The 72,089-nt window shown below is 35.4% G+C and overlaps 4 long non-coding RNA genes across 7 annotated transcripts in view; 3 read left to right on the top strand and 1 right to left on the bottom strand.

Moving 5' to 3' along the window:
* The first annotated feature begins 17,262 nt into the window (after positions 1 to 17,262).
* On the top strand, positions 17,263 to 66,907 carry LOC128020115 (uncharacterized). 4 transcript variants are annotated; one of them, XR_008185289.1, is made up of 10 exons: positions 17,263 to 17,498; positions 28,473 to 28,650; positions 28,731 to 28,860; positions 30,568 to 30,747; positions 34,434 to 34,555; positions 40,959 to 41,141; positions 56,175 to 56,285; positions 62,079 to 62,206; positions 65,218 to 65,279; positions 66,463 to 66,907. It is a non-coding gene; the product is annotated as an uncharacterized LOC128020115 (long non-coding RNA). The 4 variants fall into 4 exon arrangements; XR_008185288.1 differs by lacking the exon at positions 56,175 to 56,285; XR_008185290.1 differs by lacking the exons at positions 62,079 to 62,206; positions 65,218 to 65,279; positions 66,463 to 66,907 and adding exons at positions 56,818 to 56,924; positions 57,258 to 58,444.
* On the top strand, positions 45,443 to 49,482 carry LOC128020114 (uncharacterized). Its single transcript, XR_008185287.1, has 5 exons — positions 45,443 to 45,620; positions 47,672 to 47,787; positions 47,931 to 48,015; positions 48,521 to 48,648; positions 48,769 to 49,482. It is a non-coding gene; the product is annotated as an uncharacterized LOC128020114 (long non-coding RNA).
* On the bottom strand, positions 50,752 to 54,621 carry LOC128020116 (uncharacterized). The gene is made up of 4 exons (XR_008185292.1): positions 54,355 to 54,621; positions 52,476 to 52,575; positions 52,150 to 52,310; positions 50,752 to 51,762 (listed from the first exon to the last, which is right to left on the bottom strand). It is a non-coding gene; the product is annotated as an uncharacterized LOC128020116 (long non-coding RNA).
* A 4,727-nt stretch (positions 66,908 to 71,634) lies between the features above and the next one.
* Positions 71,635 to 72,089, top strand: part of LOC128020117 (uncharacterized) — a 5,612-nt gene continuing 5,157 nt past the window's right edge. Inside the window, exon 1 of the long non-coding RNA XR_008185293.1 lies at positions 71,635 to 72,089. This exon is cut by the window's right edge and continues 2,852 nt beyond it. This is a non-coding gene — a long non-coding RNA (uncharacterized LOC128020117).

The following is a 72,089-nucleotide window of genomic DNA, read 5'->3' as shown; positions in this document are numbered from 1 at the left end:
TGTGCTAATAATCAAATACTAGTTACTACTTTTTAAATACTATGCAGTGTACAAATTACAGTAAGGTTTTTTTTTTGGGGGGGGGGGTGTCAGTCTTTCTTCATCCCTTGCCACCTTTTGTTCCGTGTGCTGAGTACAGATCACTGCAGTAGTATGTATGAGTGCAGCAGTAGGATGGTGTGAAGGGGGGAACCGAGCTATTAAAAGCTGCAGCTGCTGTATAAATAGCCCAAGTGTATAAATGGTGACTCCGACAGTATTAGATGCTGCAGGCCAGCTCCCTGCAGGAAGCTGTTGATGTGAGCATGCAATCCATCTCAAACCGAGGTGAATGGAGCCTTCTGCATAAATCCAATTTTAATATTTAATAAAAACACTGCAGTATAACTGAATGTTGTTATTCATGCTCTTTATTACCAGGATCGGCTTCCACTTGTATATTAGAAGTCCTGTGGATACGAGTCGTGAATATCCGGTAAAAATTTAGGCTCTGATTTTGCCTGCTCTATGCAGATGGTTTCTGTTCCCTGTAGCTACCAAAGGGGATATAAATAGCAGCAGTTTCTGCCTCATCCCTCAGTGTGTTTCTCCACACACACACACATAATACAAACACACTTTGAGTGTGTCTCGTCTCCTTCATACATATTCTCACCTCTTGCTCATCAGTTTGACTTCTAGCTTAAAATATTCTTTCTTCACTGCGTCTCGCCCTCTCAATCATTTCCCATAGGAATGACAAATCACAATGGAGATTGTTTCTCCTAGGCAGATTTAAGAATAAATGGGGAGAGACAGAGGCCACACAAGGTAATGCAGGTATTTTTTAAATACTTTGTCTTATCCTAAAAATTGACCTTACTAAATAAACACTTGGTCTCTGTGGTGCTATCAATAAATTGCTCTGTTTGTCTGAAAATCCCAAAAAGCCCAACCCCACATCATCATTAGTGAGTGAGGAAAAGGATGGTTTACCCAGCCTATAGCAGTGTTTGGGAGGCCTGTTTTATTTTTACTATAATGTGAAATATAAAGGATTTTTATTGGTGTCTTAAGTGTGTTTCCATGAAACTTGAAGAAACACCCATACAACATTTTCATTGTAAAAAACGATTCTATAAAGTAGAAAAAGTTCTTCAGATTATTAAAATGACCTTCATACTAAGAAACAAATGGTAATTTTAAGAACTTTTAATTGAACGATTCTTTGAAGAGCCAAACTAATTTCCTCTATGGCAGTGAGAACCCTTTATATATTGAAGGAAATATATAAATGCAACACTTATATACAGAAAAGGCCTGTTTACCTCAAATATTGTTCACAAATCTGTCTAAATCGATTTTAAGGAGCACTTCTCATTTGCGGAGATAATCCATCCACCTCACAGGTGTGGCATATCAAGATGTTGATTAGACAGCATGATTATTGCACAGGTGTGCCTTAGGCTGGCCACAGTAATAGGCCACTCTAAAATGTAAAGTTTTATCACACAGCACAATGCCACAGATGTCACAAGTTTTGAGGAAGCGTGCGATTGGCATGCTGACTGCAGGAATGTCCACCAGAGCTGTTGCCCATGAACTGAATGTTAATTTCCCTACCATAAGCCATCTTCAAAGGCATTTCAGAGAATTTGGCAGTACATCAAACCGGCCTCACAACCTAAGACCGTATGTAACCACACCAGCCCACGACCTCCACATCCAGCATTTTCACCTCCAAGATCATCTGAGACCAGCCACCTGCAACAATCAGTTTGCATAACCAAAGAATTTCTGCACAAACTGTCGGAAACCGTCTGAGGGAAGCTCATCTGCATCCTCGACATGACTGCAGTTCGTCATCATAACCAATTTGATTGAGCAAATGCTCACATTCAATGGTGCCTGGCACTTTGGAGTGCTGATGTCAATGTTGTGGATCGAGTGGCCCATGGTGGGGTTATAAGCAGGCGTATGTTATGGACAAGGAACACAGATGCATTTTATTGTACACAGAGATACCGTGATGAGATCCTGAGGCCCATTGTTGTGCCATTCATCCACGATCCATCACCTCATGTCGCAGCATGATAATGCATGGCCCCATGTTGGAAGGATCTGTACACAATTCCTGGAAGCTAAAAACATTCCAGTTTTTGTATGGCCAGCATACTCACCAGACATGTTACCCATTAAGCATGTTTGTGATGCTCTGGATCGGCGTATACGACAGCGTGTTCCAGTTCCTGCCAATATCCAGCAACTTCACACAGCCATTGAAGAGGAGTGGACCAACACTCCACAGGCCACAATCAACAACCTTATAAACTCTATGCGAAAGAGATGTGTTTCACTGCAAGAGGCAAATGGTGGTCACACCAGATAATCACTGGTTTTTGGACACCTCAGTACAGTTTTTTGGGAGCGTCTTGACTCCCATAGATGTGGATGTCGGACATTGACCAGAAAAGCTACTTCAAAGTCTCTTTCAATACAACTCACAGATCTGTTGATCTGTGCACTGGCACTACAGGTTCTGATCGAAATGTGTATAGTCCATCTATAGTCCTTTAATCAGAATTGATGTGCAGTCTATAAACTTATTTTCCTCCATATTCGCGAATGCATAGATACTTGACTTGCATCTTGGCATGAGACACAGTCTACTTCAAATGCTTTCAGTTTGCTGTTTTGCCATTTAGATAAATAATTTCACATATGAAGAGGAGTCCAAATGTCTGAGTTTCTAATGAAGATGTTTCTATTTAGAATTTTGCATCGAATTTAACAAAGTCTTCTATGACAAATTTTGTCAAGTACACATTCAAAGTTTGTCTAACTTATCGTTAACTGACTAGCACGTGATTTAAATTCAGCTCAAATCATATGTTGTATGGGGGCTGTGATTAAAACCTAACACTCACAGAGTGAAAACTTTCTCAGCTGAAATTTGGATCCAACTGTTCTACATTTTGAGATAATTGACAACATTTCACTGTTCATTCCACCCCCTGCTGGGCTTATTATTCTCAGCTTCCAGAATGATTTAGCACAAGCCTGCCTACTTGTTTTGACTTGAACAGGAATAGAAATGCATGTAGGATACTTGTGTGTGCAGCTATCATTCGTTTTCTTTCCTTCTTTTTTTCTTTTTGGATCAAGACAATGACTTGTAAACCACTGTTTCTCTTTTAGTCTTTTTGTTATGTCACATCAGTTCATATTGGGTTATTTCAACTATGTCATAAAAGTATCAAGACAAACAAACTGCAGCATGTGTAAACTGTCTGTTTCTTTAGAAATGATAGTAATACATGTACATTTTCTACAGTTTAGAAGTTAATGTGCTTTAAATTCTTTATGCTTTTGAAACTTATTTTCCATATTGTTGATGGTTTAGGATATTGCATTATATATGGCATGTTTTTACTGCAGTGGCATATTCAAAATAGAATGGAATAGAATAGAAGTTCATTATATGTTTTCCTCATCATTCATGAACAAATAGTACAAATTGCAAAGAAAGTAAAAGATAAAAATAAACTTTAGATAAAGAAAAATGTGGAAAGAATTGATTCGCATTTAACTACAGTATGCATGTTTATTTTGAACCAATTATTTATATACATTTAATATTATCTACAAATATCACTAACACTATTAACACCATTTTTCCTCATATTTTTTTGAGACGTTTATATTAAAACATAAGTTCACCTTCAGGCTATCCAAGATGTTGATGAATGTGTTTCATCATCTTTTGTTGCTCACCAGTGGATCCTCTGCAGTGAATGGGTGCCGTCAGAATGAGAGTTTAAACAGCTGATAAAAACATCACAATAATCCACGACTCCGGTCCATCAGTTAACATCCTGTGAAGTGAAAAGCCTTGTTTGTGTAAGAAACAAACCCATTATTAAGTTGTTTTAAACTTCAAACTGTTGCTTCCAGCTAAAATCCTTTCTCCAGTGAAAAAGTAAGTCTGAATCAAGAGAGAAATTTGCACAGATCCTTTAAATTGCATTTATTGATGGACTGAGTCCTGTGGATAAGGTGATGTTTTTTAATCAATTCTTCCAGCTCTTATTCTGATCTATATCTTGGATGGCCAAATTGTGAAAAATGGGTACATATTCAGCAGTTTTTAATTTTTTGGTAAACTATTGCTTTCTGGAAAGGATTTAGGTGAACCATTCTGAAGTTTTGTGATCGGACAAGGCCGGTGTGCAGCCTAAGCTGTGTAATGAAATCTCCTTCTCACTGTGTCCATAACACCACATTGTTTTGAAATGAATCAGACAGGGTGATTCTGCATGGTACTTAGTATATTATCCAACTGTGCATGCATAGTGCCCCTTCTCTGAAATCTTTTGCATTTAGGGAGAGGAATAAGTCTCTGTACACCACCGTGAAATGGTCTACACTCCATCACTGCCTGCTCATGATTATTTTTCCATTTTAATAGTCTGTTCCAAACTTTACCTTGGAGAGTGTCCCTGCTGTGCTGGCACATTGCCGTTGTCTCTGGAACATTCTCTGGACGGACCATCCTGTCTGCAGGCAGCATTTATGTTTTTGAGCTATTCATCTTCCTAAATTTGACTCTGTCCCATTATTCCCGTTCCAATTCCCCATCCTGAGCAAACAATCACAACATTCAGTCAGGTGCACACTTAACTTGGGAATTCACATTCAATTGCTCACGGGTCATTAACACACACAGGACTTCCTATAAGTTATTAACCAGGATTAGTGTCATTAAGTCATAGTAATGTGGAGGTTTTTCTCTTTTCAAATGCACAGCGAAGATAGATTTGCTGGTTTATTCCTTTGTGAGGACTATCTGTGCTGCTGAGATGGATAGACCATTTGTGTGTGTGTGTGTGTGTGTGTGTGTGTATACACACACACACACACACACACACACACACACACACACTCATATATAAATATCTACATGTATGTGTGTATATTTATACATACACAGTAAACACACACATATATTATGTAAACACCAACTTTTATTTTGGATGTGATTAATCCATTCCTATTCCTTTAATATGCTTCTAAGTGCCTCAAGCAATACTTAGCATCTTTCAAAAGCATCGGGAGTTCCTGTGATTCATTCTTTACGAAGTTAATACAATAAGCACTTTTGATAAACACCTTGTTTCCAGGAAGACTGATACAATCCTGTCTGTTCTTACTCTCAGAAGTTGTGTAAGGCCAGCCAATCAGATTAGAGCTTTCCAGATGTACCAGACAGTCATTGAAGGACTCTATAGGCGGCTCCGCTGTCTAAGGCTGGGAGTAATATGACAGTATCCACGATGACAAACCATATACTGTACACAAATATCACAGCCGACAGACTAAGAAAACAGACAAAGAAAAACCCTGTACAGAAATGACATCCACAAGGACTCATCAGGGCTGAAGCTGCTAAGCTCACCTGGAAAGGGATGCTGCTAAACTAGGTCACATGTAAAAAAGTTTGAAATTATCTTTTTGGCAGAATTTGGGGAGAGAAGAACATACCATTCTCCTTCAGGACCTGGTTAGGTGAGAGATGGTCACACTTGAATTTGAACTGTGACACGTACAGACGGGCTGTGACTGAAAAACAACCCGGGCCTAATAGAAAACCACTTCTGTAATATCCAGTAATTTGATATGTCTGAAATAACCTTTATTGCAATGGCAGCACAATGAAATGTAGATATTTAGAAAGAAAAAATAAAGAAAAAAGTAGGTAACCTGTTCCATTTTTTTCTTTCCCTTGTCTCTTGTTTCATGTACCTTGGGTGCTTGTTACTGGCAAAGAGATAAACTCCTATCAGAGAGTTTTAATTGGATCATTTTAATTACTGAGAGCAGCTTCATGCGATGTGCTGTGTATTTACTGGAACTAAAGTACATCTGTACCTCACAGCAATATATATATATATATATATATATATATATATATATATATATATATATATATATTTTTTTTTTTTTTTTTTTTTTTGCTCTTACAATGTTTAAGAATGTTTTTTTTTTTTTTTTTTTTTTTTACTATTTATTAGATTAGATTAGATTAGATTAGATAAGATAAGATTTTATTATTATTAGCATGGCTTAATTTGTGGAACACAATTCAGAGATTTGGTTTTCCCTATTCCATTTCAAATCTGATGGCACTAGTCCACGTGCTGCGAACTTAAACATTTTCAGTGGTTGCAAAATATCATCCAGGTATTGCCCACAATTTGATGAATACTGCACATCCGTGCTTCACATTTGACATACTTTTTGCAGGGCTCACAAAATCGCTAGCCTGGCGTCCTGGGACTATTGTATTTTACAGTCGAGCTACCAAAATATATCACTGGGTAAATACTATACAGTGTTCCCACAGGCCCTTAAAGTCTTAAATTTTAATTTAATCTTTCCAATAATGCTTGATAAAGTAGTGTTTATGAGCACAGTGCTGCTTTGTTTACAGACGTTACTGGGGAAACTGCTATATTCTGCCAGTCCAAAAGCGCCTCCTGGCAGAGAATGAATTAGCATTTTCAGTCCATCTGCTGATCCTTCAGACCAATGCGAAAATCTTAGTTTTTGAATGACATCCTTTCACTCTCAAGAGGGACTCCAAACTCAGATGATAATGTGAGTTTGTAAAAATGGATTAAAACTCTCAATAGACAGCTTCGGCCCTGATTTTATGCTGGAAAGCAATGCTGAAAAATCTCAGTGCTCTCATTTCCTCTTGATGCACATCTGTCTCTTGCTGTCTTTCTCTCTCTTCTCTCAGGCTTTTTGCAGTCCTGCAGTGATTGCCGTTGCCAGTGGGTGTGTAATCCCTCTTTATACTCCTTTTTTAGTGCACATTTTGATTTATGGAGAGGTCAGCTGTAGTTTAAAGCAGACCCTTTATATTTCCTCTTCCTGTAGTTTAGCCTGGGCCTGCAGTGCTTTGAATAGCATGAGGAGTAGGAGTGCCTGACAAAGCAGAAATTGGCACCGCAGCCAAAGATCTGCATTAAATGGAATGAGTTTCTTTGAGATGGATCCAAGCAGTGTTTATAGTGTTTTTCTTTCATTGAAGTATGTTGCCTTTGGTTCAAATTTCTAGGTGGGAAAAGCTTCCAAACTCAGTTAATGAGGGTGTATTCAGACGTTGATTAAGAAAACCCTTTACAAGCAGAAACAGTCCAAAACAGTTCTTAACATATGTAAGTGGATTTTGTGTGAGAAAAACAACAGGGGATGGACGACTTCACTAGAAAAAGAGTTATGGACTAATTCAGTTGGAATCTGCTTTTTAAAGTTAAAAAGCCCCTTTCACACTGCGATTCCAGAAAACACATGGGTAATGTGTCCCGGCAATTGTTCCCGGGTAGCTAGATTTTGCACTTTCACACTGCCAGTGATTACAGTGAGTAGATTTTCTGCAGATTTTCATTTTGAAGTGAATCATTACTTCAGATTGTTTTATTGTAAGCTGCATATAATACAACTGATTCAGAAGGGGTTTCTGACATCAGCTGAAAAGAAAGTTAATTCAAAGGTGGAGCAAGTAATCCCATTTTGATTCAAGATTACAAAGATTTGTTTATATATATTTTTGGTCACACTTTATTTTAGGGTCCAATTCTCACTATTAACTAACCATTAACTATGACTTTTGCCTCAATTAACCCTTTATTTGCTGTTTATTAATAGTTTATAAGGTAGTTGTTAAGTTTAGGGTATTGGGTAGGATTATGGATGTTATGCATTATATGTACTTTATAAGCACCAATAAACAGCCAATATGTTAATAATAGACATGCTAATAAACAACTAGTTATTAGTGTGAATTGGACCCTATACTAAAGTGTTACCATATTTTTTTATATGGATAAGATTCAATGGTTTATTGTAAACAATAAGACCAGGATCGTGCTTTACGAAACAAAATATGGTCAGTTTTGGTTCTGTCTGAAATATTTGCTGCCTTGCTGACTCAGCAGCACCCTTCCCTCAGGGCCACATGTGGGACCTGCTCCATGTGTGTAATTGCATCTGTTCAAGCACATCAGAATATTGCCAGTAAACAGACTTTTCTTTGTTTGGTGTTTACGATGCCACCGTATCGCTCTGAATAGTAGGATTTGAAATTTGGGCTGCATAACACATCTTAGGACAAAGCTGCCAGTAGTCAGCAGAGCTTTGAATCATGCATGTGTTAGTCGTCTATCCTGCGTTCCATGCATGGACACAGCCCCAGTGCGTCCCTCCCACCTCATTCATGCTGATGTCTTCTGACAGATGACATTTTGCTAGTGAAAGGAAAAGCATGTTTGTCTCATTATGAGTTTAGAAAAAAGCTGTCTAGACAGGGTGAAAATAATTTCAGTCCAATACAGGTCATTTGCCTTCTCAATGCACACAGCTCATCTGATTTAAAAGCTAATGTTTTGTTGGCAATGATTTCATCTGACAAGTGATAGTTTGCATAAGTTGCCTTGGTAGCATGATCAATAAGGACCAACTGCTTTTTCAAATAATTGCATTTTCTTTTTTTCATTATGGCAGAAATACACTGCATGATTTTAGTCTGGAAGTCAGGCATTTGGAATTTGATGTATTTTACAGAAAATCACAATGTATGATGGGTATACACTTCACAGACTGATTCCATTCAGTCTGAGGATATTAAGCATGTTTGATATTTTGAGCTGATTTAGTTACAGGAATGAATGAAAACCTTTGAACTGCTCTGCCTAAAATCGTTGTTTTGGAATTGTTAGATTTTTCAAACATGCTTGTTTTGCTTGTCATGTTCCAGTTGATGTGCTTGCACCCCTAATTGCCTATATTATGGTTAGGAAATATTATACTGTCAGTTAAATTATTGAATTCCTAGGAGACCATTTAAAATGAACATTTAGCTTCTTCATAAGCAGTACTTGAAGCTCAGTGCACATTTGCAATTAAAGTGGACAAACACAATAGAGTTCACTGCCTCCCACTAGGAATATAGTGTTCAGTTAAACATGGCCTTTAAATATTAGTTTGCCTGGTTTATATTGGGTTTGTTTTTGAAGAAATACACTGATTTAAATCCATATTTTTTTATCTATTTAACCACCTCCAAATCTCAGGCCACTTCATATAGTCCTATACATTTCACATTTTACATCTTTTAAAACAAAATGACCTAGGTTTATATTTGAATACTTGAAGACATTTTTATTATTCATTTTAGTCAAATATATTCATATAAAAACACATTTTCACATTTCAAACTGTAAGATAAGATGTTTGACACCTGGGCCAACAGTGTACAAGCTGTCTGAAATCTACCAACCATTATATTTTATTATTTCATTATATTGCTTTACATTTATATGTGTGTAAAAGTAGTAAAAGTATGTAAGAATAATATTCTGCTTATGGGAGTATTATAAGCAATTCAAATTCAATATTTTTCTTTTAGTATAATTATAAGAATGAACCTTTCCTTAACTTTCTCATTATCTTCTTTTGACTCCAGGTTTCTGATTTTATGCTATTCCGGCCTGCTTGTACTTATGACAGACAGTCTGTGACGAGAGGAACATTGACAGGAAAAATGACAAGTGGCTTCAAGCTAGAGGATGCAGGTCTTTAAATAGAGAACTATCATTTTTTTGCAGCGTGCCGTGGGACAGAGCCTCAGTGAGCGGAGGAATCATGATCGAAACAAACATCGGCCCACCTGCGCTCAGGATCGGGTTCTGTGCTCTTCACTGGTGACAGGGAATGATAAAAGCTTCGTCCTGATCCCTATCGCTCCTGATCTCCTCTATAATGGCAGTACAACAGTTTGTTGTCTGTACTGTGGTGGTATAGATAACAAACGGCTGCTGTCTGTTTGTTGGTGGTCTTAGTTCGGTTCTTGACTGGTCCATGGACACATGCTACCCTACACTGCCCTGATAGTGGTAGAAAAACCTACCTGCTTTAAACGACTAATTGAGTTTAGATTTATAAAAACACTGAAGCCTAAAATTGCATGACTAAAATATGGTCCATGGTCAATGAAACAGTTCAATTTGGGCCTGTTCCTCAAAAATCTAAAATTTGTTTCCCAAAAATCTATTGTATGCATGTTCAGAAGAATTGCAATGTAGTGCGTGTGTCTTGGATTAGTGTTATTGTGTTTTACTTTGTCCTTTTAGGAGCTTGGCAACATAAATAACCATCAACCGTTGTTGTGGCAAACAAAAGCTTCCTAAATTCTCCATTCTCCTCTAAGCAAATAATATGGAACAACATAAGGGTGAGTAAAGGGTGGCACAAATTTTATTGACGCTTAAACTATTTCTTTAAAAACTCGATGTATTTGGAGACACATAGTTTGGTGAAAAACGTATTTTTATGTAATCTTTATTAACAAAGAGTCTTGAGAAAATGCATCACTGTTTTCACATATTAAGCAAGACAGCTTATTAACTTTGATAATTATGAAAATATTTATTGAGCATGTTAGAATGATTTCTTAAGGATAATGTGACACTGAAGATTAGAGCCTTCCATGCATCACAGGAATACAATAATTTAAATAGAGAACTGTTTTTTTTTATTAACCTGTAATAATATTTCACACTATTCCTGTTCTTACTGTATTTTTTATTAAATCAATGCAGCCTTGCCCTTGATAAGCATAAGAGACTCCTTTTAAAAACATTAACATTTTATTTATTCCAAGCTTTTGAACAATAGTGTGTATTTAGAACCAGGTCACACGCAGAAGTTCTTTTGTTCAGAATCACAATATTTACACCCCATTATAATGCCTTATTTGCAGACTAGCCGTGATTCCACAGATTGCTTCTAAACTTCTAATCTAAAAGAATTAGATTTTTCCAGCTGAATTGATTTATCCAAAGAAATGTGAATTCCTTAGACACACCAACTTGTGGCTTTGAGCAATTTTGAGGATTTGTTAAGATGCTCCTGGCATACATTGCAACATAAATAAATTATGCAGATGCTGTTATAGGTTTATTATTTTGATGATTATTTATGTTGTATTTTGTCGCTGTTAGTTTGTAGTAGTTTGAGTAGAGCTACTCAATATTGTTTTTCAATGCTGTCTTTTTCAGTTTGATGTGTAAAAATTGTAGATTTTTAGATCTTTAATTTATTGCCTCAAGATCTTTTGCTTTTAAGAAACAATCAACCTAGTGTTACTAAGGACAATTACAGAGTAAGCTGCAAAGATAACTCAAAAATCGCAATGTGTCATGTTGATTATTCCTCAACTGGTATTTTACAATGTGATTAATGTTTTGATGCAGAAGTGAGCTGGAAGTTTTTATGAAACTGCTATAAATCCCATCAAAGGTTATTTACGAAATTAATGAACTTGTGCTCATGAATAGCAGATATTCCCAGAGTTCTCCAATGCTCCTCCGTGACATTTACATGTTTTCTTTGCTGGAGTCCCAACTGGGTGCTGACTTGCACCTGTCTGCAACGGCAGTAGCTTGTCAAGGTCACGGCTGAGCAGAACACAGAGGTCTGACTGATGGCCAAACACTGTCTGTCCCTCCACAGAATGTGCCCGGCATATTCATTATTCAGTAGCTGCAGCCATGCTCCCACAGCTCCACTAGAATGATTACCCTGACTCCTCAACTGGACTATTAATTTGAAAAACCTCCGTGAGGAATTCCTGTTAGCTTCATTGAAATCTGTCGGCACAGCTACTTCCTTGCAATCTCCGCTGTTAAGCGTTAGCCTCTTTCCCTCCAGGGCAGTAAGTGACTCTCTAGACCCGTATTGGATTCTTATTGGTCGACGGAGTATTAACCCAAAATATTTTATTCCCAGTGAATTTAGAGGTGTCATAATCTGCGAGTATGATCATCTCTAAAATACAGTGTGATGAGATCAAATTTCCTTATATTTTCACAGCATGTTGTTTACTTGTTAATAAATCTTTTGCTTTAGCATCAGTTTGGATCATTTAGGGTTGTATTTTGTCTTGTAAACAGTATCTAAAATCCTTTAGGTGCATATATTTCAGTTTATTTGTCACCTAAAAAATAAAAAAATTAACTACATTTCATAACATAGGAGTGCCGCTCAGAAAATATTGGTCTGTCTTGTACCAACAATAAAAACAAAGTGTATTATTTATGAATTACCTAATATAACTATAATAATATAATAAAATGACTTATGGGTGAATCTCATAAAACATGTCAAGAACATATCCAGGTCACATTTCATGCCACACAGGTCACACTTTTTTATTTTAGGATTATCACTTAAATTTTTTTTTAATAAAATTGAAATAATTTTCATAAATAAAATTGAACAATTGAAGTCGCTGTTTAATCAAATATAAACAATATGGTAAATATCATTCTGTATGAATGCTTTTACATAAAAATAATACAATTTATAAAATCAAATGTTTTGTGTATAATGAGTTTTTTTCATCTTTTCATTGTCTCTCTCTTAAAACCATTCACCGCTCTGTTTTTATTCCCTGTGTGTTGTTCAAACAGGCCCACAGAACACGCTATTGATTGAAATGACCTCTGAGCATCATAAGAGCTCATATGCTAATGTTGCTTATCATTTCTGTTAGGACCCTGCAGAGTTACAATTAAGTACACAGTCAATGCTGTTTCCATTACAGGGAACGTTACTGCTCCGCACACTTATATAAATATTATGTAAATCCACACATTGCCATTCAGTTTGTCTCCCTTTCACAAATTTCAGTCTAGGCTTCCATAATTACTGTTTATTTTGGAATGTAAATACAACTGATTTTGAGTTTATTTAACAAAATGACATTATTTTCTGGACAATTTTAAACTCAAAGCTAATGGCATACCCCCTTTTGTCTACAGGTACATTCCTGGTCTTCTTTAAAAGCAGCTAGAAATTGTATTGTTACACAGTTACTAGTAGTACAGGAACAGTTAAGAAGATGCATGGATAGTCTTAAAACTTTATTTTAATAAAAAAAAATAATAATAACTGAACACAATGGAAGCCTAAAGCTAAAGATTGAAATCATTGCACATAATTATTATCATGTTGTGGTTGATATCCCCAAAAAATTGCTGGTATTAAAATTATATACTGTTTTCTAAATAAATAAATGCATACATACTTACATTTGTGTATTTGGGTATTATAATATGCACTGCCTAAATACAAAATTATTGTTATTAGATTGTTATTAAAATTATATGCAATTTTGTCTTTTGAAAGTCATGTTAGGCGTACAAAAGTAAGTACAAAAGTGAAAAAATATAAATATTACATTTGCTAAAGACTTAAAATGTAATGGTGATCAATTATTTACCTACTTTAATCTTAACTGAAGCTGCGTGTTATGCCAGTAAAGCTAATTTTAATAAATAAATTAAATTGTATAACAATATATCATATATCAACATGATATCAATATCAGTGTTGCACTTTATCAGTATGAATCTTTTTTTTTATATATATAGCAGCCGATAACTGATATGGTACCGATGTTGTGAATAATTAAGTATTATTGTTGCATTCAAGCATTTCACTGCCTCTTTGATTTAATCCCACATTACAGTCAGGATAAAATTTGGATTTTTATATGTCAATAGGTTTGACCCCCAAATGCAAAGACCACTATATTGCCTTCTTTCCCCCTTCTTCATTGTGTTTATCTACTGTATATTCTCTTGTCTTTTCCTCATCTGTTATTTAATGTTTTCTAATCAGTCCTTGAGGATGTAATATTCCGTTCTGTGCCTCAGTGAGAAGATTGAATTGCATTATGATTTGATTATGTTTTTTTTCTCCTAAGTAGGCAGGATTTTGTTATTGAATAACCCTTATGCCAGCATATCAGTGGAAGGAAGAGAGATCACACTGAATTTTGTAAATTTCTCACTCACATTCTATTTGTTCCATCCATTTTAGTGTCAATGGTCTTTCCCCAAAAAGATAACTTGGAAACTTTGAGGTCAATTGAGCGGCCAGTGTTAGAAAATCAATCAATGCATCCCACGTCCCCTAAATGAGCGCTCTGATGTCAATGATGACACTGATGTGGAACAACATGGTCTGAATTCACCAGTAAGATTCCAGGGAGAAATGGGGTCGTCTTCACTGGTGCTAATGCCCACGAGAACACAGCAATCCATAATCACACCAGGATATGATGCTTAAAATTAATATGGTACATGAAGTTCCCTTAAAGCGATAAAGATCCCCATAAAGCGATGCGATTATGCAGCATTTACTTATGCACAAGCCCAGACATAATCTGCTGACTTTTATTTCATTTATCACGCTGATTTTAGGGGGAAATCATGTCAAACTGAGCTGAGAGCACTATACGCTTACTGACAGCTGAAATATTGAATAATACTTTATAAACACTCTGAATGTAGAGTGAAAGTCTTTTCAGTTTATTGGAAATCTACAGGGCACATGTTTCATCTGTGAACTTGCACTTGTGGACGGAGAAAAACCAGGGCTATCAGGAGAATCTCTTTGTTTTTGGTTTGAATGTTGTCTTTCTCCATCCTGGCTTTTGAATGTTTGTCTGTACGAGGCAGCTGGTTGTTCGGCTGGTGTCAATTACTGTCTGTGTACTCAGTGAAAATGGTATTTGTATTGACTGCTAAATAGAATGGTGACTCAGTGTGGGGGGAAATGGTTTGATGAAAATCATTTCATGAACGCAGTACATGTTCACATTTTAGGTGAAATGCATGCTGAAAAAACAATCAGTTTCAGGCTAATTTATCTTACATCCCAGTGTTTTGATATATTCAGCTGTGTGCATAACAGACAAGAAACTGCACTCCACATTTGTTCCATAACTGATGCAGACAGATTTAATCAGTGTTGCCATGTCCTCTTATTATAAGCTGCTTTAAGTTTGTTTTCTCACTAAGTTGCTTATAATTATGGGTATTTACAATATTTGAATGATTTATTTCCCAAATACAGTCTTATATTATCTCTCCTTTGCACCATAAAGACCACTGATTACAGCTGTCAAGTCTTCCCACCTGATGTACTGTCATTATTATTAATTGCTTTTATCTCCCGCGTTTCTCCCAGTAACACACAATGCACATTTTTACCTTTCCTTAGGTGTATGCAAACATTTGCACTAAAAGGGATAGTTAACTCAAAATGAAAATTCTGTCATTATTAACACACTTAAGTTGATCCAAAACTGTGTGGGTTAGTTTTTTTTCTTCGGGACACAAAAGAAGATATTTTGAAGAATGTAGGTAACAGTTGCTGGTTCCTATTGACTTCCACATTATGTAAATGATGGCAGATTTTTCATTTTGGCGGGAACTATACAATTAAGATGCATCAGATGATTAAGATGGCAAAGTTGTAGAGTGTATGTGAAACGTAAATTTTGTAAAACAGATATAATTATTTAGGATATCGTTAACAATTTGTTACCAAGAAAATGTTTTATCCCTTAGTGTGAAGAACATTTCAATAAAACTGTAAAGAACTTTTTGTGCATCTGAAAGCTTCCATAGATGTTAAAGGTTCCTCATGAAATCATCGATATCGATAAAGTACCTTAATTTGTAAGAGTGTTGAAAAGAGTGTTTTTTTTTTACATTAATGTATTACATTTTATTTTATAGGGATAAATCTGATCAGATAAATAAATGAAATGCCTTCAAATTGCTATGGACTTATTTCCTACTTATTTTTTCAAACCAGGCTGCAAATTTTTTCTTTCAAGATCTGGCAACGCAGATTGAAGGAGAGACAATGCAGAAGTCGTATCCTTTCCCTGAGAGGGACATGTTTGTTCTGCCTCTGCATGCCATAAGAGTTCCCTGCTCTGAATTATTGAGAGGAAGACCTGGGCAATCCATCACAAGAGAGGATACAATGAAGACGCCTGTCATAACCGGTGGAAGGGACGGGGGACATGTGAAGAGTCACCTCACGGCTCATCAACACGTAATTGAGAAACATCTTCACGCCCTTCTTTTGGCAGGACCAGGAACCATCAAAATCGAGCCCTTTGACTGTAATGACTCTTTTTTGCTGAAGCTCTTCACTAGGCAGGCCAGTGTTTGAAAAACAACATAATTCAAAGTACTTCAGTGCTTCTTTTGAGAATTAATTAGCCACACTACAAGCTACTAACCAAAAGTAGTCTATGACATTGAAGATAACTAGTAATTAGCATATTGCACTGGCTAAAAATCAAAGAAGGCTTTTGATTGAATTTTATATATATATATATATATATATATATATATAATTTTTTTTTTTTTTTTTTTTTTTTACTGAGGGGGGAGGGGGGCAGTTACAGTGTTTTTAAATAAACATTTTGCTGGAAAAAAAAAATCCATACAATGCGCACCCAAGAATGACAATTTGCTTATAATGTACTCACCCTCAGGACATCCAAGATTTAGACAAGTTGGTTGCTTTCTGAACGCATTTGTAGCAATGTAGAATTACAATGTTGCTTTACAACAACATCGTACAGTTCTCAATCCATAATATTGATATTAAGTGAAAAGGTCATCTTATCCGAATCAGGAGAGGAATATGCACAGAACAAGCATTATTATTGAACTCATATTTTGACCAGAAGTGATCGTTTAAAGTCTAAATGCCTTGGACTGATGTGTGTGTTTCTTATAAACTGGCACCCTTTCAGTTTATAAGATGTTAATTGATAGTTGTGGATTTCTTATGGATTGATGTGATGTTTTTATCAGCTGTTTGGCCTCTCATTTTGATGAGATGTAAGGCTACATTTCTCCAAATCTGTTTCAGTGGAGAAACATTTTCAAATGTTGGAAGTGCTGAGTATAAGTACATTTCCTGTAGTGTAGTGTTCCTGTAGCTCAACTGGTAGAGCACTGCGTTAGCACGCACGCAAGCGCAATGTTGCGGGTTTCGATTCCCCGGGAACACATGATATGTAAAAATTGATGGCCTGAATGCACTGTAAGTCGCATCTGCTAAATGCATAACTTTATTTTTATTTTAAATGTAAAATTTTATTAAAATTTTATTTAAATTTCCTGACAATTTTAATTTGTGGTGAACCATTCCTTTAAAATTGCGGAGTTTTGACTAAAAAGCAACAATTTAGCATTTTGGTTGCTTCTTGTTTGAAAAAGTAGATTATATATGAATAAAGTTCAGCTTTAATGGCTGAAAACGGTAGCTAAATGATTAACTGCTTTTGAGTTAATTATTCTCCAGCACTGCGAAACTTTTTGTTTCCAAGCATTTGAAACTGTGGGTTGAGTTTTTATTTTAAGGCAGATGAATCTGTAAACTCAAATCAGACTTTCCATGGAAAAGATGCACTCACCCTTTCTGAAATTATTGTTTTCATACAAATCTTTTCCGGATGATATTTTCTGGGAATTGAGGATGAGGATAATCTCAGCATTTCGTTTATTTGTGGATTGCATGCATCATTTGATTGCGCTCATCCGTCCTGGCCAAATCTGGACACAGGAATGGAAAAGGTATGTTATGGAAGAGTTTTGTAAAATAATGGACAGTAGATAAAATGAGAGGTACATCATACAAAATTTGCCCATTTCTTAACTTGTAGTCTTTCCACGTCTGCTTCCTTCATAAGATTTCAATTTGAAATAACTGGGATGCAGAATGTAGAGCAATCAGTGTTCCATTATGGCACCAACTAGTCCATTATACGATTATTGGTCCATTATGCCATCAGACAGGATAATAAATAATACAATTCCACATACACATTACTGCTGTAAGTGTATGACAGGCAGACCCATAGTGTTCCAGAACTCCTTGCTACTTTCTACATATGCAGATTCTTTCTAAAGACATTTGGAACATTCTTAATATAGAAAACAATATCACGTGTCATAAAATAGGGCTGAACAGAAATTACAGTTTATTTTAGTAGTTTGCTGTTAGCTTATTGCTAAGCTAATAAACAACACTTTAATACTGTAAATAAAAAAAATAATACATTTTCACATACGTTTTCTCACATGATACTTCACATGATACTTCATAATGTTCATAATTATTCTTATGTTCTGATTTGCAGGTATATAAAAAAAAAATTCTTTATTCCCCCTTCATCCTTTTGTCCTTTACTGCAGATGAACTATGCAGACGTAATGGGAATAATGGGAGTTTAAATGTGCAAACCAGTATGTCACTGCACCTTTGCTTTATTTTTCCTAATTACCTTAGGCTAATTGCCAGTGTCTTGCTTTAAATGGTTTCCAAATGAAGCCTGGAGGAATCTTGTAGCGCTAACAATATGCTCGCGATAGAGGATCCTTGGTGAATTACCTCACTGCCTGCTGCTTCAGATTGCTGCTGTGAGATAAAACTGCTCCTTAATTGCTGGTTTAGGATCAGCTTCTGGTACACAAACTCAAATCTAATATGTGCTGTAAGTGGCTTTCTGAAGTACTGAATTAGACAGTTTTCCCCTCCAAAACCATGTTCTGTGATAAAGTAAGGCTCCAGAGTTTTTTTAATTTTTTTATTTTTTGCAGCTATAGAAGAGCAATAAAGAACCAATAAATAACCTATATTGTTAAGAGTGTTGAAAATATATCACTGTTTTTTTTTTTTCTCTCAATGGAAGGTTTCACATTTATAAAAAAATAAAAATAAAGGTTCTTTATTGGCATCAATGGAAACTTTAACATTCATGGAACCTTTTCATTACACAAATGGTTCTTTATAGTGGAAAAACATCCGTTAGATATTACGGAATGTTCTTCATACTAAGATTTTTTTTTTTTTATCTTTTAAGAACGGTTCCCTGAAAGGGCCTTTGGGAAACCAAAGATGCCAATAAATACAATAGCCGTTTCTCAATAAGCGTACTTGTCTGTACTTTCACTGTAAGTTCACATCTAGCCAAGTCCAGTTCAAATCCCCGGATGTGTTCTTGATCCGCCACTTTTACAGAGGATGCATGGACAGGTGACTTGTGCGGACTTGATACGGGCCATAACCCAGAATTCAATTCGAACCAGGTTCGCATCAATGGCAGAGGAGAACTGTAATACATTTCAAAATACTATTGTTGTTTTATCTCGAAATGTAATGCAGTTCTAAAAGTTTTGATGCAAAATGTTGTTTAAACTTCAAAGCTACGGTCGAATTTTAACCGTTTTCCCCGCTTTTTTTATTTAAATTGTAGCTGAGTTTGTTTTATTGTTAGATTGTTCTTAATGAAAAGAGGCAGTTGTTTCCACATATTTTATTTTAAATGACATAAATATAATCACAGTAGTAATGTTACCTGAACCACATATTAATATGTTTAATAGTTTTTAAAATAAAAAAGAGGCAGTTGTTTAATATTATATTCAATTTCATTATAAATATAAAGTGAAAATAATCAGAGTAGGTACATATTCATTTTTTAATACTAATATATTTAATATATTGAAAATAAAAAAGTAGTTAATTCAAGTAAAGCATGAAGGCCTATTGCATGCTGAGTGATGTTATCAAGTACGCCGTTCGATTTGAAGAATGACTGGACTCGCGTCCTCCCGTCCTCGAGAGTTCATTCTTCTGAGTCTAACTTGGCAAGTCCAAACTCGGAAGGACGAAGTCCAGACTCTGCGAACTTGGTATTGAGAAACACCTAAGGTTATCTTTTATAAATTCAATGTCAATCTTAACCTAACCCAACCAACTCTATTTGAGAAGCAGAAAATCCAACAAGTAAACTCTTTTTGCCCTCCAGTGGATCATCCTTTGATTCAGCTCTGCATCATCGCCAGCCTTGTTTCTAACTGCACAGGTTCACATCTGCTCATATGTGAGCCAGTGCTGGTGTAATGTATAAGAGATGTTGCTGGCAATGCCATTGAAAGCTAATGACTAGCCTAGAGTATCTGCTCGTTCTGAAGTCATAATTAGGCTTTGAATGTAATGGAAGCTGATCCCACTTGGAGGTGCTGGCATGCTAGTGTCCACACAGCTCACTTTTCTACAGTTCACAGAGCCAGATGTCCTGCTTTGCCCTCGCTATGCCAAAGGACAGACTGCGGCAAGTGACGACAGATGCCTCTCAGTAAGTGCATGACAGAGTTAGAGCGCTTACAAAAAAGAAAAACTGTGCTATTATTGTGTATAGGGTCAGTGAAAATAAAGTAATTTATGTGATGTTCAGAATGGAAAATTTATTTACTGCTTGCTGAATAAATAATGAGTAGAAAAAATGTTTAAATAGTATGCTTCCTTGATGTAAGGTGAATATCATAATCATCATGTTGGGGAAAAAAATGCTTTGAAATTGAAATTCATTATATGAAAAAAGTATGACAGGTAGTATTATACATTGTTGCATTAGTTGAGCATTTACACCTATTTTCTAAAGAATTAAGTGTGTTTTGAAATATTTATAGAAAATATAAACATCTATTATTTATCATGCTTAAACTTTGCGATTCAGTGGAGCAATCTGGTCCAAAAAAACTGGGTACTGAACTGATCCATCTTTCAAGAGTAAGTGTTTTGTGAATCTTGTGCTAAACTCCCCGAGATTAGAGAAACAGTCATCAGTAAAATGAAGGGAACACAAAAAAAATTGAGGTTGTACTGCTGTTCAACTATAGACTTTGAACTATTGTACTGTTGTTCCAACTATCGCCCACACGTATGTTATATGTACTTTCGAAATCCTTCATTCTGAAGGGCCCTTTGAATTGGCCAGTTTTGAGCACTTTGGTTTGGAACAACCCTTCAATTTGGTGGCCATGACTGTTTTTACTCTCGTTATAAATCCAGTTTGGAACGCACCGGATGTGTCCAACATTCCACACTTTGGCCCTGTCCTAAATGGCACACTTCACTGATTCAGATTGACAGTGATCATAGATTCAGAGTCAGTTCTTTATTTTGGAGACAATAACTTTATTTACCATGCACTGTCGGCTTCACAACTTTGAAAAACAATATTTGAAATAGCATAATAGGGCATCTTTTATATATTTGTACACTTTTGCAAAATTATTTCATTACCAAGAGGCTTTGCGTTCACTTGCAAAAGTGCACAAATGTTTTGTCAATGAATGCAGTGTTTGTGATGCAATGCTCTGAAGAAATCAGATCAAATAATGCAAATAAATAAATAGTAATAAATAAATAAAAATCTCAGCTGTTAATACCTCCTTGTCAAGTCAGAAGTCCAGTAAACATCTATTTTGTTCTGAATTTGTGTCATTTACTTTGTCATTTTAACTATTAATAAAAATAGATGCTTAGTGAAAATTATTCAGTTCAAAAACTTTTATTTAAGAGTTACAGAACATTAAAAAAAGATTTATCAAATAAAAGAAAGAAAGAGAATATATGATGAATGACAAAAATAGAAATAAAAAATGAATGAAAATGCACGTTTCTAAGAGTTCAGAACAAGTGAAGAGACCGTCCACTCAAATGTTGCTTTAAAGGGTCCTGAGCTTTATTGTATGGAAGAACCTCTCTTAAGGTCTCTTAATTTTAATTTCTTTCTAGCTTTTAAAAAGAATTAGGCATCTCAAATCATTTGTGTAAAATTTGAAGGCCTATAGGATCCATCCACCTAATTTAAACAATAGTTTAGCTATGATAAACATTTGTCAAGTTATATGAATCAGGAGTTATTTCCAAAAATATCAGACTGGAAAATGCTATTAATTTCATTTGTTTATAGCCCAAAATCGCTGACTGATGAAAAGGTCAATGCAAAAAAAAAAAAACTAAACTTTTAAATATTCAGATCACATTGTGTCAGATAGAACAGCAATGATGTCATATCCTCAGGTCTTGAGCCTCTTTTCATCACAGGACATTAGTATTCCTGCAGCAGCGTGCAGTGATTGTGATCGCTGTCGGGGTATTTCTGTTCGTCTCAATAAGAGAGTAGCACAGCGAAAGTGACTTCACTGAAGGAGAGCGGAGAAGGATGAAAATGCCATAAGGATCCTTGAGCATGACTCTCAGCCACCCACAGTGCCACCAGGTGTGGGAGGTAGAGGTAATTCTCCTGTGCCAGACACACACAGAGAGCCGTGTTGATGGCAGTTTTACTACAGAACACCAAATACCTCTGTGCTCCTTTTTTTGGATGTTTCTTGTACTTATTATAGAGTTTTCAGGGATAATATTCCCCATTGTGTATTCTCTGGGTTCTTTTTGCTTGTAGTGCTTTGTGTTTTCATTACACAAATCTCGACCGAAATGAAAATGGTTTAGTAAAATGTACACTAATTTCCAGAGGGAAATCAATATTTTTGTTTAATCACAACCTAATGAGATTTATTTTTTTCAAGAATCTATTAAAGTATATTGTTAAATAAACAGCTCAAACAAAAGATTTTCGAAACTTTGAATCAATTGAACCATTTGGCTTCACAGTGATTCACTGTTTTGAAGCGCTCGGACAGAATGGTGTACATGTAATTAAATCTCAGCACAAACTTGCATAAAAAACACCATGCAGATGTTTTATTGAAAATGTAATCTGGTAAATGCAATTCAACTAATACCATTAAATATGAAGTATCTGTATAATAAGTGCTTTTTATTAAATTATAGGCCTTTGCTTGTTTTACAGAGAGCTTGGTTATTCTGGCCAATGAGATATTATTACCTACAACGCTTACTTTTCATTATACAAATGTGTCATTAAAATGTCTACAAATGTATGAAAAATGGTCTGATATCAGGTGAAAACCATAGATAATGGTTCATGGGTTCACAGAGATCACCTCCTAGTGACGAACCATTGAAATTTCGAAACATTTTGAAACAGTTGCGACATACCGAGGCATCGTTTACTGAAATCACGTGACTTGGGCGGTTTGACACGCGCTACAAATCACTGTTTTGAAACAAATGAGTCTCAAAGTTTCAAAGCTGTTACGAAAGTGAGAAGCACCCGGCTGCAGCCTACAAATCGAGTATCGCCCCATACCTACTCTGATTGGTTCAATCGTCTTTCATAGACTTACATTAGGCTGCAGCGTGTACTTGGCCATCTTTGCACAATTAAACCTGTGCAAAGAATAATAGGAGCTAAGTGTCCATCTGTTGTCCCCCCCGATTCTGAAGGGCTTTTTGAAACGCCCAGTTTCAAGCACTTACAAGCTATATTGCTATGGAGGCCCTTATATGGAGATGGTCTGGGCATGTCTTATGCTAATCACTAACAAGTTTACACACCCTCATTTAGAATAAACTGGATTCATTAAGAGAACAAAATTAGGTGCGGACACACCTGTTGTGAAACTGGTAGGATTTTTGCATGAGACGTAAAGAGGAACACTTGCATTGCTCTGCAAATAGTAATTGTTGTTTAGATTGTCTTGTTCCATTAATAAGCCCATGAATATCATCATGATGGCTGCATTCTCGTTTTCCCCTTATTATTTGTCATTGTTTAATACTCGGCTGATTTTCACACGACACAGGCATAAATCATTATAAGCATTCCTGGACATATTGCCCCTAGTTAATCTAAAAAGGCAATTTGGCAATGTATTCGGGCGTATCATACTGTTATAGGATTATTCAGACCAGCCTCAGCACTTGGTCAATATCCACATGACAAATATCATCTTTCTTCTGCAGCTTTAATTTACACCTTTTTTCACCTCGGATGAACATTTCCTTTGGTGTGCTGTTGGTCTGTTGAGGAGAGCAAATTTTGGCCGTGCCGATGTGGGATGGCTTCCACGGGATTGATATTACTGTGTGTGTCACAATCTGTAATTACTTGTGGACAGGATCTGAATTGATCCGTTGGTTTAATTCCCGAGGGCTGTGACCACCGTGTCGTTCGGGTGGGGTTCAATTCTATCTCTCAGAAATTCACATGCTTTTGTCTAGACGCGCATGTTCCAATGAGAATGAAAGGGCAGAGGATGAGTTAAAAGAAAATCTGATTCACTAGTTTATTAAACCATTTTCCACAAATCCACAGGGGAAAATGAGGACAAAAGAGGAAGTAAAAGAGGAAGGGGAGGGGCTAGTCTGAGTCCACTAAAAGAGCAGACAGATGCTCTAATCTCATTCACAAGGAATGACGACTGATAAACTGTTAGCCTGTGGTGATCCTTTGAAATGAGGAGGCAAATCCCTTCTTTGGATTGGGTTTTATTTGTTCCAGTGTTTCAGTTCCATTTGGTGCTTTGGGATTAAAGTCATATCAAATATTTTTTTTCCCACACTAATATGTTGTCTGCTACATCATTTTGAGTCACTTGATCCATTTAAATTGCATGCATTAAAATAAAAAGTTTTATCTTTCTGATTAATATGCTTCTACTTCAAACTTTTGCTGAGATGTTAACATTTCAATGTTGCTACTGTATAGACTTTTTTATGTATTGCTTTTTTGGGGGTTTAAAAGATACTTAATGTTCAGAGAACAAAACCTGAACTGAATTAAGCTGAATAATGACACTGTTGTCTTCTGAATCGCATCTTGCAACATCAACGCTGTTATCCAACTGAACTGAATCAACATTGAACTGACTCGAGCTGAATAATGTCACTGCTGGCTTCTTGTTTCAAAGTCTTGATTTTGTCTTGAGGGTGTACTAGAACAGGCTTTCATATTAGGTTGTTTGAAAAATATTTTTACAGTATTACTACTCCTCTTTCCCCAGTCTGGCATGAGCAGCTCAAATAGTTCCTGTCTCAAATGAAAGCCTGCCTTCTGAAATATGAAATGTGCTGTGATTGGTCAGCTAGGCTGGTGTGCCTTGTGATTGGCTTCACTCTGCACCTATTCAGGAAATGTCATGCCCTTTACCATAGTCACCTGGGAGCTTCTGTGTAATTATTGCGTCAAAATCAAATCCACTTGAGCATGATTTAAACCTGGATGATTGTAACTACTCTCAGTTAGTGTCTCTGACATAGTGATAACACTCGTTGCCTTCTCTAGTGCAGCTCAACCAGGTCTCGTCCCATTTGTCAATCTTTGTGACATCACAAATCCTGGAAAATATGTGTTGTAGTTCAAACAAGTTCTTCGTTGTAGTTTTTGAAAGTTTTTAAATATATATTAAATAAAATATCTAATTTTGAATTGGACTTTGAGCTTTATAACTTTGCAGATCTTTTTTATGCTCAAACAGCAATGTTACAGACTAACTAAAGTGAAAAAGCAAAATAGGACCCCTTTAAAATAGATTAACTATTTTATAGAGATGCTCTTTAGTTTAGTATTTTCAATAACTGATTCTGATATTTTCCTGTTTATTAGCCTACTGTGAAGCAGCATCTCTTTTTATTTTGAAAATGAATCGACAAATCCTCAGTATACACAGCAAATGAAATGGTGTGTTTAATTTAACCTAGCTGAGTGGTCACTAAAATCTGGTTCAAGGTTATTTAGTCTGAGTGAGTTGTTTACTCTGTAATTATACCAAATCCTCCTGGGAAGTTTCTACTTATGAGTTTGGAAAAGCAGAATTACAGTGTTAGAATGAAATGGAATCATTGGAGAACTTAATCTTTTTTATTGACTAACACAAGGAGCATTTTAGTGCTAGTGCAGTGAAATGTTGAGCAAAAAATACACATTGGATGTGTTGTTGATGTCGGATCTGTGTATTTTTTCTTTCTTGTGCTGCCACAGAGAGTTAGATGAAGATAAGTCATATAAAGTATTCTTCATGTACATAAAATGCATACAGATAAAAAAAAAAAAAAAAACACCATATGATCAGTTATTTAACAGACATGTCCTCATAAAGTCTGAGCTTAAAGAAAATCCAGTCTCCCACTCGTAATTTTCCATTGTGTTAAAAAAATGTTCATTTTGCTTCTTTTTTTTTAGTCCCATTTATTTCCAAAAACATTTGAGGATACACTGCTTCCAATCCCTCCTCGAGAGAAAATGTGTGTAGGCTTTATCTTGCTTTTTTTTTTGTCTAATTTTTGTCCACTTTTTTTCTTATAAACTTAAAATTGTGAGATGTAAACGAAGAACTGATATATATATATATATATATATATATATTCTCAAATTTGTGATGTATATCTGATTATATTTATATTTATTTTTTTCAGTGGCATAAACAGACTTTTATAACAATTCTGCAGTGTACCATGTGAATTGAGCAAACTGAAGTTATGAAGTTTGTTCTGTAAACTCACTCTGCTTGCTTTCTCACAAAATTAAACTTAATCATTTGCATTCCAACAATTCTGACCATGTCAAAATTCAAAATCTATCCTAAATTCCAGCAGCACTCTCCTGTGTCTTCAAACATAAACCTACCCATCTCATAGCGTTTCAGGCCTGATTTCTTTGATATCAGCCACTTGCAATCTCTTCTATTCCTTGATGTTATGTTCTTTGCTACCTTGTCTGTTAAAAATAGCATGCACATTAATTATACATTGTGTAGGCTAGCATCTCTCCATTACATCCATCAGTTTTTTACTTTCTGGCTTTTATCTGTGGCATCTTCTGATAAACACACTTTTTGTTTTATCTTCTGGTGCACACCTTTGAAAGCCCCATGTGGTGTTATTTTTGAGGGATTTGGGAAAAGTAGAGTGTGGGTTTAAGTGCTTCCTGCTTTGCAAATGCAAAATCTGTTGTTATACAACATGTTCTCAAACAGCTAGTGCAAAGTAATATCTAGAGACATCCTGACTCTATTTATAACCACTTTCACTGTCATCATGGACAGAATGTGTGCATCATGGCTAGGATTGGGAACCAAAACCTGGTACTAATATGGCACCGGTACCTATTGGCACTTTTCAAATGTGTGGTATATGACTCTGCTCGGTACGGCTCGACTCGACTCGGCTCGGTTTGCGTTTCCACTGCAGCTTAGTACCGCTTTAGAGTGGGCGGGATTATTTACTTGTTGTTATTGTTGCGTCGGCTCTACTGACGCAATTTGTGGAAAACTTTTTTGTTCTGCGTCGCCCCATCAATCGCTGGATCCGTTCCTCTGCTATCAGCGAGAGGAACGTCTGTACTTCCTTAACAGACAATGAAAAAGCCATTTTGGGTTGTTAAAAAAAGTGTGTTCGTTTAAAACAGTTGTGTTCGATCCTTCACTTGCTGTGCTGATTTAAATCTAGCAGTTCTGTTGTGTTTGTGTCGCAAGTTTAGTGACGCAGGTAGTGAAGATTCTCTTTGGCCAATCTAAGTAAAGCTCTAATAATACAAATCTAGAGTGTCCATTTTGTTTTCACATTCCAACTTAAAAGCACAACTCAGGAAATGAGAGGATCCGAGCAGCATGTGAATGCAGTAATTGCACTTGCTCCAACAGCAGCAGGTAGTCTTCCATTAACTAAGCTTAACATGCTTAAATTAAAATTCCTAAAGCTAAAATTCCTTTGTATTCACAAATAAAACCTGTTGTCCAACAAAAGAGAACATTATAACCTTTTTACTCCACAACACCAGTCATCAGCTACTTTAAAAAGAAAACATTGATTAGCAATGGATTATAAATATACTTAATTATTATGAAAATACCAGAGATGTCTTGAATGACAAAATTAACTATATTGTCGCAGTTGAGTGTTTATTGTCTTTGTTTTATCATTCAAAACATTGATATGTTCTGTTTACTCAGTTGCAGCTATAATAGCGATGCCTTTGTCCATATAAGGGATTTCCCGGCAGGTTCCATTACTTCTGTGCGAGTGCGCCCTTTGGCATCCTGCATGAATGAAATGGACATCATGTGTTTATAGTTTTTTGGGAACTTTTTATTTATTTATTTTTAATAAGTATCTGTTGAGGCACTGTTTAGGCACTGGAACTGTTTTAAAAGTATTGATTTGGCACCGGTATAACCCCCCCCCCCCCCCCACCCCCAAAATAAATAAAATAAAAATAAAAACTATGTCCAACCATGGCATTTTGCATTACTGATTGAACACACATAAACTTCTTTACAAAATCAAGCAAATCTATAGACAAAGTCTTCCTTTAAAAGAGGTAATTGTGGTAGTTCATTACAGGTGGACAAGTAACCCTTTGGCCCATGATGAAGTGTGTCTGACACTGAATATTCCTTGTTTGTTTGTTTTTTGTTTGTAACAGCTGTTGTTGTTGTTAATTAATCACTCACCCGTGGAGTCAGTCTAGGTCTGTTAATTGCAATAATTACAGCCACTGTTCATTTGTCTGTGTGGTTACAGGGTTCCTGCTCCTTTAGTCCTGTAATTTGTGAATTACTGGTAGTTAGCCTTCAATCGAGCAGGTTTACTGCATTTTTTTGTATTTAGGTGAATCTCAACAGAACATATGCAAGTCAAATTTTAATTAATTTATACAATTGTATAATAAAATGTACATATATGTATATCTCTTCAAAATGTTATTTATGTATGTATTTATTTATACACAAATATGTGTATATGTGCAGGAAGTCATTTTAAAAAATTGCTTTATTTACCAAATTTTCATTACTGTAATGCAACCATTTTATTTTTAAATGTACTTTTAGGGTGCTCCCACACTTGGTTCACTTGCCTGGTCCGAACCCGAGTTCTGGTGCTCCCCCCTGCCCCCGCTGGACTGTGTTCATATTATAATATTTGAGTCCGAAACCGCGGTTTGCTTGCATCATCAAACCAGCAGCTGTTTACCCCCGTTGCTTGGTAACGACAGCGCAGGAGAATGCGGTAAATGCATAACATTACTCTCTGCACATTTATGTATTAAGTTTTTGAAATGTTTGTTTATAAATTTTTTGTTTATAAAGCTTCGGTACATAACGGCACTTGCGTCTGTCTTACGAATGTACTGAAAATACTCCAAAGAGCATTGAAGGTGAACATAAATGAGATGTACAGCTCTCTGCTTGCAGCGCGTCAGTCACGCTCATCAGGAAAGTGAGTGAAACACACACACACAAACACACATTTTCATCAAATAATTGGTCATTAAAAGTGGTTCAGCGAACCGTACCAGAGTTCACATGAAGTGTAACGTTACCCCAGACCACCGTTTTTAAGCGGACTCGGGTACGGTTCACGGGTGCACATCCGAGTACGGAAAACAGCCTTCACATCATCCAAACGAACCGAACTCTGACATCAATCGAACCCAGGTGCGCACCAAAAGTGCTAGTGTGAAAGCATCCTTAGTCTCAAAAGTAGAATGTGGCCAGTAGGTGGCAACAGTTGACTGTCTTTATGTGAACTCATTCTATCAATGAATTTATTCAAAAAACACTGATTCATTAAGGAACAAACAAGTTACAGTGATCAAATGAAAAATGAAAAATGTGATGAAAAATTAATTCATTCATTCATTCGATTAGTTCCAAAAATATTTTTTTTCTGGAACAAAACATGTGACGTGCTATCTTTCTGTGGAAGAAATTGTAAAAGTACTAGTATATGCTTTGTTTAGACAACACGGTTTTCAACTAAGCAGAAAATTTGTATGCTTTTTACACAACAACGTTGTTTTGGTTGCCTTAAAAGTGGATTTCTAAGTGCAAGTAAAACAAAAAAATTGGTCTAAGTGTAAAAACTATGAAATGGCAAATTTGTAAAAATGGTGAGGTCATATAGGAATGTTTTTATTGGCGCAGGCAAAGTGACATCACCAGTTACCTGCCTGGCATGCATATCACAGCGTTTTATTAATTTTGGTGAATGGGGATTGTTTTTACAAACTTAAAAACACATCTATTTTTAATTCAGTGGTGCCCATATTAGTTAAGTGATTAACCAATTCGATCAAAAACTAATTCTTTCAGTACTGTTAATTACAGAAATGCATGTAACACACATAAACAATTTATTATTGTAATCTTACATATTTATTAAATTAATGTTAGTTAAGGTGGGAAATTATGATCACTATACTGATTGATGAATCTGCAGGGAATCATTTGTCTACGAGTCATCAATCCGTTAAAAGGGTGAGGCAGACAGTGGTTGAAGTTCATTCTCATCGGTTTGCTCAATTAATGGAAATTAATATATATGATGCTTCTATCAAAATAACAAATGTGTATATCAGTAAAGTTCAAATGGATGTTGAAGAGCGAAGCCTTTTGTTCAGAAATATTTGGGAGCAAACGTGACTGAATATGTACAGTTATATGTCATGTTAACTATTCGAAAGATCAAAAACTACCAATTGATTTTGCATGATCTTGCAGAAATTAAGAAATTACTGTCATTATAAACAAGTTTTAGCTATCCAATCTATTTATCCAAAGTTTCTCAAGATCAAATAATAATTCTTAATGTAACAGCTGGAGTATGTGTAAGGCTGGATGAGGCTTTATCTTCCTCTAGCCACAGATTGGAAATGAACTGGGACTTGGGCTATGCACAATTAAATTAAATAAATAATGCCTGTCGCGAATAAAGTGAAAATGTAATGAAAAATGAAGATAATTCATGCAAAAAAAAAAAAAAAAAAAAAAAAATCCATGGTAATTATACTTATTGAAATTCAAATTACAAATTCTACTTCAAGTGGAATTTATATTCAGAATTACGGAAACTAAACAACCCTCTTTAATGTTATGTACAAAGCAGGAAGGCAGTTTGGGTAAAGTTTTATGCTGTATTTCCTAGGTCATGGATGAACGACCCATGAAAAGAGGAGCTGAGCAAGAACACCAGCTGGGTGTACCATCTGTCGCTGTGCAATGTAGTGGACGGGCTGGGCAGATGCCACCATTGAGCTGGATAGAAACCAAGCACAACAAACTGATACGAAACAAAAACAAGCTGGACCCTGGATGTAGTGGCATGGTGGGTTCAAACTGTGAATTAGTGAAATTACAGCTATTAGACATGAAAGGAGGAAAGATATTGCCATTACAGAGGTGACGGTAATCTAAAAGACAAAGCATATGAAGAAATCACATCCAGGCCTAAATGCAGTAAGCCATGGATGTATCGGGGTGAAATTAGCTTTACCACGATCAGTTTACCAGCATGAAATGAGATAATAGAGCTAATTCTTTTAATGAGATCACCAGGTGCAGCAAGCCGTGGGGTCCACTAAGATGGTGGACAAACAATCAAACCACTGAAGTAATGAATTCTGACTGGTGGTTTGGTGCCAACTCTCCCCCTGTCATGGATGAAACAGTGAAGCAATTAGAAAAGCAAGTGCACTCCCTTAATTCTTCTTTTTAATTACTGCACCCTGTTCATCATCGGGACTGTGAAGGCTTTTTTAGGCTTTTTTTATTTATTTAGCACAACTCTCTCTGTGCTCATGACTTCCGTTTTTTAGTAAAGTGTGCCTACTGCCTGCTTTGCCCTCACACTAGGGCTTTTGGCGTGTTCAGTTCATTTAGTTGGTGTGAAAACTAATGTGCACCAGCATGTCAACTGAAGCGGTAGTGTTGGGGAGTAACAAACTAAGAGCAACACTAAAACTAAAAAAATAAATAAAAAATGCTAGCATATCTATCCATCTAGCTGTCTGTCTGTCTGTCTGTCTTTCTATCTATCTTCTTCTATCTATCTATCTATCTATCTATCTATCTATCTATCTATCTATCTATCTATCTATCTATTTATAGCTAGCTATTTAGTTAGCTAGCTATTTAGCTATCTAATAAACCTTCAAACTTTAAGTAAGGTCTTTTCTTCTTTTTTTCTAGAATGTCTCTTCTCACATCTGAATATAGTTCCTTGTACAAAAGCTTCAAAACTGTAAATAAAACAAAGATTTCTGGAGTATGTTTTACGATAAAATTAATTGTCAGGCTTATGACTCCAAAATGTTATGCTTAATTTGATGTGTTATTTGCTGTTTCTTCATAATCATTTGAATTATTATTCAGAACTCCGACTTTTTTCTTGCAATTCTGAGGTTTATCTTATACAGCAAATATAAAAACTGAACAAATACCTTAATAAAATTCTGTTTCTTTTCCTAGATGCAGTTAGTATGTTAGCATATATGGTGCCGCTACATTAATAATGCAGAAATACTGTGATACGGACCCAAGAGAGAAGAGATCTACAGGGGCAGGGGAGTGGGTTGAATCAAACGAACAGCTTTAATTGCTCGAAGTTCATATCATAATCCAGGCTACTTTGATTTATGGAATGGGCATCTGTGCCCAGGTAGGCATCTGTGCTGGGAAACAGTGAATTAGTGGAAGCTCAGCTGCAGTATTGTATATATGGAGTAACATGCTCCTTAAACCCTAACCAGCCTGTTTAATGAGATTCACAGTAGATGAATCTGTCAAAGTTACATTCACAGCTTTGGAAAATTGTGGTCCTTGTGCACGCATCTTCCCCTTGAGCCACACCATCACACGCTCTAACTATACTCGCATCGCATACACCATACTGTGTTAATGAAATGTCCACGCATTGGTGTGAAAATTCTATTTAGAGTCATTGTAAAGAGCACCTGCTATTGGCAGTGTTATTCAGGCATTTACCAGGAAAAAATGGTTGGTAATTAAGAAGTGGTTTAAAGTGGAACTGTCTTTGGAATGAGTCTTCTAGATCTCTGTTTAAATTCTGAAATGATCAGTGCTTTAAGTGGCCCAAAAGAGGTGCCGGTACTCTATTATAGCAAAAAAAAAAATATATATTTTCTTTTTTTTTTTTTTTTTTTTTGATGATTCCCCTCATCCCCTGAGTTAACAACAACTATATTGAAAGGCTTTTATATACTGCAGCCAACAGGCAACCTTAATAATAAATCCTTTCATTATTTTGTGGATTTGCTTGAGCTAGAAACAACTACTGAACATAAATAAATGTGCAAAAGGATTTTGAAAAAATACCCTTAGAAAGAGCTACTGCATTACTGCATTCAAACTTCCAAACTGACTCAAATAATTCTCGAAACAGCTCTGAACTCCCGAACTGACTCAAATGAATCACGCTCCGAACTCCCGAACTGATTAAAATAATTTGCAATCCCCAAACTGACTCAAATGATTCGCAAACCCGCACTGCCGAACTGACTCAAATGATTCGCGGACCCGCTACGAACTCCCGAACTGATTAAAATGATTCGCGTTCCCCAAACTGACTCATATGATTCGCGAATCCGCTTTGAACTCCCAAACTGACTCAAATGATTCGCAAACCCGCACTGCCGAACTGACTCAAATGATTCGCGGACCCGCTACGAACTCCCGAACTGATTAAAATGATTCGCGTTCCCCAAACTGACTCATATGATTCGCGAATCCGCTTTGAACTCCTGAACTGACGCAAATGATTCGCAAACCCGCTACGAACTCCCAAACTGATTCAAATGATTCGCGAACCCTATATGAATTCTCGAATTGATTCAAATAATCCGTGAAGCCATTCTGAAAACCTCAAATTGAGTCAAATGATTTGCGATCAATTTGCGATCCCCAAACTGACTCAGTGATTCGCAAACCCGCTCCGAACTCCCAAACTAACTCAAATGATTCAAGATCCCGCTCCGAACTCCCAAACCGACTCAAATGATTCGCGAACCCGCTCTGAATTCTCGAATTGATTCAAATGATCCGCGAAGCAGCTCCGAACTCCCAAACTGACTCAAATGATTCGCGAACCCGCTACGTACTCCCGAACTGACTCAAATGATTCGCGAACCCGCTCCGATTTCTCGAACTGATTCAAGTGATTCGCGAAGCTGCTCCGAACTCCCGAACTGACTCAAATGATTTGCGATTCCCGCTCCGAACTCCCGAACTGGTTCAAATGATTCACGCTCCATACTCCGAACTAGGAAGAATTAGGAAGCGTGCATTGTGAAGGGCGCTCTGAAAAGCGGCAGTGAAGGTAAAGGATTAAAACCTCTATTAAAACAGATGTCCAAATGAACGTACGCTAAAAGCATGTTCTGGGCGCACGGAGAGGTGGTGGTATGCTCAAGAGCTATATTTGGTGTAACGGTACTGAGTAACGGTGCGTACTGACCCACTTAAAGCACTGAGATGTCCAAATTAAGCGTACCGGTACGCTAAAAGCACGTTCTTGGCGCACGGAGAGGTGGTGGTACGCTCAAAGTGGCGGTACTGAGTACCGGTGCGTACCGGCCCACTTAAAGCACTGGAAATGATAATGGGATCACGTTAGCATCACTGAAAAAGAATGAAGCAAAGTTATCCATCTTAGTGTCTTAATTCCTGAAAGTGTCTGCCCTTTTCAGATGGGGCTCTTAGCCAACAGACTTTTTTTCCCCAATTTCTGTCATTCAGCTTCTGAACTGAAACGGAGCCCATTCTTTTTTCTGTAGTTTTCCAATCCCCATTCTTAGCACAATCTAGAGAGGTGCCAACAGGGAAAACAGACCTCATCCTCTAAATGAAAGATTTCCCCATCTGGAAAACAGACAGAAAATCTTCCCAACATGAAGCTGCTTCCACGTGTGTTACTACTTCTGCAGTGCAGGGGGTGTTTGTATAGCTTACCTCCCCATAACCTCACACTTCCCCATTTGCCCTCTGATTTAACAGCTCGATGAACAAGCAGTGAGCAGCAAAACATGCCTGGAGGAAATGCCACAGTATGCACATTCAAACCATGCACTTATGCTGAATGCAAGACCGTGGAGTAGTGGGAGACATGGCTGGAGAAGGTTAGTGTGTTTTTGTAATTAGTTGGAACATGACCTCAGAGTAAACCTTATGAGCTGAAGGCTTTAGTGAACACTATCCATCACTGGAATCCATGCTTCATGCATATGTCACTAAATTGGACAAAAATTACCCTGCACAAACAAATAAAATCTATTACGTCTGTTGCTATCAAAGTTTAAATGAATAGAAAGTGTCGACTGCGGCATTAAATTAAGATTTGCTCATGTTGCACTTAGTTTAATTTTAGGTGTTTTTACAGTGTTGCGCTTTATAACCAATCACACACAATTCTGTTGAGCTTAGGAGTGCAATGGCCAATCAGAGGTGTTCTGATGAGTCATCGCTGAAATTCTCTCATCATAATAAACAAAGTGCGGATATATGCAGATATACATACATTGTAAGTGAGGGATTCATTTTGCAGTGTGTACAGTTTCAGTGATTATAACAATACTTTTGTTTTTTTGAGAGTGCGATAGATAAAAGTTAGTGATAATGTCATTTCTGTACATAATTTATTAGCCGTTTGAATAACCATGGGAAGGAAACGTTTAGCTTATATAATTATAAATTTCTAATGTTTTAATTAATTGTAATCACATTAAATGCAAATTCAGTCCCTTTAAACATATTTTATTAGTGTACATGACATCTCTGGTTCTTGCCTAAAAAGACAGATTTATGATGTTTTTAGTTAATAGATTTGGCTGCTTTAAGCCTTACCCTGGAGTTGGTTCACCCTCTGCCTATGGCTTCATGGTACAGGTGGCAGCTGGTGTCAGGACTGAGATGAGTCTCATCCTTTATATGTTTTGTGGGAAGAGAAGTGGACTATTTCAACTGTCATTCTGTTACATAACAATTACAAGGTGACTACCACCCCAAAAGCAGCCAATATTTACATGCTGCTGTCAGCTTACACATTATTTATAAAACAAAAAAACAAACAGATGGAATTTTAATCTTTTTAATCTTAATCGCATCGTATAAAAACTTTTTACAGATACAGAATTGAATTGATATGATATTATCCCACAATGGTTTAATAAATTTGTGTGCGTCATAGTTCATTAATGAATAATTATAATTTATATTTAATATATCATATTCAGTGACTTCCAAACAGGAAATTTAACAAACAAACAATCAAACAAAAAACAATTGTGACTTATAGAAAAATGTTTACAATTATAGTTTAAAAGTTTAAAATGATTTAGAATGAGCTGTTTCGACTTGTTTTTCAGCCTAGAAAATAAGTATATATTTTGGTTTATTTAGAGTTATCTCATGTTCACCAAGGCTGCATGTATTTGATGAAATACTAAAAATAATAATACTGTGAAATATTACTACTACAATTTAAAATACCTGTTTGAATATATTTAAAATGAAATGTATTACTGTGATTCAAAGCTGAAATTTCAGTAGCCATTACTCAGGTTTTCAGTGTCACATGATTCTTTAGAAATCATCATAATATGCTAATTTTAAATCACATAAATGCAGCTTTAGTAAACATAAGAGTCTTTAAAAAAAAGTAAAAAAAAAAAAAAAAACATTTTTGATAGGCAATGTATATGTAATTTTTATACTTTTCATAAAACAAAATTAAAACAATCAAACCACAGAGTAACTGTTATCATGGAATTGTTAAGTACACAACAGGCAAGTGTTCTGAGCAATAATCATCTTTACTTAGCATTGCATCCATGCTCTGGACTTTCTGGTGGTCTTTCTGGTGTGATTTCCACTGTCTTCATCTGCCTACCCAGTGAAAGATGTCCTGAAGGTGCCACTGAATTCACGAGAACACACCTCAGGACACTGTGTATGAGACCAGACCCTTCAGGTGCAGCAGGCTGCCATGAAACAGAGAACAGATTGCCAACCAGTGGGATGACATTTAGATCAGCTCTCTGAGTCTCATTAGTAGGAGGTGGAGAAAGGGTTATCTTCTATCTATATGCCAAAGACATTTATTACAATCAGACTACAGAAAGAAGTATATTTATATATATTTATATATGTATATTTATAAGTATATATGTATATTTACATCTAGAATGAGCACCCTCAGTTTTGGTGTACCTCAAGGGTGTGTGCTGTCCCCGCTGTTATTTTCTATTTATATGAATGATCCTATGGAAAAGCGTTTAAAATTTGCATTTGTTAGCCTTATTTATGAAGGAGAATAATCGGGCCGGTGGATCAGATTGTCTCGTGGTGCAGTCATAATAACTAGCATTTAAACACTGCCAAGTCTAAGATAATTATACATTTTACAAAGAATAATACCTGCTTCACTCCTTTAAAAATGGTTGTATAGTGAGCATCACCAATTCTTATAAGTTTCTTGGCACTACCATCTGTAGTGATCTCAAGTGGGAGAACAAGGTTATGTGTGTGGTTAAGAACTCACAGCGGAGGATGTACTTCCTTCATCAGTTATGAAAATATAATCTGTCTACGTGCAGAAAATTCCTTGTATGTTATGCATACCTCGCCAATAAATGTTGTTGTTGTTGTACATTATATAATTCCATGAACACTTTTAACGTGATTCATCAGTTTCCCTTTTTTTGTTTAACTTTTGATAAAGTAGAACTATTGTACACTAAAAGGTTTGGAATAATTATGATTTTTTTAAATGGATTTGAAGTCTTATGCTCACCAAGGCTGCATTTATTTGATAAAAATGCAGTAAAAAAGAGTAATTAAAATTATCATTTTAAAGGATGTTTTCTATTTTAAAGTTTTTAAATAAATTCCATTCATTTTAGATTTTAAAAATGTATTACTGTGATGCTAAAGTGGAAGTTTCAGCATCATAACTCCAGACTTCAGTGTCACATGATCCTCCAGAAAACAGTCTAATATTCTGATTTGCTGGTCAGTAAAAAACAAATAAATACGTAATTTCAAGCTTTATGGTAAGAATTTAAAAGAAAGAAAGAAAACAACTTTTATTCAGCAATGGCACATTAACTTGATCAAGACACTTCTAGAGATTTATAATGTTACCAAAGATTATTTAAAATAAATGCAGTTATTTTGAATTTTCTTTTCATCAAAGAATCCTGAAAAAAAAATCACTTTTTGAATTTATTTATTTATTTTTACTATGTATCAAACATGTTTTTGTTGTTTTCTGTTTCCAAAATTATAAGTATTTTTTCTATGGTATGTAGACTGGTTTTGGTTTCATCATTTTGGTCCTCCAGTGACAAATCAGGGAAAGCCTGTGAGCTGCACACACCCTCTGTGGTTTCCAGCTAAGCCCCAAGAAATAATTCAGACTGAAATAGTCCCGTTCTGCCTGACTGTAATGATATGCTTCACAAACCAGCATACTACAGGAGTCCAAAAACCCAAATAAACACCAGACTTCCCCAAACTCGGGCCAAGACACATAAAATGATTCTTATTAGACTCAATATTTTATATTTGTTTAGGAAAATAACCAGAGGCTATGGCATTTTCTGAGGTTTACCATGAAGATACGACCAATAATTACCATCAGGTGGTAAATTTATCTGTCATATTATCTTTAATATACTGCATTTTCCAGACATTCCTGGATATGTGGGTAGATTGTGTTGGAACCCTGATCCCATTTGGTGCTCATCAACTACATCAACAAACCAATTCACATATCCTGTGTTTTCTTTCCAGCTTATAAACTGGAAATACTCAAAGCTTTTCTGGATTTTCAACAGCTCCTTCAGTTTTTTCTTCTCAGGTTGTATTTTGTTTTTCTTAACGTGAAGTGTGCTATTTCTCTACCAGTGGCAGAAAATTTAATTACAGTCTGTTGTACGATTTGATTTATGTGATGGTAGCAAAAACAAAATGCCAATATTGACAGCAATCATACAATAATACAATCATGCTAACCAGCCAAACCTTCATTTGTGGACCCTGGCTGACTGGGACTACTATCGGCTTAGCAGTTGGAATTGATTTGGGGCCATGAGTACCTGTTGGGTCTAACAATGGAGAGGGAGGAAGGATTTGAAATGTATCTTTGTGATTATGTTTGGTGCTTCTATAGTAGTGCAGAAAGTGCACACTTCATCTGTAACCTTATGAAAACAGCTTCATTATTTTTACACAGATACACATTTTAAGTTTAATGCACTGAATGGAATGTGTCTGCTTTTGGGTGATATCATTATTATGTCTCTGTATCAAAATATAACATATGAAACAAATGATTGCTTTGTTCTAAATCCATCCAACCTGCGTTGAGGCTGAAAACCAAACTCTGCTGGACGCATTTTGTGGTGGTAAAGCTGTTGTAAAATTGTTGTTGATGTATTAAAATCCACAGTGCTGATCAGTTCATAGAATTCCTGCTGTGGGAATGGGAAAACAGTTTTCTCAGTTTGTTTTTGAGGATGTTTTACTTTCTTCTATGGTTCTTCAGCTTGACCTCAGGCCTAAAATCACACTTACGATGCACACTATGCGTAGCATGCAGCATATCATGCCAACATCAACAGAACAGTGCATTGTGGACTTCACACAGGGTGAACTTCCATAAAACTCCTCATGAAAGATCTTAGATTTTATCTAAACCTTTTGGAGATCATGGTAAAAGACGCTTATAACATCTCAAGTATTAAGACATATCTTTTGCTGTGTTGATCCTTGCTCAAGCCTGAACAGTTGCACAGGGGAAGTATCACTTCATCTCTCAGTCATTTGAGACCTGAGGATTTTTGGCTAGACAGATGCATCTCAACACTGTTTGGATGATATTTGGACTAACTGAATTGTTAAAATGCAGGGCAGAGGATTCACCGTCTGATCTGTCAGTTAAACACAGTGAAATATGCAGGGATTTACGAATCTAGCATGAAGCTTCTTGTATTTCTTACTTTGCAAAGGGAGATTTTGGCTCCTTTCAGATCATTTTGTTGACGTCTGGAGCACTTTTGGGCAGAAGTATTCATATACAAGTATGCTTGGTCAAGACATTACTGTATGAGTCTGTGGTTCTTTTGAACATACTTAAATGCATTCTTGAATTACCAGAATTTAACCAGATATGTTGTTGTTCTGGTAGCTTATTTAGTTAACTTACTCTCCTCAATCTGCTGTTTCACCATGATACTAGTCTAATGAATGAGAGAACAATTTTAGACAATTCTATACGTGATTAACAAATTTTCTCTTGTCTTGTCTTAAGCCAGATTTGCATAATGTATCCTTTTCCCCTCTATAACTGTAATTTGAGGATTGAGGTTGATTACCTTTCATGTTACTGTACCAAAAAACACGATAGTCGCAAATGTGTTTTCTACAAACAGCCAGAAATGTAAGTCTTTATTCAATGACAATTAATGATAATTCTCATTTGCACCATTTGGTATCATAGAAGCAGAAAGATATCATTTTTTGCTTGAAACATAGCCAAACACAACTTCCCATGCAGAATGAAGAATTCGATTTTAGAGTTATGGCCCTATAAACTAAAAATGCAACATTTTACTTTCTGGTTATGCGAACGGAATTTTATCAAACATAATTTTACCAAACATTATGTCAATGTTACTAAAAATGTCCAAATAAAATGTTTCAGAAAATGTTTTCCATGTCAGTAAAATTTTTATGCTAACATTTTAGAAAATTATTAAAGACTAGATAGAAACTCTAGAGAAATTTTCTTATTTATTCTTCCTGGTTTTTCCCAAATTATGTAATGAAAATATATGATGTGGGAGGAAAAACAATGTTTTAGTGCTTTTGAGAGCTATGCATGTTAATTGGGGGAACACAACCGTTTTTGAGATAAAGCAAATGTTTTATGAGAGAACTCGAAGTTTCTTAGGAAAATGCAATACTTTTGCCATAGAAAGCAAATGTTTTGAAAGACAATGTGGTTTTTTTGGGTGAATGCAATAGTTTTGCGAGAGAATGTAATACTGCAAATGAATGCAGAAGCATTAAAATATGTTTCTTCATATCTCTTTTTCTCCCATCACCATGTTCCATTCAGTGCTTTGTACTATGGTAAGCAATAAGCAAACAATCATGATTTATATTCAGAGTTATTAGGTATGACAGACACTTCTCTACAAGAAACTTTTTCAACCACAGGTGTCAGTATAGAGCCCATCATTTTGTTGATTACCTCCTATGAGTATTGCTAACTACAACAAGTCCATTGCTCAGGCAGGTTTTAGATATGATGTTTGTTAAATTGCTTATTGGCACACTAATTCCGCCTACACTGAAATGTTATCCTGTTATTAATCAGCATAATGTCCTCGAAAAAGCATTTGCGTGGGTAACCTTTTTCTTTAATTATATCAACAGCAGCCTGACTAGATGTATAAGAATGATATGTCCCAACCTTGGAGGGAACATTCACAAATTTATTGTTTTTAATCTTTTTAGCACACAACCGTGAGTGAAAATGAGTCCCCCACTGAAGCCATCAATCAACGTAATGGATATGAGACAGGACATCTCTAGAGATGCGGCAGTGAAACTCTGCCCCTTTTATTCCATCACCACTGCTCTGAACGGCAGCCTCGGGAGACCAGGAGCAGGACAATACCAGCCTTTCACTCAAGCAAGGTGAATACTAACAGACCTTTTGGGCTTTTGATAAAACGAAGAGTTGACTGCTCTTAGCTCCTCGGTTTTTGATCAGAAAAGAGACGTGTGGGGTACAGAGTATCGTCCTTTAGCTGATGAGGTTTCATGCACCCTGAATACCCAGAAGTGGCCATCAAGACTAATTACAAAAGCAATCCCATCAACATCCCAAAATAGGCTCACTAGTGTCCTGACACTTCATTTTACAAAGTCATGGAAATGCTGAGGTAATGATTCCATTTGTCTTCCTCAAGCCAAAAGCAGACAGGCCGATGTTAGTTCCAGCAGCATTCTCTAAATCAGTCACTTTGAGCACATTTTTATTATTAATTTACTGTGTTCAGGTTGAAAATGAATGAGTATCTAATGAATACTTCACACAGTGATTTTTCACAAAACTTTTTAGCATGTATGAGCAGAGATCCCGCAAGACGTTTGACAAGTAGAGCTAAACTTTTTTTTTTTTTTTCTTTTTTTTTTTTACTGCAAGCAGCTCTTTTGGAATAGAGCCAATACAATGTCCACAGTACCAGAAAGATGTCACCAAAATATGTGTAAATCACACCAGTCTCTGACACCCCTGGGCTCTGTAAAACAGCAAAAAAAAAAAAAAAAAAAAAAAAAAAAAAAAAAAAAAAAACAACTTGGGGTTGAAATTAGCAAAATGCCATAAGTTAGCAAAACTCTTTAAAGCCTTATCTCATTTCAAACATGCCATCATGCCTGAAATATTGCTCAAATTATACAGGCTAAAACATGTTGGCCTAGCTCATTTTATGTGGCTTCCAGTATACAAGTTTACATAATACATGTCAGGAAATGGAAACTGTTGTAAATGAATTAATAATATGTTTTAGATATAATAGGAAAGGATTAAACTAAAATAACAAGCTTAAAAATATATACATATATATATATATATATATATATATATATATATATATATATATATATATATATATATATATATATATATATATATATATATAATTCACAAAACCCAGAATATAAAATATCAGATCAGGAGCAAGTAAGAAAACAAGATGATAAAAATAGTGGCTTTATGCATGCTATATTATATCATCCATGTAAGCTTAGACTCGTTTAACATCAAACTCCAGTCCAGTAGGTGACAATATTCACTTAAGTTACAATCTGCCAGTAAAACCACTTAGAAAGAAGAATTGAGAGTGTTTTCAAAACAGTTCTACTTTTTAAATATCAAGCTACTTTTTTCCAACTAAATCTGGCATGGATGGATTAAAGCATGGGCCTACATTCAAATCAACAATGACTAGAATTGTGTGTTTTCTTTTTACCGTATATTTTATTTTATAAAACCTAAAAAAAAAACAAAAAAAAAAAACAATTAATTTAAAAACTACATCCAGTACATCAAAGTGGATATATTAAAAGGGAGCATGTAACTCTGGCATGTAAGAAACATGTAAGCAAAGGTGAAAATAAATCTGCATAGTTTATCCTTTCAATTTCCATTCAAACAATTCACTGAATTTCTAACCTATCACTTAAGTAACAGTGGTAAATGGGGTTTGGAAATGGGGATTTTACTTTAGCTCTTTTCTTACAGCTACTTTCTAATTTATGAATCTCAACAATTTTGTTCTGCACATAAGAACTATATTCTTTGGTTTTACTCCTTGTGATGGATGATTAAGCAAATCTGGACTTTGTGTTCCTCATATTTATAATCCTGTGGAACATGAAGTCATGGCTGGAATATTTCATGCTTCCATTCATGCTGGTGTGCTAAAAAAAAAAAAAAAAAACCTTGATTGCGAATATTTTACTCATAAGAATTTCTCGAGTTGCCAAAAAAAAAAAAAAGTGAGTTTTTCCCCCCACTTTCAATTGTTTTACTTCATTGAGAGGTTAGAGTTTTGTGAATTTTTTGCCTTAAAGATCAAAAAGGTAAACAATGCAGATTTATTTTCACAGGCTCCTTTGCTCTTATTTACGAAGGGTGGAGGGCACAGCAAATGGTGGGAAAATGCAATTTGGCAGACTTTTCTTGCAGGGCAGCAGGAAAGAAACCAATCATACAAGGTATCACATAATCTTTTAGTATTACTGAGCTTGTGATGATGTTTATGTTTTTGCATGTTTTGGTAATGCATGCTCCCAAAATAGAAATAGTGAGCTTTATTGTATAAATATTACTCAAGATCAAGTTGCAAAGCATTATGGGCACATTCTGTTTTCACCCTCTTGCAGAAAATTAGTGCCGTTAATGGGGTGTTTTGCGAAGCATGTGTTAAACTCAGTCTTGATCAGTGTGTGGTCCAGAATACAAGTTTCCTTATTCAATCATAATCTCTTTTCTTATTTCCAGTATATTACAATATATACACTACTGTTTAAAAGTGTGTAGTCTGTAATTTAGATTTTCTGTAATAGATGTTATTCTATTTATTTTCCTAAACAAATTTATATTTTCATTTAGCATGGACACAGTGTCTTTAAAGACTTGAATATAGCAAAGATTTCTGTTTCAAATAAATGCAAAAATATTCAAAACAAAATATTCTGGGCCACATTGTGTAACATGATAAAGTTTTGCTATAACTCAGTTTAAATAAATGGCTTTTCTGGGAAGGAAGTTTTGACTTCAGAAAGTTACAGTATGTTTTCATGGTACATCAAGCCCTTTTATCTCGAAAGATCAAGGGAAATTTGATTCATCATGAAATGGCCCTCTGTAACTGGCCAATCCGACAATAACAGTCTCTTTTTAAAGCCTGAATTACATTGTGACAGGATCACAAACCAATCTGTGCTGAATTGTGTCACCCAGACTGTGAAGGTCAGCCTGAAAGGATCAGGGCTCTTGTTAAAAGAAAGAATCACCGCCTAGCTAAATGTAAAACTTTCCTCCAAGAAGATCTTCCCACAGAGACTGGAGATAGAGGCACAGATTGCAGGAGTTTCTGGACATGAAAGGTAGAAGAAATTGTGTATCATCAACAGTGATAAGAGACATTATTCTGAAAGTTAGAGCAGTGTTGCCACAGTTACTTTGAAAAAGTAACTTAGTTACTTTACAGATTACTTGATTTAAAAAGTAACATAGTTACTTAACAGATTACTTGATTTTAAAAGTAACATAGTTACTTAACAGATTACTTGATTTTAAAAATAACTAATTACTTTACAAGTTACTTTATTAGTTACAATCAGCAGCTGCCGACAACATAAAAATGACAACCAGTTTTGCCAACACTCACTTTATTGGAAGTGTATTTTTAACAGTAACATCCACAATCTATCTCCTGACAAAGTTGATCTTAAAAACTATTTCCTGGAAAAAATACATGTTTTTACAAAATATAAAGCTAGTCTTTCTTGACTTGCAACCCATTCTCACTCCAAAGGCGTCAAAAACCGAAGCATGGTCAAGCGCCCCTAGCGTCACTTTTATGACGCCAAATGTGCCTCTCGGCGTCGAATATCGAAGCACTACGACCTTCATTGCTTTCAATGGGAAACTTTTGGCGTCAGAATTCGACACGAGGACATGAGATGTTTATCGCTATGAAATCATGTTCAAGAAGTCTCATTCAGCACACATCGCGATACTTGCTATCAGTGACAGTTCCACAGTTTGGGTGAGTAGTCGTATATACGCTCTTTTAATGCCTTTTATAAAATGTATTCTGTCTTATTTATTAATCAAATTAGTGCCATATGTTTAATCGCTGTATTATATCGGTCATCCGCGGCTGTCTTTGAGTTTCATTGCGTTTAAATAAATGAACACAGCTGCTAATTAGTCTGATTAAACTCTATCTGTCACGTGACGTGCCATAGACCTTCGATCCGTTTTATATTATTATTAATTTCAGGATCAATGATGTAAGTTGTATTTGTAGTAAAATCATGGTAATCACGACACTTACAATAGTAATAAATGAAATGTGAAGTTAAAACACAGTAAACAGGACATTAGTAACTGTAACTGTAGTTTTACTATGGTATATTAATAATCAATACAACAATACAATAATCACCAAACCAGCTATGTTTGTATCACTGTAATGTTAGTGTTTTTATGTGCTTTTATATGACAGATATCACAGTAATCATATGTTCTGTACCATGCTTTTAATACCTTTTAATGTAAATCCAAAAAAAAAAAAAAATCCAATTAAAAATAAATAATAAAACATGCATTTTTCCATCTTGCAGTTCTTTCATATCAGTTTATATATATATATATATATATATATATATATATATATTATATCTAAATATTTTGCTCACAGATCATTATTAACATTCTGTATATAATTCAATTTTATTTACTCTCCCCTTTTTATTATTTTTATTTTTATTTTTAGCTGAAAAGACATAAAGGCAGTCAGCCCAGTGGTGTTTCTGGAGAGGGATTCCTTCAGAAATGGAGAAGACAGAAAGCTGCGGAGGCAGATATTTGCAGCAGTAAAGGCGGGCGTACACGGTGCGATTTTTGCTGTCGTACGAGTTCGCATGCGATTTTTTTAAATCGTGTGGAAATCGCGTATGCTCGTATGGTCGCGGCTCGTATCATTTGCGATGAATTACGAGCCGAGCAGAGTGGCTTACGAGCACTTCCCGACCTCCCGATCATTTTTAAACATGTCTAAAAAGTTCGTGAGCTATCGGTTTGAATTCGTGCCATTTGTGCGGTTGAACGAGCCGATTTGTTGATTTATCTGAAGTTGACCAATCACGAACTAGGAAAACCACAGAAGACGAAGACGGCAGCGCCACGGCGAATGTGGGAGGATAAACTCGGTGAAGTCTGACAGGAACAGTGAGCGCTGTATGTTTCTAGCAACGTATTCCAATGCCTTTTTAGTTCTCTCTCGCTCTCTCTCACACACGCATATGTAGTTTACAGGGACTCTCCATAAATGTAACGATATTCTATACTGTTTATCCCCATGCACTACCTCTATCCATCACGGAAAATGCATGTTTAAATTTTAAAGCCATTTGGTATACGAGGGCACAGGAATTGTCCTCACAAACCATGTTTACATTGTAACACACACACACACAGGGTAAACAAACGTCCCAGTTTCCTATTGCTGAAAAACAATCTGTAGCTACGTGTAGGAAACAGTCACGGCTCGTATCAGTATTTTATATGCAGTTATGAGAGAGGGAGAGCAGTTATATTAGGCGCGTTCCACTTAAAGCAGCGCTTCACAGAATGATCACCTGTATGACATTAAAGTACCGCGAGAGCGATTCTAATGCATTCGATATGTGTGCTCTTTTATCGCTCTCGCGGTACTTTAATGTCATACAGTGATCCTCCAGTGCGTGCAGCGGTGCTTCAAGTCGAACGCGTCTATCGACTTCGTGCGATTGTTTCTGGAATTCGCAGGTTGTAAAATCGTGTCGTTTATCATCTCGTCCGTACGATTTTCAGATAAACTCACTCGTGCCGTGTGCGTGGACATAGGATCTTCCGACCATCCGAATTCGCACCGTGTACGCCCGCCTTAAGTCTGTGATAGTTTGTCCCTTTTATCAAACATTCCTGCTGTTATAATTTGTACAGCATTTGTTGTTTCTTAAACTGTTGCACTGTCCAAATACCCACACTTGCCATCTTTGCACTTGACCACTTGATTACTTATTTGAAGTCTTTCCTGTATTTGGCCTAGTGTTCGAGTGAGCATGATAACCACAAGTGTGTGTCGAACTTTTCATGACCTGATGACTGTGTTTCCCAATCCTGATCCTGGAGAACCCCAGCACTGCACGGTTTTGGTGTCTCTCTTATCTGCCTTGGAGTCTTCACTGATGAGCTGATGAGTTGAATCAGGTGTGTTTGATCAGGGAGACATCTCAAATGTGCAGTGTTGGGGTTCTCCAGGACCAGGATTGGGAGCCACTGCCTTATGGGACACTTATGTGTTTACAGAGATTTTTAATAACTAATTATCAATATTTCACATACTGTACATTGGACAGCTTCCCATGACCTCTTGTGAGATCTCGGCAAAAAGTCTGACGATTTATTCCAAAACATGATGCATGATGGGATACACTAAGCTTTGTATAGCGCTCCGGAGCAGTATTGGAGAGGTTTAGTGTGTGTTAAGGACGCTGTGCTTTGGCATTATTAAGACAGTCTCGTTCACACACTGTCACGTACACACACTCTCAAGTGGCCAAGACTGCAAGTGTGGGTATCTGGACAGGGTCAAAGTCTTAAAAATGATCCCTAAACACATCACAGTCTTAATAATCCAGTTTAACACTTGTATGATATTGTACAAGCCCCAGGACAGCCTCATCTGACACTATCAAAAGAATTCATATGACTATAGCTTGCTATTAATTACTTGCTTTCAATAATGGATGCATTTAACTTTTAATTATACAGCATCTTTACAGAGGTGTAATGTACAAGTTGCACGTAATTAATAATATTTCCTTCTTTCTGTCTTACAGGATTTTTTGCAGATAATCCTAATGCTGTTCTTCTTTTTCAGGTCTAAAATATCAAGCTCAACAACTCACTCAAGAGCCAACCCTCACAAACCTTCCTAAAAACTAAAAGAGCTATTACTGAGTCTCAGCGAATCTTGCCATGATCAGCTCTTCCCAGGTACATTTGTTTAGAATATTTTTTTTAATCAACATTTACTCCTCAAATGCTCTGGTCTGAATCTTACTTTAAATTAACTTAATTATGTTTAATGAGCAATATTATTTGCACACAGAGTAAGTAGAGATTATCTTGTTTCACAGAAGAGAAGGAAGACCAAGGAAATGATTTGCTCAGGATGAGGAATGAAGATGGCCATCTTGTGCTCAAACAAACAGAAGTCCTCTGGTATGTGTGTGTTGAAGCAATGCTGTGTTATACAACATTTTATGATGATCTCTCACAGAACTGGTCATGTCAGCCTTGATTTCTTTTTTTACTATTACAATTACAGCATGTTAGCAAAGTGTGACTGGACATTTTTAATATTATGTTTTTAAAAACACACCACCTGTTTTAAAAGTAGACAAGTATCATGAAATTGGTTTAGTTGATATAAACACCAATGTACATTATTTCATTGTTTTCTAAATGTTATGTTATAAATTGTGAATTGATAGTGGATTGGTTTGAAGCCAGGCCTTACACTGCACAGACTAAAACACATTTGTGAGAGAAGTCAGGAACTTTGGAGAAAGATTCTAGAGGAAGAAAGCACATTTACTGCAACAATAGATGAATTCTAGAGTCTATGAGAACTACACATGCTAATGCAGTCTCATGAGCAAGACCTTTGCCTCTGTAACTTTTTCTTAATTCTTTAATTTTTATTGCAGTATTTTAATTTGTACAGATGATCTCATCAGCCAAATGAGGGGTTTTGACCAAGTGATGCTCTTGAAAGGAGTGAAAGAAGAGGATGTGCTAAATTCTCTTCAGAGAAAAAGCTTCTCAAAAGGTCTCAAAACAGCTTGAAGAATGGTAAGTGTACAGTACTACAAGGGTCATAGTTGCTCACACTGCTAAAATCACACAGAACATAAGCTGAGCTCTCTGTCCATTAAACAACTTCATCTGGATTGTTTGTTTCATTTTGACCAGGTCTGGGATCTTAGGACTGAGAGATCCTCTGGCTGAGGACAAGCTACACCACATCAGTGTTGGATATCAACCACAAACTGTTTCCAGACACGAGAGAAGAAGAACACGATGGGGAGATGAAACCAGTTTAGATGTGATGATGGGAATCATTATTTTCTGGAACAGTATCTCATGTCTTATATGTATCACATGATCTGTATCACAGTTGACTGGATGGGACTGTGTGACTTTTAAGGACATTTCATCACTCATCTGTGTGAACTTATATATGAGGTTAATGTATTTTTGATGATAATTATTTTCATTGAATCTTATTCGTCTTGATGCTACTTTATCAACTTTATAGTCTATGCTTCAATAAAATGAAAATGGTGAATATTGTGTTCTGAAGATTCTTGTTAAATACATAATTTTACTAGGTAGGCTGATATGTGTTTATTTTAGACTTGGAAAAACTACATATTAATTATTGGGATTATTTTTTTATTTAAGACATAAACATTTTTGATCGGATTAATAACATCTGGGACATCAGTACACCAGAAAGTAATTTTTTTATATTTTAGTAACAAATATGCAAATTTTTTAGTGAAATAAAGGGAGTTACGAGATTAACTATTCTGCATTACAAGATGGTGCCATGGGCTTTATTGTTACAAACACTTGAGGGATAACTGAGAATGTAGCAGGAATGATCAATGGGATCTTGTACTGCATTAAAACCAAGAGCACACACATGATGTCCAGCACCTGAGGAGCAAGATACGGGGGTGAGGAGGACATTTTTACACTGATTTTTGCTAAATAGTTATATATATATATATATATATATATATATATATATATATATATATATATATATATATATATATATATAAATTAATATTCTTAGCACTGCATGAATTTGTCCTTGTGTAATAGTGAAGTATCACAATGTGTATACATTGTCCTTGATTACTGCTTTACAGGTGGGGAATAGATAGGTATAATAGTCATGATGAATAGAATAGAAAACAGAGGACTGTGAAAACTGTCAGATATAAATGTGACTCAGCTCAATTTGTTGTCCATGATGAGGAGAATACATATATGTAGGTTTTACTGCCCTTCTACCCCCAGGGGCCCAGTAGCACCCCCCGGAAGAGCCCAAAACTGTACATTTCAAATGGCTGTAAATCAGAGTCCAATTAACATATCAAAGAGAAAATGGGCAGGATTATTACTTATGCTATGCTGATAAAATAATGTTGAGCTCAGTTTTCAGAAATAAATGGAAAGCTGACATAAAGGCATTTTAAATATTGCTCACTGTAAAATACCACATTTCAGCCTGCCTCTCAAATATATCATAGAGGTTTGCACAATAAACATATTTAGATATCCAGTTTTCCTTAAAATAAATAATTTATTTAGTTTCGTTAATAAAAAGTTTAAACTACATTACCCACAAGCCTCCGTCGTTCTATCTATAGAAAGGCAACACTAGGGGGCTGTTTTTTGTAGTTCATTGAAGTTATGCTTAGGGTTAGGATTAGGATCTCGCTAAAGATGTCATTTTTCTCAAGATAGCAACACTTCATTGTTGACTTAATATATTACTAATGTGATGATAGGAGCAAAACATACTTTTTAACATGATGCGCTGTTTAATATGGGTTAAAAGATAGTCCAACCACAGACTGTCCTGAAAAGTCATAGCCAATGACATCTAAGCTGAGCAGCAGCGTCACATTTCCTTATCCATGTATGACAGATGTCTTTCGTTTTTCGGCTGAAGGGATAGATTCGGTTAACAATAGATTAAGCTTGCTACTTATTAGATTCTGTTTTATTAACGTCTTCACCTTCCTCCGTTGTTCAGCTTGACAAACATTGGGCAATATTGATGTGCACATGCCCAGCAGTCGCAGTTGTATCCAACAGATAGATTCCTCTCATTAAATATAAGACACATTTTTAAGATTTGTATATATTTTTTTTTTTGACCAAAGACAAATATATTTACTAATCAAATGACGTGCTTCTAAAATTTACATTGTATATTACATTGTGTTTTAAAGTTAAAATTGTTCACATTTGTGTTTCTGTGATTTACCATTCTCTACCATTTGAACCCTAGGAATAAAAACAGAAATTATAAATGAATGAATGAATGAATGAACAAATAAATACATAAAGCATAATAAACATGCATATTTTTGTAAGGATCTTCCATTATTTATTGATATGTCAAACTCATTTAAAGACAACATGCCCAAATTACTACACTGCATCCTCTGTCACCAAGCTCGTTTTTGCCACCATAAAGAATAAAAAGGCAGTTATGTTGTAAACATTAACTATTTTCAGTATGCAAATGAAAATGCTTTTATTAAAAAACAAAACAGTAAATACAGTATGTCTTTCAGAGAACACTGTAAAAAGATCAATTTTATTAAAAAAATTAAATTGACCAAAATGTTATACAACACAATGTAAATGTTTCAAACTCACAAAAAAACACCATGAAGACATGCATGTCAAGTGTGCAATATCATCTATAAAACTCAATCAGCACAGCATCAAATAAACACTGATTGTCTGAACAATGGAAAACAGAGAAAGTGTTCAGGAAAACAAACACCTGCTAGCTTTGACATAACATCATGAATTCACTTCATGACTGGAGCTAGGGGATGACTGTGTATGAATATCTCCTTTACTAAAACTCTTAATTAAAGTCTAAAAAGTTCACTGTATGAAGCTTGAAAAAGAGAACAAAATGCTTTATCAATACGAAAAATACTATTTTTAACTATTGTTTTCATCACTGGTTCTGTAATGTATTCATTATGAGCTTATAAATAAAACAAAGTTACATCTTCTGCAAAAATCAAACCACTGCAAAGTCTAATCACTGATCCAGGGACCATATCTGTGTGTGTGGGGGATAAAGAGTTAACGAGGTGAGTCCTTGTGCATGATGGAGAACTGCAGTGTTATCCTCAAACAATCCTGTAAAACAGAAATATTACATTACATTCAACTTATACATTACACTGTGTTTTGTTTAGACCATAAAAGCAGCCTCTGTAAAGATGCTGTAAAATTAAATGTTAAATGAATCCATTTTTGAAAGCAAGTAATTAATAACAAGCTATAGTCATATGAATTCTTTTGATAGTGTCAGATGAGACCGTCCTGGGGCTTGTACAATATCATACAAGTGTTAAACTGGATTATTAAGACTGTGATGTGTTTAGTACAGTATGTGAAATATTGATAATTAGATATTAAAAATCTCTTTAAACACATAAGTGTCCCATAAGGCAGTGGCTCCCAATCCTGGTCCTGGAGAAGCCCAACACTGCACATTTGAGATGTCTCCCTGATCAAACACACCTGATTCAACTCATCAGCTCATCAGTGAAGACTCCAAGGCAGATAAGAGAGACGCCAAAACCGTGCAGTGCTGGGGTTCTCCAGGATCAGGATTGGGAAACACAGTCATCAGGTCATGAAAAGTTCGACACACACTCGTGGTCATCATGCTCACTCGAACACTAGGCCAAATACAGGAAAGACTTCAAATAAGTAATCAAGTGGTCAAGTGCAAAGATGGCAAGTGTGGGTATTTGGACAGTGCAACAGTTTAAGAAACAACAAATGCTGTACAAATTATAACAGCAGGAATTTTTGATAAAAGAGACAAACTATCACAGACTAACTGCTGCAAATATCTGCCTCCGCAGCTTTCTGTCTTCTCCATTTCTGAAGGAATCCCTCTCCAGAAACACCACTGGGCTGACTGCCTTTACGTCTTTTCAGCTAAAAATAAAAATAATAAAAAAGGGGAGAGAAAATAAAATTGAATTATATACAGAATGTTAATAATGATCTGTGAGCAAAATATTTTTATATATATATATATATAAACTGATATGAATGAACTGCAAGATGGAAAAATACATGTTTTATTATTTATTTTTAATTTGATGTTTTTTTTTTTTTTTGGATTCACATTAAAAGGTATTAAAAGCATGGTACAGAACACATGATTACTGTGATTTCTGTCATATAAAAGCACATAAAAACACTAACATTACAGTGATACAAACATAGCTGGTTTGGTGATTATTGTATTGTTGTATTGATTATTAATATATCATAGTCAGTGTTGGGTATAGTTACTTTGGAAAGTAGTTGGTTAGGTTACAACGTTACCATCAATTAAAAGTAATCAGTTATGATACAGCGTTACCTATTCATAAAAGTAACGCGTTAGAGTACTCATGCTTTACCAAAAATTAAAAGCCGTTTGCAGGGGCTCACACACGACAGACACAGCCCCCGGCCCCTTTAAATGCACCTAGAAGTCGTGACTCCCGACAATGAATAACGTCAGTCATCCGACTAAATTAACACTGCAGGATAACAATAACAGGAAAGACAGTCAGCAATAGGCTATTCCACATGGCGTTTTATTTATTATCACAGAACATATTATTAATCAAAATTCGCACCTACCCAGCCCGGGTAGCCTAGGCTACTGTATATTATGAGCACCACAAGATAACTCCTGATTTTTCTTTAACTTTAAATAACGCAGTTATCAAAGTACAAGTATGCTTACTTGTAAACACAACCTTAAACAGGCTTGCAGATTTAAATCCATTTAGAAATGATGAACAACCAGCCAGCCAATGATCTAACAGAAATTAACAGCTGACTGTCAAACAAAAATGATAACAAACCGACCGAATTAAATCCTTCACTGCCACACAGGCAAATGACAAATAGCCGAACTAATTATTATTAAAGTGTCACTCACAGAGTGTGCATTTACCGTTATGTTCTTTTCTTTTTCGTTGACAAATTGAAAATAATGTGCGTACTTCCATAAACCAAACGCTGTCCTCTCTGCTATCTTGCCGGGAGTTCGACACACACAGGGTCAGGCGCAGGGCACAGACGCATCACAGCCATTGACTTTACGATCACAGAGCTTCGGCTCCACTGATACATCCGCAGGTGGCACAGTAGACCTAGGCCTACTGTCTGACAAAAAGCAGGCTGCAGTCGGGATTTTCCTTTCCTTAAAATAACGGATTACTTTTTTAAAAAAAATAACGAAGTTACTGATTACTTCCGCACGAAACTAACGCGTTAAGTTACACATTTCCGGAAAAAAGTAATTAGAGTACTCTAACGCGTTACTTTGTAACGCGTTACCCACAACACTGATCATAGTAAAACTACAGTTACAGTTACTAATGTCCCATTTACTGTGTTTTAACTTCACATTTCATTTATTACTATTGTGTCGTGATTACCATGATTTTACTACAAATACAACTTACATCATTGATCCTGAAATTAATAATAATATAAAACGGATCGAAGGTCTATGGCACGTCACGTGACAGATAGAGTTTAATCACACTAATTAGCAGCTGTGTTCATTTATTTAAACGCAATGAAACTCAAAGACAGCCGCGGATGACCGACATAATACAGCGATTAAACATATGGCACTAATCTGATTAATAAAGAAGACAGAATACATTTGATAAAAGGCATTAAAAGAGCGTATATACGACTACTCACCCAAACTGTGGAACTGATAGCAAGTATCGCGCGATGTGTGCTGAATGAGACTTCTTGAACGTGATTTCATAGCGATAAACATCTCATGTCCTCGTGTCGAATTCTGACGCCAAAAGTTTCCCACTGAAAGCAATGAAGGTCGTAGTGCTTCGATAGTCGACGCCGAGAGGCACATTTGGCGTCATAAAAGTGACGCTAGGGGCGCTTGACCATGCTTCGGTTTTTGACGCCTTTGGAGTGAGAATGGGTTGCAACCATGTTCCCAGCTGTGCCTGTGCTCCTCGTTTCAACATTTCTTGTACCCGAGGAATAATCTAAAATAAAAGTAATAAATAAATAAACATAGCGATGGGAATGCACTTTCTCTCAGGGCTGAATCAGCTTGTTTGCCTGTGAAAGTGCTGCTCTCAAGAGACATTTGCATCTCTGTGGCGGTGTAGCTTAAAAGGAATTTAAATCAAGATCCTATATGGTTTTTATTGGTTTATTCATTTATGGTTAATGCACTCTGATTCTTTTTATAATATTTTTGATGCCATCCATATATAATATAACAGTCTTTGAAAATCACAATGCTTCTGAAAATCCCTCTCCTAGTAACAGTAAAATATACTTTTTTGTGTATATATATATATATATATATATATATATATATATATATATATATATATATATATATATATTAAAATAAAGAATATATAATACAAATGTTTTATTGTATATTTTCTATATTTTATAATATATATTGCTTTATTGTTTCCCAATACATTTATAAAATTGTGAAAAAAAGTTGGTTTTCCTATTTATTTACAGATTTTACATACACATAACATGTTTTCTTATGCTTCAAAGTATAATGATATATTGTATGAAAAAAAATGTAAAAATCTTCTGGACTTGCAGTGGTCTTCACTTACATCGGTGAAGTCTACGAGCCTATAGATTTCCAATTTGTAATTTTATGATTCAGAAGTTTGTTTTTCAGTTGTTAACCGTTAATCTTTTAGCGGTGGTGTACTTTCAACACGCCCTTTGCTGAATTTTCATGTCAGACAAAAACAAAACAGAGGAAGCTATCATTGCCAAACTTCTTCAGGCTACAACAGGACTGTGGTAAATATGTGGGAAATCAAAAAAAACCCAATGCCCTCTACTAGAAGACAAAATTGAATTACTGGGACCAAGGAGGTTATCAGTGCTGTAACAAGATGATCTACATAGCATTAATATATAGCCATACCGCCGTTTCTCCAACCCAACCTTATATTGAACAGGAATTCAATCTGTGCCTGCATGTAAAGTTTTATGAGTCTCATTCGCACCTGTTAAAAGGCCCCATTTCTGTTCAGCATCTGGTTTGAATATCTGGCTTTGATCACTGCATTTAATCGGAGCCTTGATCAACTTCTTGAAGCCTGCAGCAGTCAATAACCATGTGTTGACAACTAAGTGGCTGTAGTTTAAACTTTTTAGATTGAATTGCTATTCTTCAGCAAAAGAATGTCATCAAAGACAAACTGGAGTGCTCTAATAGCCTCTGAAGCTACACCGGCAAGACATACTGTAGCTGTCTCGCTCAGTTACTTACAGGTTCATTTAAACTCAAAGCAGATACTAAACCGACAATATTAGACATGGGGATCCACCACAGCAGAATAAATAAACCACTAATATTTCATGATGTTGTAGTAGGTGCTTTAACAGTGCCCTCTTAAAAGTGTGGAATGGACTTTGATGCAGGATTGCTGCTAGAAGGATTAGGACTGTTTCGGTTCTTGTGGTGCCATTCACTAATCAGCAATGTCAATGTTATTTTTCAGCAGCTCCAGTGATTAGTCACAGGACATTTACGACTGCCCGTGATTCAACAACCAGGTCGCATAATTTTGGCACTGCAGGCCCTGGCCTAGTGACTGAGATGAATACGAATGGTAACAGATTTTTTTTCTGTTATTATAGACCACCAAAATTATATGCATGCAGAGAATTTTTCACATTGGCTAATTACAGTTTGACAAAAAATAGTTATATAGTTAACATCTTATATTATTATTATTATATTATTACAATTATATTATTACTATTATATTAATATATTTATTAATCGCAAGGTTTTTTATTTAAACATTTTTAACATTAACTTTTTTACATTTCTATACTTTTAATTTATTTCAGTTTCAGTTTTTATAATTTTAGTGCATCAGCTTCAGCTTATTTTATTTCTGTAAGTTGCCATGGCAGTATTTCAAATTTTCTAAAGCTTAAGCTTTTTATAAAGTTTAATTTATTCATTTAATATATTTATTTAAACTTTTGGTTCTTTAATTTTGTAAAGGTTTAGTTAACAATAATTGAATAACTGAATATCATACATTTTATCCATTTGTTTTTTGCTCATTGGAGTATTGCATCTTTAGCTTAGAAATATACTAATATCAAACATTATTGTTTTTGCCTATGTAGATTTTCTAAATCGGACACTTAGGTGCTTAGATATCATGCTGACGTAGAAGGACCGTGCATGAAGGTGGCTCACTAGTCTTTGGAACAAATTAGGAGCCCCAGGACAGGTGTGAATTCCTCATGACACTTATTTCACTGATAGATCACATTTAATTTCATACTAGTGCCAGTGAGAAAAAAACAACAAAAACAGCAAGCATGAATCACTCAGGGATCTGCGTTCATCTTATTCTCCTAAATATCAGCTGAAAACAGAAGGTCGTGCCATCTGTCTTTTGCTGGATTCATACTCTGTTTGTTGCCATGCACATTAAGAGTATCTTTTGTCACAGTGTTTGTTTTGTTTAGGTAAGATGCATCTTTTGTCCATCCTTCTCTGTATCTGTCTCCTGCATGCTGTAGTCCTTGGCGCGTGACGTTTTTTTTTCTTCTTACTGCAGCTGAAGCATTGCAGGAACAACTGGAGTAGTCAACTGTGGGAGCCTCCGAGGATTCCGGAGCCTGAATTAGTGACTCTATTTACATTTGGCCCATGCACACTGTTAGAATCCCCTATTTTTTGGGAGCACTGGGATCTAATAATTCATAATAAATAACTTTTCACGGTGGCTGAAAGAACAGTATGCAATACTTCAAATCTGCAAGCCCTTTTCAGCTTCCAAGGAAACTCTCGACGGAATGCATCGTTCTCTCATGCGATTTTAAAGAGGTGCAAATAAACGGTGAAAATTTGCAAGCGAGACTAGACGTTTTAGTGAAAGCGGACTACATTTATAGATGTAGATCTTGTGTTTTGCCACGGAACAAGCCTCAGTCTATTTCTAGCATGTGTTTTGTCCCTGTGAGTCAACTTAGTGTAGCCTGACACCTGACAGATGTACCGGCTGCACTTTTAATTATGATGCAGGCCCCAACCCAAACTCATTAAAACATCTTGAATAACAAAGGCTGGATTGTCTGAGATCATTTGTCCCGCAGAAAACAAAATGCTGTATTCCAGATGAGCTGATAATTTGGCATAATAAATGGAAAGCCGACTGCCTCACGCGTGGAAGATTTATCTCTGTTGAGCTCGGTGGTCATTGTTCTTACTCACTGGCTGTAAATTGATGGGTTGTTGCAGAGTTGTAAGAGCCAGATCTTCTGCCCCAGGTCCCTTTGAACAGAACAGATGGAGCACAATTGTCACCTACAGTAGCTTTTTCTCTGGTGGTGCTCATAATGAATTTCAAAATTATTTATATAAAATTATATAGATGATATGATATGATATGAATGTATGTTTATTAATTGATTGATCTGGGATAGTCATTTAAATTCAATGTAAATAAAATCTTAAGAATCTAAATTACTATAGTGAATACATTTTCCGAGTTATTTCAGATAAATATAAAAAAAAGATATGGCTAAATTAAGTGAATTCTTTAAAGTTATTTTCTATACAGTTCACAAATTTGGTTTGAATGATTCCCTTGCAAACTGTTTCGAATTTATTTATTAATCCAAATGTTCCAACATTGGTAATGACAGCATTTTTCATGAGCTATTCATAATGAAAATATATTTTAAAGTTATGTAAAATGTATTAAAAACTAAGTATTTCTTTGAATAGTATGAATATCTACACTGAAAACATTTTTATAGCCCCAATTAAATTAAGCGTAATTCAATTTTGCTAGTCTAATCCATTTAAATTTAGTTTTTGATTTTAATTCATAAATATTAATAGGTTTTATACAGATTACATGTGTTTTAAAATTCAGTTTTAAAATATTAAGTTGATTCTGTGCGCATGTGCGCAAATGCACATTTTCACGGGCGTCAAAAGGAGTTTCCTGTCAGTTTCACTTTGGGAACCGAGTATCTTTTCATTCCAGTCCTGGAAATTTCATCATTCAATGTGCACAGTATGTGATAGAGCACAATTTGTTACAGTGAATAGTTTTTTTTTGCTCTATAAAGAATATAATATGCTCTAGTTCAGAGTCTTTGGGATAAATTCCACCAACGGTCACATACTCCGCGCACGCGCACGCGCACTCACAAATAACAAAAAATATTACTTTTTTTATGCGTCGAAATGTATTTTAAAAATATTTTTGGATGAAAATGTAGTTTTATAAAATTAAAATATGCCGTTTATTTATAAAGATAGCATCTATTTAAAAAAAATTCTTAAGTGCTTTCGAAGATGTTGAATTTAGCTCCAGGCCGCATCAGCTGTTCCCCTCTAACATCAGCTTTATCACAGCCAGTCCTTCAGGAATCTGCCTTAGTTAAACATGAGATCTAAATTGTTTTGCTCAGAAATTTCCCTTTATTTCTCAGGTAATTTACTCTTGATCCCAAAGCCTCTGTAATTGAATCCCTAAACGCCCAGGCATATCTCACTTACCAAGCTGTGACTCAAATGGCTCACTGTCCCAGCATTCTCCTTTACTTTTCTAAATCTAAACTTTCAGAGACTGAACAAACAAACTTTGCTAACAAACTGTCCACAGTCAGTGATTAGATCTCTGGATTAGATCTCTGGAAACCTCTGAGACAGCCAACATAAATAATCCATCAAATCAATGTGGAAGTTCTGGGACAGCTGCCTTCTGAGTGCTTTTTGCATTTTCTTACATCATTACCTGTCTGTGACACACACACACACACACACACTCACACACACAAGCAGCAATCATGACTGACAGTGTTCCTCCTGCGCTTTCATATTTATTTCTGGAAAATATCGTCTCTGACATTTAAGCAACAGTTTACCCAAAAAGAAAAATTCTGTCATCATTAACTTGCACTCATGTCATTGCACATCTTTTTTTCTTATGCAAAACACTAAAGGAAAAAGCTTTAAAGTGCTGGTCACTCCTTTTCACTCGTTTAATCACACTGAATGAGCACTGGGGACTTCACATCTCTAAAAGACTTTGAAACTTGTCCTGTGAAGTAACATGATAGCGGTTTAAGATTTCATTATAATCATGCCAGTTATCTTCACCAACAAAACAAAACTGGTGAAATGTACAGTAAAAAACAGCACCTGTGGATGCCGGAACTTTACCATAAAAAAGAAAAGTATTGATGAACTGTACATTTAACAATATTTTACTGTAAAATTACACAAAATGTCCCATATATTAAATTTTTTCACCATATATAGAAAAGGAACGTACCATTAACCAATTTACAGGTTTTGCTGTAGCATTTTTCCAGTCTTTAACCATTAAACATTTATTTTTACAGTGCTGAGAGCACTATAGCTGCAGTTGAACTGGATTGTTCTGATTTGTGAAGTTTTGTGAACCGATCCATAAAAAGATTTGACTCGCAAGAATGATTTTTTTTGTTTCTAAACTTTTAAGAAGAAGAAGAAGAAGAATCGATGTCAAGTTTGTTTGTTTTTTGTTTTTTAGTGAAAAATGACTTCAATTTCACAGTAAGAAACTTATTTTAAGATACTTTAACTGTGCTGTTTTGTCATTTTGTCGTTTGGCAGCTCCATACCAAAAAGTATGTCCAGGATATTCTTAACATTTTTTTTTTTTTTTTTTTTCATTCAAGAAAGTCATACAAGTTTTGAATGACCTGAAGGTAAGTAAATTATGACATTTTGGGTGAATTATTCCTTCAACTAATATGCACCCTTGAGTAGAAGAGGTGTAAAATAAAGAAATATGATGACTGGGTGTAAAGAAGGTATCTGCATCTATAAATAAGTTGACATGCACTTACACACTATTATAGTTGCAGATAAATGCCACACAGTGTCACGTTGCCTTTCAGTCCTTCACTTTAGCATTGTTGCATGCACCTCATTAAAAACAACACGGGGACATGGAACAGACTCAGCTTGGAAAGAAAAGGGATCATATTGTCAGAGTCTCTCAGGGAATAGCAAACAAATTAACAGATGGCATGCAGAAATAGCTGTAGTGATGCACCTGGGAGGGCTGACAGAGAAGGTGGTGAGCCAGAAGATGAAACTGCCAGCATATTTGGTATATAGAGAGCTCAGACACAGCGAGGCTGTCAAAACAGCATGACATGTTCGAGAAAGGCCTGATTCCTTGTGATGGTGAAGTGCGGTCAGCTTTTAAAGGCAAAAGGCCTTATAACTCACCTGCCCCATAATAGACACACTTGCTGTGGGTGATCCCTCAACAAAGAGATTTCACATCAGTCTTTGGGAGAGACTTCAGCAAACCGCACTATTTTTTCTTATGTTCCCAATGTTTATGTTCACTATTCACTATTGAAAAATAAACAGACAGGCTTTAATTTGTTCAAACTTATTTTTTTATGTGTCAGGTCTGCCCTTATACAATAGACGGTATATTGTATTGATCATAGATTGTGTTTTGCACTGTAGTTTCTTTTAAAGCTTCTCTGCACTTTTATTTTGTTGGATTTAGTAAATACATGCATTTTGTTTCTTTTTGCTGCAGAAATTCAATACAAAAAATGAATGACCATCTCAGGGTAGCTTTATAAAATATACAGTTTATGTAAAAAAATAAAAAATAAATACAGACACAGAATTGCTGCAGTAAAGACTATTTTTGCAACAGGACATTAAAAGGAGCGAAAAAATATATATAAGAGAAAAAAAAAACGATATAGCTGTCATTTACAGTTTTTCTCAGTCACTTTTGGTGCATTTCTGAAATCAGAAATGAAATTCTCAAAATTACTTGAACAACCTCCACATCATCTAGTCATTTATACACATCATAAAACCAGATTCTCATTCTTTTGAACAAGTTGCGATTGCTTTTGTACATTCATGCAATTGATTACACACATTTATCTGCGGTTTCCTACATTAGTTGCTAATGTCATGTTGCTCAAAATGTATTAATTTATGTGTTTTTAACAGCTTAAATGGTTAAGGTCATTTGTTTTCAACTGTAAAATACTAAAGTAACATGGATTTGTGACTATTTATTTTGACAAAAGATTACAAATGTTTTTATTTGGAAAATGTGCACAGATGCATCATGCACAATACGCATGCATTGAAAAGTAAGGTCTAGTCATTTTGAGATTTTTTACAGTGTTTAGTCTAAGCTGGAGGTGCTTCAATCATTTGTTAGAAGGTCAATGAGACCTGCTCTGTAGTTTCTCATTCTGTCACTTTTCTTGTTGAAAGGTGTTCATTTTCTTTGTAAATCTCCAGTAATGATCCCAGCTGCTGAAAAGAGTGGCATGTGAAGAATATGCGATGACTGACACACACCGTTCTCTCTGTGTCTGGTTTAAAGGCATGCCCTGTCATCAGTAGGAGTCAGAGAACTTCAGCCTTCTTAGACTTGACACTTCAACATGAAGCAATGAAAACTGCAATGTGTGATGGCTTTCACCTGCAAACATACCTCTCCCGTCTTTGAAGGTAATTGAGTTTTGATCCATACGTCTGTCTTTATTTGGCGCTGTTACACTGTCAGTATGTTTCAAAGAGCTGTCTGTTCCTCCTGGTGTACGCTCTCATCAGCATGATGGGTGCACAGACGGAGGGCCTGAGCAAATGCACTTTATAAGATGTGTAAGCCGACACCAGAAGGATGAAGGATGGCACATGCTGTTTTATTTCCCATTGACCTGTCGTGATTTTTTTATTTTGTCCTAATAATACAGTCTGATATCAGTGCTAATTGGAAATAGTTTCCTGGTAGTATCAGTTAATGTTACTAACTTTCCTCAGGTATCCCTCATGAAACCTGTTAAGAACAATCTAGTTCATTCACACAAAACTTTAAAGAGAGAGAAAATGAAATAAATATGTATATGAAGTTGTTGTATTATATTGCTTATGGAATTAAAATAAAATAAAATAAAATGTATTATATTATTTTAATTATATTGTATTATATGATATTATATTATAATACTAACAAGATGTATTATTATATCATATATTATATTATATTATTTTCCAAGACAAATAAGCACATCCCCCATACTCTCATTACCGTAATGTGAAAAAATAAAATGAATGAATAATCATTTATTATTTATATTTTAAGGAATTTATACACTGTATTACAGTATTTGTTGGACAGTCTTTAATTTAAGCTGCTTTTAATTTATGATCAATTAATATTGTTTTATGAATGTCATTACAATCACTATTGAGAATAGTGAGAAAAAATAAAATAAAATAAATAAAAATATTTATTATATTTATTATATTATATTATATATATTATATTATTATATTATTATTATATTTATTATATATATATATATATATATATATATATATATATATATATAAATATATATATATAAATATATTAGGGATGCACGATATTGGATTTTGGCCGGTATTCGATATGCCGATATTTTCAAATTAATTTTGGCCGATGCCGATACCGATATCGATTTATATACAAATTTTGCGCCTGATATATTTAAACTTTAATTTTACTGAAGAGAAATCCATGTATCTCTTCTGTACTGATTCTACCATAAATGTATTATTTTACAAATGTAGACAGACATTCACATCTGAAAAACAGGTCAGTTATTTCACTTGGAGAATATCGGTTTGGCTCATCGGCAGAAGTATTCATATCGCCCGATACCGATGATGGTCATTTTAAGCTTTTTGATCGGCCGATACCGATGTTGTGCCGATATTATCGTGCATCCCTAATATATATATATATATATATATATATATATATATATATATATATATATATATATATATATATATATTATCAGTTCATAAGTGAATGAACATTTGATGATAATTGTAAGTGATGATCATATCATAATGCAAAAAAAAAAAAAAAAATGTAATGTCCTAAAAATAGGTTTAATTTTTTTATATACTAAACATAATATCTTGTTTTGGACCTGGGCAAGTGTTTGTGTGATTCAATCTAATATGCAAAAAGGCATCTGTATTGAGTCACATTAGACTCTCATTGTGTTCCGCCCACTACACCAGGAGAAGCCAGGAGTAGATTTTTCAACTTATCAACACGCTAATGCTGTTAAATGTTATCAGAGCATGAAAGTATACCCAGTGGCTCTGTCTGCTGTCATCCTGTAGTGCTAACAGGGGGCCCAAAATCAGACGCCTGCACTTAAAATTGCTTTTAAAAAAACACCTGAAGCACGATCAAGTAAACTCCCTCTCGAAAGGCCTTCAACAAACATCAGTCAAGGACCCAGCAGTGTGCTTCAAGTTCAGATATTCTCAGTAGAAGAATCATTCAGCTATTCCCTCACACTTTAGATTTATATCTAGAATTATTGCACCATTGCAGCTGTAACTCACTCTGATCCCATTCTGCTATGGACTTGAATGAAACTGTGCAACTTGTTCAGGAGATGTACAGTAGGCTATCAGTTTTCTAACCAATCTTTGAATAATTGGTTTCTGACAGACTGATGATAAAAGATACTAATAATCTGATTGATTTTCAACAGATGTATTTAAATGTATTGTGATTTTTTTTCTTATTTGTATTTTGTTTATTCCAGCAAATTCCATGGCAACTCAAGACTGTCAGACACTTTGATGAGGTTTGCAATAAAATTTGTGTATGTTTGACACAATTAATATCATTTATTTTTTCTTAAAGCAAGGCATCAGTCATCTAAAGAAGCATTTGAAATAAAAATCCCTTTCATTCTAATCTTAGAAACCAATGAAGGGAAATATTATCTCTGGTCATGCATTGCATAAACAACTTGCGTGATTTATTCTTTCTTGGAACTTTAATGGAATATTTCAACCAAAAATGAAAACTCTGTCATTTACTCACTTTGATGTCACTCTATCTAAATCCATATGCTGTCCATGAAACACTAGAGATGTCTTTCTTTTCACAGCTGTTTTGCAAACAATGATAATTCATAGTGACCAAATGCAACTGCAAAACTCCCAAAACATCATAAATATATGACAGCTCTCTATGAAGAACAAATAGAAATTCTAGTCATTTTCATTTATTGTTGCCTAGCAACTAGGTTACATTTGCAATATTCAAAACATCTAGATTTAAAAAAAAACATAGGGAGTCATCAGGATACAGTTTGCCTCAAGGATCAATGGATCTGAGATTTTAATTGTACATGTTGTGCAAATGTAAACAGTCAGTTATATATACTGTATGATGTTCATGTTAATGATAACTTAACTTAATGAGAACTTTTTTATTTGCTCAAAAAGCATGATAACTTTTTTTATGTCCATCAACCTTAATTTGCCATTCTGAAGTAAGTTATTTTGTTTGAATGTGCAATTGTTAATGTTATAGTTAACCCAAAACATTTTTATTGCTGCAAATTTACTCACCATCAGGCCATTGAAAATGTAGATGAGTTTGTTTGTTCATCGGAACATATTTGGAGAAATTTAGCATAACATCACTTGATCCTCTGCAGGGAATGGGTGCCGTCAAAATGAGGGTCCAAACAGCTGATAAAAACATCCCAATAATCCACAGGTAATCCACACAGTCCATCATTTAACATCTTGTGAAACAAAAAACTACATTTAGCTTACAATTTAGACATTTTTAACTTCAACCCATTTCTTCTGGAAAAAGTCCCCTCTCCATAATATTGCATTGCACTTCACAAATGGCTGTACCCTCTCTTCCGTTAAAAATGAGGTGGCTAGAAAAATAGGCTTTTTGTAACCAGATGGTGTTATGAGATACTCAAGGTCTATCAGGCAAAAAAAAAAAAAAAAAAAAATTCACTTCATCTGCCTATTTTCAACAGTTTACCATACCTGCTGAATTCCAGTTGAACAGGTGTTTGTATGTATATTTTTTAATGGTAAAGGTAATTACATGTTCACAGACGCAAGAAAAATTGCTTTAGTCATGGCATTGTGCTCCAGCATGCCTTGCACCTGACTTTTGCCTTTGTTTTAACTGTGACCTTCATTTTGTCCTTTGCTTTTGTTGTATAACTGTGCATTTCAACATCCTTGACTCAGTGCAGTGGGATTCAGTGCTATCTCAGTTGAACAAGGGTTATTTCTCTCTTGCCCCATCACCCCCCACACACACACATTTCTCTTAGGCTGTCAGGGAGGCTCTCTATTATGGCTGTTTAGAGGTCCGGACAGCATTCACAGGGGCAGTGTGTTGTTTGTTTAAAGGCTGAGACGGAGGCTGACCCAGCAGAAAGGAGCTCTTGTATGCAGCTCAGTGCGCAGGATGCCAGGCTCACCTTCCTCTTTCCTGCCTTTCCCCCTTAGGGGCTTTGCCAATGCAAATGTGCACCTCCAGCCACGAGCCGAATGAATAAACTCGCAATAAATGACTTCAGTTCAGTCTATTTAGCTCTGTTCCAGAACTTAGTAATCTGCTGCAGTTGTCCTTCTCAGGAAGCATGTCAAAAGAAATGAAACTTGAAATTTGAATGCAGGCACTTGTTAGCTCAAAACTGTATTTGATGAAAAATACAATTCGGTGAGATATTACAATTTAAATCTATATTAACTTTGAAAAGTTTAGTCCAACCAGAACAGCTTCAGGTCTGTCTACTTATGGAAGGTCAAAACAACACGTCTTGCGTCTCTGGATTTGTGTTTTATTTCAACCTTGGCAAATCAAAGCCAGATCTGAATGTAATATATGTGAGCTCAATTATTTCCTTTTCTTGCTTTCTTGGTAGTACCCCGAAGTGTTTTCACTGCCCAGGCTCAGAGAGCATGCCGGCAAGGTTGATTGATAACCTCCCACTCACCGCAGCTCTAATCACACCTGCCTTGTGGTTTTCTCAGCTCCGTGAAGTGGACTTCCTCTGGGTAAGACAGAGATCACGGAGGCCCATTAGCAGGCCCCTCACGCAGGTGTCGTCAGAGCCTCCTGCTGTGCAGCGGCCTGGATTCACCTTGCCTTTGGAGGAGAGCGCACTAGACAGAGAAACAACAAGGTTAGGAAAGATGCAGGGGGAGGTTGAACTGTAAATTAATCTAACCCTGCAAGCACAAAATATTGGGTTGCTTCAGTGTTTTCTACATGAGTAATTCTGTAAATAATTTGGTAAACAATAACAAAAAAAAAATTCTGACATTCCCAAAATTCCATGTTTCTTAATGAAATTGCAAACATCTTTTATTATTATTATTATTATTATTATTATTATTATATTGCCCTATACTATATTTTTATTATTGTATTTTATTATATATAATAAGTATATATAATATGCAGTTTTCAATTAAATATTTACATTACTGGTCAAAAGATTGTAATAATAAAAGAAATATAACAGTTATTTTATGTAATTTAATGTTTAATAAAATAATAATTAGAATAAATAATAATAATATTTTTTTATGTTTTGAAAGAAGTCTTTCATGTGCACCAGGCTGCATTTATTTAATCAAAAATACTGTAAATATTTTACTGTAATATAATACTGTAAATATTTTTACAATTTAATAAATTTAATTTTTATTATAGTTTTTTATTTATTGTATTCTTTGTGTGTGTGTGTGTGTGTGTGTGTGTAATATGTTTGTTTCTGCTTTGTGTATTTGTGGATTATGGTGCTTACTGTCAACCTGCCAGGGACTACAGATGAAAATCAGCCTGAATGACTAAATTTCACACATTTACATATACTTGTTTACTTACGTTAATTACTGTGTAATGTGTAATTTATTCCTGTTATAGCAATGCTGAATTTTCAGCAGCCAGCGTCACATGATCCTTTAGAAATCATTTTAATTAGCTGTTTAGGTGCATGATTATTATCCATTATTATTAGTGCTCAATTTAATAATAATGGTTTTAATTATTATCAATACTAGAAACAGTTTTTGCTGCATAGCATTTTTGTAATGCATTTTTCTTTCTTTTTTCAAGATTCTTTGGTTAATAGAAAGTTCAGAAGAAGAAGTTCAGAAGAACAGCATGTGAAATAGAAATATTTTATAACATTATAAAAGATTTATAACATTATAGTCTTTACTGTCACTTTTGGTAAATTTAATCCATCTTGGCTGAATAAAAGTATTATTATTATCCGTAGCCTGTGATATAAAGATAAACACAAGAAAAATGGGTAACGCCATGTGGCCCATGGCTCTTATTGAATGTCTAAATAGAAATGAAGTCTAATAGCAGGCAGATCTTCACTCCTGCTGCAATTAAGCCCTGTATCGATCTCCTCCCTATTACATTAAAACCGTGCTGGGCTATAATTTAATCCATTTTAAGTTAATGTCTCTAAGAACACATTGTACATAATCATCAACATGATTAATTGTTCTATGCATTTCAAATAAAGCACAGATCTCGGACAACTGATTACAGCAGGCTGATAGATACTCTATTCTGACAAATCCACTGACCTTGTGTAACAGAGACCTGTTTTTCAGTTTCTGCTTTAAAACTCTTGTTACTCATTGTGAAGGGAGGAAATTTACCTAGAGCTCTGACACCCTCTTCTCAGAGTCAAAGCTCAGAGTACATGGGTCTCAAAAAGGTTTATCAGTACTGAAGAGGTAAAAATGAAGAAGAGATTGTGGGTGCTCAGGTCTTCACTAGGGATGGGAATTTTATGGAATCTAACAAACTCTGATTCCAGTTTCATTTAAAGACCACATGAAACCTCTTAAAGGGATAGTTCACCCAAAATTGAAAATTATATGATTTACTCACCCTCAAGCCATCCTTGGTGTATATGACCTTCTTCTTTCAGACGAATCCAATCGGAGTTGTATTTGAAATCATCCTGGCCCCTTCAAGCTTTATAATGGCAGTGAATGGGTGTTATTTTTCAATAGTCCAAAAGAAGTCCAATAAAGCACATCCATCCATCATAAAAAGTGTCCTACATGACTCCACACCAGTCTTCTCTTGGCTTTTATTGAAATCCTCCTACATTTTTCTTTACAAATCTTTGTTTTGTACTTCTAATTCATGACCAGTATTTTGTTTTGCTGTCTCTGCTGCTCTTCCACATTCATCACTACATGTTTGCAGAAAATGAGTAAATTTACTGTAATGTTAGGGAGTATATGCTTGCATGCAGTTGTCATTTCTTTCTGACCCCAGTAAAAAAAAAGTCCAGACCATATTCTAGTCTACGACTCATGTCCCTCCAAACACGAATTTTAAAGTCTGTCAGAATAAAATCATTCGCTTAGAAAAATTATCATAGCTCTCATCAACAAGCCTGATCTGAGGTGTCATTCATGTCTGCCCAAACAGTGCAAAATAAGAATCTCATCAAATGAGATATACAACATAAAAATACAGAAATGCATTCAGAATCCTCCAGATAGATCTGTTAGAGATTTAGTGTGCAGTCAAAGCTTAGATGTTGGCTTAAGCTGCATTGAAATATGACATCAAATGATTCTAAGTACATGTTTTTAAGCTGCTGTGTTTAGCTTTTGGTACATAGAGATCTAAATCAAGAAAAGGATCCTCAGGTCAAGTCTCGACTTGACAAGGGAGATTACCACAGCATCACTGCACGAGCAGTATTAACATTTGAAAAAAAAAAAAAACACAACAACAATATGTCTTAAATTAGTGTAATTGCCTCAACATATGGGCCAAATTAGATCGATTACATCCATCATTTCATTCAAACAGCTGATATAATTTGCCAAATGTATGCTGTAAACACAAGTAGCATGTTCTGTCAAACACTCCAACTAAACTGCATTTCAGTTTTGTGAAGGACGAGTTAATGAAAGTACTGTTAGTCAAAAAATGCTTGAAATGGAAAAAGCATTGCTATAACTAAAGGAGTATAATACAGATTTTATTTGTATCGGGGTTTTTTTATATCGTTTATGTCTTCCTAAAATATTTTTTATAATCTATTTTTATTCTAGTCTTATTGTTCTATCTACTATTTTATTATTCCATATTTTATTACTTTATCTAAAAAAATGTTATTGTCTTATCATTCTGTCTATCAACAGTATCTGTCTGTCTACAGTATCTATCTGTCTGTCTACAGTATCTATCTATCTATCTATCTATCTATCTATCTATCTATCTATCTATCTATCTATCTATCTATCTATCTATCTATCTATCTATCTATCTATCTATCTATCTATCTATCTATCTATCTATCTCATTTGAGTCTATCAGGGAGTTGATAACTGATGAAACATCACTTTGCTCTCAGTCAGACTGAAGCTTCTCATTACTCAGTGAATATGCATTCTGTTAATTAATTTTTCTCCCTATAGTTACTGAGAAAGGCAGTGAGATTTCAGACAGATTGATGGAGGAAGAAGGTGATGTGGGTCCGTCTCTTTAAAAGGTCGATCCAGGGGAGATTGCATGCACCTGTGGTTTCAATATTGAGACTGATTGAGGTCGGCGACCGACGCATTCAGAAAATGTGTCGCTGCATAACCAACGACACATCTCACAAATGATTTTTTAGAGAACAGAATTGAATTGAACAAAGGAAAGACCAAATCTGTTTTGGCCCATTAAATCATACAAATGACACATGCACTCCCTAATGATGGTGTTTTGCTGTGAGAGAGAAATGACAGTGAGTCCACTCTTTTGAAGATATTCTGTGACTCGACTGTAGAATAAAGATCAAAGTCACGCTTTTGTATACAGTAGTTGATTTATATATGCTTTGAAGGAGTTATTCTCTAATGCCAGTGTGTCTTACTAATAAGCTTATGCAACTTGCCTAATCATATAAGCATTATGAGTGTCTCATAAGAAGCTTAAATGTTAATCAGAATACGTTTGTGTGTCCACTCTTAAGAAGAACTTTTATGATGGGTGTAGGTTGTTGTTCCTTCAAGAGCTGTTGTAGGCAGCCTACAAGTGAATAAACCTATCCTGTGCTTAAAGGTATATTTCTAATTTTAAATTTGATTAAAAATTTTATCAATTTAAAATAGAAAAGCAATGCATTTGTTGAAATATATGTTATTTATATTATTCAAATAATAAATTAAATAATATTTAATTTATAAAATATTAATTAATTATTTCATTATTTATTTAGTATTTAATAATTCTGTTTTTCTTTTGTGTTCTGAAGAAAAATTAGAACACACAGGCTTGGAACAACATAAATGATTATTTAATTTTCTTTAGTGAACTGTGCTTTTACTTTCCTTATTTTTAAGCAGGGGTTTCAAGCTCAAATTACCTGAGAACTTATGAGCAGCTCTTGTTGAACAATTTCACCAGTTACAAGGGTTTTTATCACCAGGAATTGTCATACTTAGTTCACATGTGCACCCTAGTTTATTTAAAAGATATGAGTGAGTAGACTTGTTGTCAACCCTCATGTTCTCCCAACCCGCTGGACAGGTTTTCTTCTGTAGTTTTATTACATTACAAAAAAGTTTTATTACATTATTTTAAATATAATAAAAGTGAATGAGCTCACCTCATCATAAAAGTATCATATTTGTTCAAAAGACTTATAGACCAATATAGCGTGTGTAAGTATTTAACTAAAAGTAAAAAAGTAAAAGAGTAAAAGTAAAAAAAATTAATTACTTGAAAAATAAATAAATACATAATTTAACCTATTTTATTTTGTTTCCAAGACAACATTTTTATCTTTATTTTTTTTTATTTGAAGTGTATATATATATATACTAGATTACTAGAATAGCATGTTCTTTGGAGTTTATGAGAACAGCAGTGTCCACTCTGTGCAAGAATTGTTCTTTTGAGCCAGATCTTTTCCAAATAAAGTGCACAAAGCCAAACAGAAAGATTCATTCACTGACTGATCTGATTCTCATGTTCATCTGACTCTCGCAGCATTTAACAGCTCAATGACTTAAATCTTTTCCACTGCACAAAACTATTGTGTGGCTTCAGAAGACTTTAAACATTGTCATATTAACTTCTTTTATAATACATTTGTGCTCCTTTTTGAAGCTCATTCGTTCGTGGTAAGTGCAGGGATAAAGTAATCTTCCCTTTATCCTTTTGCACCGAAATGAGAGCGGGTTGATGTCTTTGCCAGTTTGAAGTATAGTTAAAGGATATGTCAGCAGCTGATATAGACAAGTGTTAGGCACTGGAGACAAATTGAGGACATTGTAGAGACCATTTTCCCCTTTGTGCTGAAACTGAATTAATCGTCTGTCTCAAAATGAGCAGCGTTGCAGCCCAATACTCAGGGTGCTTTGTCGTCACTATCTGGGGCAGCAGCCACCACATGCTTGGCTGCTTCGCCCACCGCCTCCCGCATGCCCCGCTGTGACTCACACGGGACGAGACGTTCAGCAGCAGAACAATCTGTGTGTGTGTGTGTGTGTGTGTGAGAGAGAG

Source organism: Carassius gibelio, chromosome A9 (assembly GCF_023724105.1).
Source record: "Carassius gibelio isolate Cgi1373 ecotype wild population from Czech Republic chromosome A9, carGib1.2-hapl.c, whole genome shotgun sequence".
NCBI classification, from domain to species: Eukaryota; Metazoa; Chordata; class Actinopteri; order Cypriniformes; family Cyprinidae; genus Carassius; species Carassius gibelio.
Note: the sequence above shows the minus strand (reverse complement) of the source record. Positions and strands in the feature narration are given on the sequence as shown.